This window comes from Mytilus edulis, chromosome 6 (genome assembly GCF_963676685.1).
Source record: "Mytilus edulis chromosome 6, xbMytEdul2.2, whole genome shotgun sequence".
Lineage (NCBI taxonomy): Eukaryota > Metazoa > Mollusca > Bivalvia > Mytilida > Mytilidae > Mytilus > Mytilus edulis.
The window spans coordinates 76,296,754-76,368,842 of record NC_092349.1 but is presented as its reverse complement, the minus strand read 5'-3'; the positions used below and the strand labels follow the sequence as shown (position 1 = coordinate 76,368,842).

General features: G+C 33.1%; 4 protein-coding genes and 1 long non-coding RNA gene across 5 annotated transcripts; 4 read left to right on the top strand and 1 right to left on the bottom strand.

The window, feature by feature from the left end:
• Positions 1-15,727: 15,727 nt before the first annotated feature.
• Positions 15,728-17,139, bottom strand: LOC139526817 (uncharacterized). The gene is made up of 2 exons (XR_011665187.1): positions 16,797-17,139; positions 15,728-15,861 (listed from the first exon to the last, which is right to left on the bottom strand). It is a non-coding gene; the product is annotated as an uncharacterized lncRNA (long non-coding RNA).
• A 16,189-nt stretch (positions 17,140-33,328) lies between these two features.
• On the top strand, positions 33,329-38,470 carry LOC139526631 (uncharacterized). Its single transcript, XM_071321790.1, is given in 3 exon segments — positions 33,329-33,374; positions 37,531-37,627; positions 37,881-38,470. Coding segments are annotated over 3 exon segments (729 nt in total). The 3' UTR covers positions 38,467-38,470.
• Positions 38,471-40,420: 1,950 nt separating this feature from the next.
• LOC139526630 (uncharacterized) lies at positions 40,421-41,578 on the top strand. The gene is made up of 2 exons (XM_071321789.1): positions 40,421-40,856; positions 40,959-41,578. The coding sequence occupies exons 1-2, from the start codon at positions 40,421-40,423 to the stop codon at positions 41,576-41,578; spliced, it is 1,056 nt and encodes a 351-aa protein (XP_071177890.1).
• A 3,209-nt stretch (positions 41,579-44,787) lies between these two features.
• LOC139528455 (protein rolling stone-like) lies at positions 44,788-50,382 on the top strand. Its single transcript, XM_071324433.1, has 4 exons — positions 44,788-44,997; positions 47,043-47,277; positions 47,894-48,004; positions 48,336-50,382. The coding sequence occupies exons 1-4, from the start codon at positions 44,920-44,922 to the stop codon at positions 48,806-48,808; spliced, it is 897 nt and encodes a 298-aa protein (XP_071180534.1). The 5' UTR covers positions 44,788-44,919; the 3' UTR covers positions 48,809-50,382.
• Positions 50,383-55,426: 5,044 nt separating this feature from the next.
• Positions 55,427-61,204, top strand: LOC139526629 (protein rolling stone-like). Its single transcript, XM_071321788.1, has 4 exons — positions 55,427-55,504; positions 58,347-58,560; positions 59,177-59,287; positions 59,619-61,204. The coding sequence occupies exons 1-4, from the start codon at positions 55,427-55,429 to the stop codon at positions 60,089-60,091; spliced, it is 876 nt and encodes a 291-aa protein (XP_071177889.1). The 3' UTR covers positions 60,092-61,204.
• Positions 61,205-72,089: the final 10,885 nt, after the last annotated feature.

The window sequence follows — 72,089 nt, the reverse complement described above, 5'->3', positions numbered from 1 at the left end:
TAATCATTTATCTAGGATAATGTCATGCTGTACCACATCAAAGGCTGATTTAACATCCAAGAAACCCATATAAAATTCATTGTTTTTCCTTGTTTGATCATATTTTGATTCCGATATAATGAAGCTAGAGATGAGAGGATTTAGGCCTTTAGTGAAGCCAAATTGTAAGTTCGTAATGTTTTGCAGATTGAGTTTAGGTAGAATGCAGTATTCGAAAACTTTTCCTATGACTGGGGTTACTGTAATACCACGGTAACTGTTGACATCAGAGGGATCCTTGTCCTTTTTTAAAACGGGGAAGAGAATGCCAGTCTTGAAAGTGCCTGGAGTCTTTAGAGTTTCTATTATGTTATTGAAAAGTTTTGTAAGATAAGGAGCTATTTCATTTTTGGAGAATTTGAGATGTTCAGCACATAATCCAAATTCATCAGGACTTTTATTCATATTTAATTCTTCAATGGCTTTGATTATATCAGCTGATGTAAAATAGTCAGACGGTATTTCCTGGTCTTCGAGTGTTTTCAACATTTCTTTTTGACGAATTTTGCATAAATTTACATATAAATCATCAAATTGTTCCGGTTTAGGGGCACTCAAATCTTCATAGTAGTTTGCGAAAGCTTTCCTTTGGTCTTTAGCCAGAAAAAGATATTCATTTTCATCAGTTTTTATACAGTTTATTGCAGATTGGGAGTTATCACCCAAATTTCTTCTGATGAGTCTGTGGAACATCTGTGAGCTAGAGGTGTTCATAATTTTATTATGGATGGTATTTCTGTCGATGGCTTGTTCCATTCGCTGACGTTGACGAAGCTTTTTTTTATGGATTTTTAGTTCAAGAGATAAGGGATGGCCAATTGGTTTCCCTAAGTCTGCCCATTTGTTGTAAATAACTTTACACATCCTGAGTAAGACTGTAACTTCAGGGGTAGCTTTCCATTTAGGGCCTTTCAGCTGAGTAATTTTTGACGGAATGGATTGTTGTTGAGCGTTAAGAAGCGAATTTGAGATAATATCTATTTGTTTATCAATGTCCAGTGTTGGAAGATCTTTTTTGAAGCAACTCATTTAGGATTGTTTCCCTGTATTTCTCTTCATCTCTTTGCTCCCATAAAACTTTCGTTTTAATGGTTTTCTTTTGATTTGTATTGCGGACAAGAAGAGGTATGCTGATATTTGTATGTAGAATGACTGCACAATGTGCCGAGGTGTTAGCATAGGATTTGTCTAGAATGGAATACTTTTTAGATAAATTATTCCTGTTGGAAAGAATATAATCTATCTGTGACGAACCATGGTGAGCATGATGAAAGAAGGTAGGTTGATTGCCTAGATCTGGTCGAAAAAGAGAAACTTCCTGAACAAATTCCTTCAAAAGTTTATCATGTTTGTTTGTTCTAGTCTGAAGAAGGGAGCCATTAAGATCACCAGCCAGAATTATAATATATTTGGATTGATGTTTTTCAATGATGTCGAAAATTATATCCAGACATTCAGAATATTGGATTTCAGAGTTAGTATTTATTGTAGGCATATATGCATTGATGATACAGAGCATAGGTTCTGTTGCTATTGTAATAGCAATGATTCGTTCATTTCCTACTTCAAGTTTCTTAATTCTGCTTGACCATTGTTTGGGCCACAAAATTGAGACCCCAGCTTGTCCTCTTGGCGCTTTAAAATTTGAAATAGGTTCACTAGTATCGTGGCATCTAGTAAAATTATCCAGAGATGGTATTAACTTTGACATAGTTTGTTTTTGGAATTCCCAGAGAAAGTGTTCTTGGAGGCACACGATTGTATTTTGCAGATCCAGTGTATGTAGGTATTGATGATTTGACTTGATACCTTCAATATTACAAGAGAGAATATTTATAGTCTCGTGGACCTCAGTATTACTCTTTGATCTGGAGGATGTTTGAAAAGGCCTGTTTGACGAAAAGGATGATCAGAATTCCCTTTAGTATTGACATTAGAATTTGTTTGAGCATCCAAACTTGGCGATACTGGCGAATCCTGAGAGGTAATGTTTATAGAGGAGTGAGAAACTGTTACATCATGATTTGTATTTGTGTATAAGTCTATGGATTCTGAGAGCAGTTGTAAAGATGTCCCTTCTCCTGTACTTGGTGTAGGGAGGAGTGCAGGACGACACGTCGTGGATAATCCCACTATTGGTTGTCCTGACTTCCCTAACCTATCCCTTAGAGGCAATTGTTTAGTTGTACATAGTTTTCTAGACTTTTGTATGTTGAACTTGGTTAGTTTGATGAAAAGTCCTTTTGTGTTGAGAATGAGAATCCATTAACTGAGAATTGTTTGGCAGATGAGAGGGCTTCCTTTGCGAAGATTGCGAATGAGATTGTTGTTGGGAATTCTTCACATGAGCACTAGATTGTCTTGATTGAGTTTCAGCATGTGAAACCGGAAATTGACCAATAGGTTGGCCCTGTTGTGGATAGTTGCATTGTTGAGAGTGTTGTGGCCGATCATGTAGCCCCCTAGTGTCCATATGGTTAGTTGATGGATAGGCCATATGGATGTTGTTCAGATGAGGCGCATTTGGGTCGTTATAAGCTGGTGGTTGAAATTAATGAATAAATTGATGATGATTGTAGGCTTGAAAAGATGGGATAGGGTGCAGCGGTATGTGGCTAGATGTTGAAGCTGGATGTTGGAAATGGTTAAATGGTGGTGCACCGCAATGCATATTTGGAGGATGTGCTGACATGGGGTAAGCTGATCTTGTTTGCATTGCAAGCTGTGTTGTTAGAGCTGTATTGATGCACATATTTTGAACCATTTGATTTTCGAGCATTCTGATTCGTTGCTCCATTAGTTCATCTCTAATCTTTTGTTGGCAACACGAACTTTGGTTATGTTGACTTTCATTTTGACTATGAACGTTATGGTTTGAGGAATTTAAAGACAGGCTATTCACTACATTTTTGAGCTGATTAATTTCGTTTTCTAAATTTAGAATTCTTGTCTTTTGGTTAATGATGATATCTTCTTTTTCATCTTTTGTTTTATAAGCTCTTTTTGTTGTTTTAGGTTTAATTATCTCAGCATTAATTGGAATGTTCACCTGGTTTTCATTCTGTGAACCACTAGTGTCCGAAGCTGTTGCCAAGGGGAAATCAGGACAGCTCGTCGTGGATAATCCCACTGTTGGGTGACCCAATTCCCCCTTAGCATCATTAGAAGAGTTTATTGCTGGAGAGTTTGAAATCAACTGTTTATGAGTATTAGAAGATGGGTCGATTATGCTTAGATTTGATAATATAGAATCTGAGTGGATATCCTCATTATCTTGAGTCACTTGACAGAGAGTCTCATTTGTGTTTCGGTCTTCATATAACAGATCATTGTTGCAGAGCATGCAGATAAAATCCTCCCCCTGGATGCTATTTAGGTTTGTTTTATCTTTGTTTATGCCTGTGCATTCGAAGTGAAGCCAAAAGTTACATTTGTCACATGCTATACCTTCCTCAACGACAAACTCTGAACACATAGGGCAAATTTCGGTTAAAGGCTTGGATATGGATGATTCTAACGGAGTAGATTTTGGTGAGCCGGAAGAAATGTCCAGGATTTGTGGAGATGGTGAAGGGGACAGTGCAAGGCGACACGTCGTGGATGTTCCCACTGTTGGTTGCCTTGACTTCCCTTTCAGGATGGATGAAGCAGAATTTCCTAAATTTCTGTCTTTATCTTTATAATTAGCACTTATATCCTCCAGGTAGTTGGCTATTTCATTATTTAAAATGTCAAAAGAATCAAAATGTTTGGATAGGTAAGCACAGAGATCTTTGAAAATGCCATTAACAAATAATTCAACTCTACTACCATTGACGTTGATCAGGCTAGTTGTATTGTATACATTAACTACATATTTCAGTTGCGAGCCAATTTGTCCGTTATTTTTACGGTTGTAGATTCTGTAAGAGTGGTCTACAGTAATGTGAGTTGAGTCAAGATTTTTCTGCTCTTTCACTGCCAAATTGTTGTTGAGGTTTTCAGAAGTGAAATGTGACAATAAGAAGTTTTTTGTAGCCTCAAAAGCTGCTGTGGAGAATTCAATTACGAAGTTTTTGCCAGGTTTCATTTCATATTGAATATGTTGTTTTTGACATGTTTCCTGTTTTTTGTCCAGAGCTTTGGAGCGATTGAGAGAGTAGTTTTTACTTCTAGTAGATATATTGTCTAAATTTGAATCTTTGGAGTTGCTTAATTGATGTAATCCTTTTAGCGAGCCTGTAGATTTTGATTTTGATAATGTTGAAATCATATCCATATTTAAAAATGTAGGATAGAATCACTCAAGTATGTAATTGTTAGTTTAATTTTAAGGTTGCCAACAGTCTTTGATGATCAGATTTGATATTTTTCTAAGCCAGACTTTTGCCAGACTAGTGCTGGGATGGATGCCGTCTTTGTACAGAGTAAAGTTGTAGTTATGTCTTGTAAGATGCTTCTTTGATTTTGAATTTTTAGACTGATTATGAGAAATATCTACCGAGAACATAGGCGAAGGATTTGTAGCAAGTTGAGTGTTCAGTTCTTTAATGTAGCAATTGAGCTTTTCTAGTTGAGATATAAGTATTTCGTCTTGAGGATTGAAAGAAGATGGTTGTTGATGCTTTTGATATTTATTCCATTCTACAATTGAATATATTGGAATTTCCAGAAAAGTTAAATGTGAGTTCGGGTATTTGGCGAGAAGCGTGATAAATTTATCATAAGTGTCAAATATAGACTGCAGGATATTATCAGTTGGTAAAGCTAACGAGATGAAAGGACGCTTGTATGATGTAAGGTCACAGGTGCCTAGCCAGACATATACATGGATGCTATCCAAACGATCAGTAAGACGTTGAATATTAGATTCAAGCCAAGAATATCCTGCGACAGTGGATCTACCCCGTTCACAATACCATCTGATTTCGTGGTCAATTTCTGTTTCAGTATGAGTTTTTAAATAATTTCCTTTACTATCGGAGATAAGAATTGGAGTACTTGATTTTTCAGAGGTTATCTCAGGTAATTTCCGTTTCAGATATTTTTCTAATTTTCTCTCGGACATTGATTTCAGCTGGATATTAAAAATTATATGTTGATAAAATGTTTTTGTCACTAAAAATTAATTACGGTTTAAGCACACGGCGAAACGTAAAATATATACGACAGGTTAAAATAAATATGCAAATGTTAAAAGGTAAGAATGATGAATGATGATGAATAAATCTCCGTATTTCCTCGGATGGCGAGATTTGGAATAAATGTTTATATAATTTTAGAATGTACAATTGTTGTTCACTAAAATAGTTGTATATTGAAGTTGAAGGAATATTTGTTGAGTTTTGTTGAGATTTTTTTCAGCAAGCAAAGATGGCGGAATGGTTGACGGTCAATGTGAAAAATGTTATTTGAAAAACTTCGTAGTTTAACACTTTTTCGGGAATAATTATTGGATGAGTTTTGTGTATATACAATGTGTAAATGTTTTTGCACTAAGGAATGAGTTGTGGTGTGGTGATGACGACTAAAATCTAAAATTTCTTTCGAATCTTCCTCTCAGACTTTTCTTGCGACCATGCTCTTTCATTCACCTTCATATGACGTAACGGCCAAAAAATCAAGGGCGACAATCGCGATTTTTACATAGACGGCGACAGTATCGCGCCATCTCGGTAATTTGTTTACATCGTGTACGTGTGATTTTTCAAGAAATTTACTATTAAAGACAATTAAACTTGTGTCATTTCATCATTAATTAGTTATATAGGTAAGTTTTACAGGTGACTATGCTATATTTTCTTTTTAGGAGATTTTATTTTACAAGAAACAAACATCTGAAACTGGCAAGACACGTTGTTATTTTGGAAGATAAAAATATGGCGGGTGTTTTCCGCTTCTGAAAATAACTGACACATTCGCATCCTATTGGCTATTTAAATATAAAATGACCAAAAATAGTATCTATGATGATAGGAGTCCCTAAATATTTGCATAAATACCCATCACTCCTTTTAAAATTGTAACTGAGGCTGCGAAAAGGAAGCACATAAATCGACGCCATTTTTCAACAGATTAAGGTTTCTGAGCTCACGAAATCCTACTATTATTACTTTTAATGGTTAGTAGAAAGATATCAACATTATCCATAACATAATTCATTGATCAGATCGGGTTATGGCTATATGTTTGCCTCTTTTAGGATGCTGAAATCCATTAAATTCCCCCAGACCACACGAAATAAACGCCCCTTTCTCAGCCCGAGACTTCAATTTTGATTAAAACTTGAATTTTGGCATGTCAATGTTAGCTTTATAATTTTAATTAAATTATTACGGTTGTGTTAAGCATTTGTGCTGATTTGTTTGGTTGTCTCGAATAGTATAAAGGTTAATTAAATGGTTTTATATTATTATTTTTGAACCCAAAAAGTGTGTGACAAAAACAAAAACAAACAAAAACAAACAAAATAAAATTATAGGAAAAATATAACAACTACATAAGTATAGTTTAATTTTATCCTAAACCTCTATCCATCATTTCTTACAGATAGTAAAGGGTGAGGGTTCACAAAATAGGGAACCAGGGGTGGATACAGCCATTTTGAAAAGGGGTTCCCTACCCAGGATAAAGGGGGGTTCCAAGTAAATGTCCTCTTTCAAATGCATTGATTGTCCATAAAAAGGGGAGATTCCAATCCCGGAACCCTATCCCTGGATCCGCCACTGGGAACTATGGCTAAAAGTATTAAAAAAAAATGGAGAACTATGACTAAAGGAACAAAGAATAGAGAAAATTGACTGTAATAAGGAATAGAGCAAATGACATGCTAGTCAAAATAATATGACGTCTGACAAGGCTATTTTATTTTTTATCTAGGACGCCTTCCTATGCATCCCAGAAAAAAATTATAAAATATCCTAGCCAGACGTCATAATATTATTTGAACTATTGAAGTGCTAATTTATATATTGAGAAAAGAGAAATGGTGGACAAAAATTTAAAAAAAAATAGAGACAAATGAGCGTAAAGAATAGATGATAAAGTAATGGAAAACACCCCATCCAGACCCTTGTTTATCTGAACAACAGAACTATTATTTTTGCTGAATAGTGCATATAGGAATGGTTTTACAGTAGTAATTTTAGGGCCCTTTTTAGCTTGTTGTTCGGTGTGAGCCAAGGCTCCGTGTTGAAGGCCGTACATTGACCTATAATGGTTTACTTTTATAATTTGTTATTTGGATGGAGAGTTGTCTCATTGGCACTAACACCACATCTTCCTATATCTATGTAAAATATCTTTTAAAGATTTCAGGTATATGAAATATTAACCAGTAGGACAGTATAAATTCTGTCCCTCCTTCCATGCAAAAAAAAACCAAATTATGTGATTTATTGTTGAATTTTATTGCCACATTCAGTATTGGCTAGGTGTTGTGGCCAGGTTTTATTGGTGGTGGATACATTTAATATCTATTACTGGTATGAAGAATTTAAGATATGAATGATTGAATGAAAAGTTACCTTTTAAATAACAGATACATGTAAGATAATTTAATGTTGCATATTAAGTAATACTTTATTTAAACATTATTTAATATACCTATTAAAAAGATTGATATGTTATTATGTTGATGGATTTAAGATATTGAAGAAAAGGAATAAATAAATAGAAAATTTGTGTTGCTGTATATGATTATTAACTTTTCTTGATGGAGGGCAGGACTTTTTCGGGACGTTTGGATTGGGTGTTTTTAAGCTCAGGATTTTCTTTCGTGATTTTTTTTTTTAAATTTGGGACCTCAGCAGATCATGTTTTTAGCCCGTGATTTTGGGATCAGGACCCCTGCAACATCCCCCACCTCCTTCTTTGACATATAATATAAAGTCAGTAAAAATATATCAATTATTTACATCAAAAGTCTAAAATAATTTCTTTATTTTTGTTGAATCATATATAAACCTCCTTTTGATTATTTAAGATTAAAATAAGAAAGATTTCAATTTAAATGAAATGATAACACACATCTGAAAACAATCATAGTATATACATTATGAGATTTTCACATGTTTAAAGGCTTTCATGTAGCAAAAAAATGCCTATATATCCACTCCAAATGAGTATTTTGGGATAGTTGTCTCATTGGCAATTATTCACATCTGATTAGTTTTCCATTAGTAAAATTCAAATAAAAAGCATTCAATTCCAATTTAAATGTGAACCTTCTCATTCTTGGACCACATAGAAATTTGTAGACAATTAAAATATATTATAATTTCATATAACAACTGTAGAAAAGTTCGAAATTATTTTCATTTGATAATATCATCTGCATATATTATATATTTTCAGATAACAAATTAATAGGAATAAGAAGAGCAGGATTTCTATTTTGAGGATTTACATGTATGGGACAGAGGACTATTTGACTTGATTTTACTTTTATCTTGGACTTTTTAATAATAATACTCTTAAATTATTTAAAATATTTTATACATATGTTTCATTTTAACATTATTTTTATGACTGTATTTATTTATCATTTAATAAACGTTTATTTCTAAACATTTTTATATTTTTAAATATACAATGTGAAACACTCAACCATTTTATATTGATAACGTGGGGTAAATGTACATAAGACAATAATGCTGTTGTAATACAATAAAACTTATTGTCATTGAAAAACCTGAGATTCATAGATGCAAAGCTAGCATATTCATAGGGTCCCTTTTGTGGTTGATTAAATAGGGAATCACTGGAGCGGGCCCCTCTTAAGTCAGTCAGCAGCCCCCTAGAAAAAGTTCTGGATCCGTCACTGATATCAGGCATATACATGTATGTACTGTAGTATTTGAGACATAAAAAAAATCAAAGATATAAAAAGTAAACTTGATGGTCTTTAATGATTGATTAGGTGTGAAGGACTGAAATAGAAAGGTTTTAAAATCGTTCAGTTCTCCTAGACATAGTGAGGTATCCTTGAGGTCTCTCAAATGGCCTATCATGACGACTTTTCACTGTTTTTCTGAAGAGTGGTAACCCCTGCACCTAAAGTAAATAAATCATTTTCAGTAGTCTCTCTTTTTTTCATACTTTTTTGATGAAAAGTCTTAACTAATATTCAAATTAGAAAAAAGAAAACTGAGCAACTTGAACCCACACCATACAATTGATATCAGGTGTTCTGGAAGAGTAAGTAGATCCTGCTCCTTGTGTAGTATTAGGAATGAGATGTCCTGGTGCTCTTTTCCTATATGTTATCACACTATCACATGATTTTGCAAATTATTGCAATTGTGTGCTTTTTAAGAATGGAGAAAAATGTGTGAAAAAGTATTATATTGCATAAAAATCAGCACACAGATATAGGAATGGTATGATTCTGATTAAACTATAGATCCTGTGTCCAAGCTTTGTTTTCTTGTAGATTGGTGTAAAATAAAAATGTGGGTCAAGCATTAATATCAATGCAACAAAACAGGATCCCCAAAATCAGAGTGAGACTTTCATGTGCCAATTTCAAAGTAGACCTTAGAAGTGATACAGCATTTTGTTGATGCTTTAAATGGTCATATAGCTCTGACATGTATTAAGAATTGGATGTACTAGGCATTGTGCATTCCTATTGAATGTTAATCTCAAGTTCTCAAGAGTTAAACATGCCCCACGGCCCAGACACACTCAAACATGAATGGTTAGTGTACACCATGTTGCTTGATATGCATGATAAGGACAGGACAGACATCAAGTTATAAACATGTGTGATTGTCAACTTCCAACTTGCTTAGGTTTTTTTTATATAAACAACAAGAACGAATACTTAAAATCAAGTGAAAATTATAGATGCATCAGATTAATATTTGTTGATTGGTACTTTTTTTAATTGACAAGTTGATTTCAGATTAATATTTACTGAATCAAAGAATGACTAACCATTACCCTACAAAAAATGGCTTAAAACAAAGATTAACTGAGTGCTTACACTTTGCACATGTGTAGGATTTTTATCCAGACAATAACTTTTGACTTACCCCTTCAGCTGAAATTTTTGAAAAGTTGGGAAAAAAGGGGGGGTACTTCCAGACAACTGAAGTCATTTATATGAACAAATTCGTTCATAGATTAACCTAGGTTCAATGTACTACATACATCTGGTACACACTGCAGCATAATTAAATAACTACAGAAAATGTAATACTGCGAGGAGTTTGAGCAGTCTGAACAACATGAAAAACATCAACAAATGACGGAGTAAAGCCTTCAACCCATCATAATAAATAAATAAGCTTTATTTAGAGTCGGCATGGTATATAAAACATAGACAAACATAAGCTCTAATGAGCTTTTAACCGACATATGAGACATTATATAACAGTACAACATTTATAACAACACAATACATAATATAGTACACATGCAATAAATATCACAGCACAAAAATGAAGCACTAAAAGCAGAATATAAGCATAAGCTAGGTGTTAAGGCTAAAAGCATATAAGTGTAAACTAGGCATAAAAGCTGGTAAAAATGCATAGCATAAAAATTGAAAAAATGGGATATGATCTAGATGGTAAATAGATTTGCATAATATATTAACTAAAAGTCTGCACAAACTGTGCACTTACAGTCATTTCCATTCCATGACTTTAAAATATTTTTGAACTGACTAAAATTAGCAATTTTTCTAAAATCATCAGGTAGATCATTCCATAAAACAGCAGCTGTGTATTTAAAAGAGTTCTTACCATAGGTTGTTTTTCGGACCCTAGGTATATCTACAATATTAGAATATCTAAAATTATATTTACAGTCTTTCAATACAACTAAATCATGTAAGCATGGTGGTGACAATTTATATAAAATTTTAAAACACTCAATAGCCATGTTACGCATACGTCTTATTTTCAGTGATGGAACCTTTGCTCGTAAAAGTAGTTCATCATATGAACTAACATAGTCTTCATATATAAATCGTAAAGCCCTTTCCTGAATTTTTTCCAATTTGGTGGTGTTATTTTTGTTGCAAAAATGCCATGCCAAAGGACAAAAATTAAAATTAGATAAAATAAATGTGTGGAAAATTGTCAGTTTATTCAATTTAGTAAGGTAGCAGCCAATGCGCTTCAAAACATTCAGTTGTTGGGATGCTTTACGACAAATATTTTTAATGTGGTGATTAAAATTAAGTTGATAGTCAATATCAATACCCAAAAGTTTGACAATCTCATCACAGGATATTTTTGCTGACTGTATATTAAATACAGGTTTTTTTGCAAATGTTTTATTTCCAACTGCAATGGCTTGGAATTTGTCAGGATTTGCCTGCATACAATTAAATCTGAACCAGTCAATTAAAACAGCACTTTCTCTTTCGAGTGTACATAATAAATTATCAAAATCATTGTCAGCATAAGACAGAGTATTGTCATCTGCATAATTATACAAGGTACCATGTTCAATAAAATAAAATATGTCGTTAATAAAAATATTAAATAATAGGGGCCCCAGGATTGAGCCTTGGGGTACCCCTTTCTGGATGTCAGCCCAACTGCTGAGTACTCCCTGAAGTTTGATTTGTTGCCTACGATCTGTAAGATAATTTTGAAGTAATTTCACTGATTTAGAAGAAAGACCGTAGGCAGATAATTTACTTAAAAGAATATCATGAGGTAAACAGTCAAAAGCTTTCGAAAGATCCATAAGAATAGCTGCCACATACATATTATTATCCAAAGCTGTTTTCCAATCTTCAAGGAGTCTCAGCAAAGTTGTCTGACATCCATGACCTTTTCTGAATGCACATAAAAAAGCATGAAATATATTCTCAAAAAATTCAGTTAACTGGTCAGACATAACCATTTCATAGACTTTTGAAATTGTTGGTAAAATGCTCACAGGTCTATAGTTCTTTTTATCAAGTGGATCATTCTTTTTATGTAATGGTACAACCTGAGCTTCTTTGAGTCTGTTGGGAAACTCACTGGATTCTATGGTGTTATTTATTAATGTTGTTATGTGTTTGTTGAGTACTGGTGCACCAGCTCGTAGTAGTTTAGATGATATTTGATCTACGCCAGTAGCTTTTTTTATATTGATCTTTTTCACAAGTTTGTTTACTGTGTCAACATGTATAGGTTTAAAATCAAAAGGTTTATCATGTTGTATGTGAGATTTAATTTTTAAAATACTAGGATGTGTTTTTTCTTCAAAAATAGTACCTTTGCCTATGTCATTGGCAACATTAACAAAAAAAGTATTAAAGTTGTCACAGACATCTTTAGTATCGTTTAAAATTTTATTATCATCCACAAGTACAATTTTTTGTTGGCTACAGGTAGATTTTTTAGATAAAAATGGTTTGACTGTGCTATAAAAGTGTTTTGATTTTTGTCCTCCAGCACATCTTTCTTGAAAATAAATGTTCACTGATTTTCTTTTTAATTTTGTGACCATATTTCTTTGTCTTCTATATGCTTCCCAAGTTTTGCTTGTTTTGTATTTTTCAAATTTTGTTCTCAGCATTTGTTTGTGAAAAATAGCTTTTCTTAGTTCTCTATTCATATATGGTACTGAGTTTTTTCGAGGGTATCTGTATTTCATTGGTGCATGACAATTTATCACATCTGAGACTTTTGTTTCAAAATCATTATATACCAAATTTATATCATCTATACATTCATCTGAATCATGTAAAAAATTTATATTATCAAGATCATCATTTTTAAGTAAAATATATTTAAAATCCTGGAAACATCATCACCCTTCATTGTCTCAATCAGTTTCGTGGTTAAAAACTGTTAAATATGACATAATTTGCTTAATTTTGCGCCGAAATAACTCCAAAAACGTTAGAAAAGTGTTGAATTTTGACCTCCGGTTGAAGTATTTATTATGTAAACAAGACTCAGAGTGACGGGGAATCCTATACATAGTCATGTGCCCATATGTTTCTGGGTCACATTTATTTATATCTCGACCAATGAAAAGCTTTAGGATGCATTTGTGTCAATTCCTAGCAAACAGGGGGATTACCCGCGGTTTTTTGGAAATCTACGGAGGACGTCTTTTGATTTATCATATTTCAGTAACGCAGCACTTATTTTAATACCTATTTTGGCAGTCGTGTGACAAAATCTATTCTAATGAAAAATTAACCTCAAATACTGATGGATGTTTAGTTGTTTTAATAAATTTATTGTCTGAAGCACAGGCTATGTTTTTGTTTACACGCTGGTTACAGCGCCACCTCAAAATTATTAGATTATCTCCCCTTTCCCGCGTGACCACCGGAAGGAGCTCTTCAATGTCACTGGCTTTCCCACTGTCCATTTGACATTTATCTCTTTATCGTGCATTGTCATAGTCTCGATTACCCAGACACATATTTAAATATAGCGTCTGGGGTGATTAACCAGACTGGTCAAAAATTTATAGGGGGCGTAACAAATAATTAAATATAGAACATATCTATAAATAGATTTTCCGTTATCCCCAATATAATTTAAATAAAAAAAGCAACAGTCAACAGTGTAGTAGTAAATGTACATGACATTCCTGTAGCTCACTCTGTGTTGGCCAACTTGCTGAATGGGAAATTTTAATATCAACGTGAAGTAAAATAAATAAAACTGCTCACAAACAATTTCACACGTATTCCTGTTCTCAGAGTTCTTGTCTGAAACTGAGTGATGTATAAAGTTTAACATATAATACAGATATAGAGTCAAAATTAAGCTTTAATTGGCCGTACTTTATATTCAAATTTCGGATATTTTCATCTTTGATAAAAAGTATTTTATATAAGTTTTACTCTTTTTTTTGTCATGGTTTTTATCCAAGACTTGATCATTAACTACTTTTCTAGTTATCGGCCGGTTGTGTCAGCCGTGATTCCCCCGTTACCTGGGTACCGCAGACAGCGACACCCAAACGCCTGCCTAGAGCTTTTTATTCTGAGGTTTAGTTACGGCCCTATGTAAATACTTCAGCACTCGTCATAGGCGGATCCACCCCACCCCCATTATTTTCGTAGGAAAAATGTGGTTGCTTATGTAGGGAAACTCTGTAGCATGAGTGAGCGTAGTTCCCCTCCCTAATAACAAGTTCTGGATCCGCCACTGTTCGTGTATAGAATATTATTATTGCCCTTATTTTTTAGTGAGTCATAATTTCTCCAACCTTCCCGAACGGGCTATAAATTAGGACCTCCTTTTTATAATTATTGTTAATTTCTATTCGTCCTGAACATTACCATTATTTACCACAAGACGATGAAAAGGCAACCCAAGATCAAACTATTCTTATATTATTGCATATCTGTCCACTTTATTCTCTTATCTTCATACCATAAAATACCACTATTTTCTATTCTTTGTATTGCATCACATCGTCCTAAACATGCATGAAATATTTGTCACTGGACGTTAAGCAACCAACCATCAGTATATTGTCACCGTTAGTTTATTCTTTATTTTTTTTATCCATTTTTTCCTAGTTTTGTCTCATCATTCTCATTTCTATAAATTCCTGTAATAATTTATGCTGTCCTATTTTTTTTTATATATCTGATGCACTTACCTTACAAAAAGGCACACATCAAATTACGTCTATGTAAAGAAAAACGTCTCATACAAATACTAAGAATGCATTTGGAAATTAGTATGGCGTTCATTAACACTGGACTAGTATATATTTGTTTAGGGGCCAGCTGAAGGACGCCTCCGGGTGCGGGAATTTCTCGCTACATTGAAGACCTGTTGGTGACCCTCTGCTGTTGTTTTTTATTTGGTCGGGTTGTCTCTTTGACACATTCCCCATTTTCCATTCTCAATTTTATATGTAGAAAACTCCCTTAAAACAAGTATAACTGGCAGTTTAGCGTGATCACACAACAAGCCAACTCAATTTTCATTTACAAAATTAACTGATCTTAAAACTGCAAACGACAGAATAGTCTGAATGTTTCTTAGCTGTTACACCAATAACCGCCTGATCCTTTTGGGAGAAAATTTTTAGGAACCAACCTTCACACAAAACCACTTTGCCAATGTAGCCCGTCTCCATGGAGAAATATAGAACATAACCAGTCAGTCATGAAACTCAATACTCTTTGAATGCATGTTTGAATCATGCACATGGAAAAGATGGAATGGGATTTTTGGCATAGTAAAAACATAAAAACTCAGAAGTGTATTTAACTTCTCCAACTCTTATAAATTCCATCATGTATTAGCATGCAATAAAGGACAGCTTAGCAAGAACAATAACTTCTCCTGTGAACCTTTATTATAAAAATAAGGAAATTGGTATCATTGCTATACATGTTGTGACGAGGCAACAACCCAGCAGAGTTCAAATGACATGGATATACGCAAATGTGATCACTGCATGACCTTCAATATTAAGAAACTCCCTACCGTATACAATGTAGTCAACTATAAAAGGGCCTGACATGAAAATGAGATACAATTCAACCGTAAAAACTGTTTAATTGTTCGTATGATTTTTAATTTGTTAATACAAATCTAATTTCCCTAACATATCTCACAACAATGTTTCTTGATATTTGTTTCATTTAATCAACATACGTCTGTGTATTATTTTTTTTCGCTTTGTGGTGGCTGTCAAAATAATGTATACCCAGCATTTTTGGTACTGTGATTTATTCATACTGATTGATGCTTCAGTAATTAAAAAATAAATCTTTCAGTTTGAGTCTTGTTCTAATAAAATTGAAGCATGTTTATGATACAATTAAAATCCTGAATATTACATTTTTGTTTTAATTCTTCACATTTTACACATAAAATCTGTGTCCATAAATCATCATTGGTTTGTCTACAAAAGAAAGTAAATATTAAAATCATATCAAATCTTAGTCACCAGCATAGCATATATATGAAAAACAAATTGTTTAAAAAACCCATAATAGAAATATATCTTATAAACTATTGTCCTGGTGCAAGCTAAATCCCGCTTTAGGGTGCAAGATTATCTTGCTTTGTTAAAGACCCGACCCATTGGGCTGTTTACTGCTCTTTTGGTCGGGTTGCCCAGTGTCTCTTTGACACATTCCCTGTTTGTATGCTCTATCCAAACCATGCATGGATTTTTCTCATTGTTGAAGGCCACTCACATCCAAATAATTTGAACTTGGGTGGATATTTCTCATTGGTATTCATACCACATCTTTTTATTTGTGTAATGCTGAGATTTTGGTAATTTTATCTTCACTTGTTGTTTTAGTTTACATGATAAACTCTTAATCATGATGATGGGTTCACTGGTTGCTGTCGCAATCATTGACACCTCTTTTCATTGATGCTGAAAATATTGTTTAACTATCTTTTGTTTTGCAGAAAATCGAATGTATAAATCATTTTGACCGTTTAGTGTACTATGTAAAAAATGGCATCTTCTAGAAACACTTTGATTGTTTGTCTTTGAATGAGTAAAACATTGTGTATCTCTCCGCCCCCCTTTTTTACACATATCAAGATGCAGGCTCCCTTATTTAGATAGATACAACAAAGTTATCTCGGATGAAGGTGATATTTCGAAGTCATAGCAGTTTTACATCAAGTATTCATAAAGTTAACGATACTACACGTAAAAATGTATTTATATCGTATACGACTGTTCGAGTGGTCCCAGCAATTATAAACGGTTCGTTTTCGTTGCACGGACATGCATGAAAGATTATATTAAAACTACTCGGTGTATCAGGTTGCATTGCAATTTATGTTACAGTGTGTGTTGTTATAACATCTTACCAAGGTTGGATGACATCATGTCGGCTGGTTTTTCCTTCGCGTCCATGCCCATGTACGCCATGCTGTATGGTGTTTTCCATAAATTGTATGTCGTCATAAAAATATATAAATAGCTTTAAACAACAATCGGTACACTCGGGCTTTTCAATAATATTATCGTAATGTCATTTCTTCCGAAGTCAATAACCAACTTCTTGGTTATTCGTCTTGGACATTATCTTTGACAACAAGCTAAAAAAGCCGATACTATTCCGAATGTCATAAATTACCATTTTTATATCACTTGTCATCCAGACGCTCTACTTTGAAAAATAAAGCGGCTGGATGATCGAGACTAGCATTGTCATTGTTTACCTCAAACTCCCCGGAAGTGGAATTCGGATGAAAACTAATGGCCGTAACAAGCTCGGAAAAACACCCGGAAAAACTATTGCGGAACCGGACGAGTCAGTACATAATATATGTTTACGAGTAGTTTTCATACCTCGGACAGACCTGTTTAACAAAAATCTTTTAACCGCATCAATCTAAACTGACATTATTTGCTCTTTCTTTCTGCAAATCTATATAGCTGCACAGTACTTCAGTTTTAATTTTAGGTCAAGAGGGACTGCAATATACAAGTTACAGCAATATTGGAAAACAATTTTGTTCGCATCAATTTATGGTGCCAGCATGCAGGGGCAGATCCAGCCATTTTAAAAGGGGGGTTCCAACCATGAGTAAAGGGGGGTTCCAACTATATGCTCCCATTGAAATGCATTGATCGTAAAAAAAACGGGGGTTCCAACTCCTGGACCCCCCCCCCCCCCCCCTTGATCCGGCAATGAGCATGTCCTCTTTTTATTCAAAATATTGAATCATAAACAAATATCAGTAGTTTTCATACTTCAGACTGAGTCGTGTAATAAAATCTTTTGACCGCATCAACCAAAACTTACCATATTTCCTTTTTTTTTTTATGTAAATCTAAATAGCTGCACAGTAATTCAGTTATAATTTTAGGTCAAGAGGGACTGTAATATATAAATAACTCCAATATTGGAAATCAATGACCACAATTTTTTTTCTGGCATCAATTGAGGGTGCCAGCATTTCCTATAATATTTTTATTCAAAATATCGCATCAGAAACAAATATCAGTAGTTTTCATACCTCAGACTGACTCATGTAACAAAATTATTTGTCTGCATCAATCAAAACTGACCATATTTGATAGCATCACGCAAAACAGACCATATTTGACCACATCAACCAAAACTGACCATATTTGTTCTTTTTTATGTAAGTCTTATAGTCACATAGTAAATCTGTAATATTTTTATGTAAGGGTGGAGTGTATAATCATGATAATACAAATGATCTACATGTATATTATAGGGTTATTGCATGAATATTGGGGAATATTGTTCCGAGTAGAATTTTATATTGCACAAGCTTATATTTTTATAGCAGGATGGATTGTTTAAAATAAATGAAAGCAATATTGGAAAACAAAATTATGCTCGCATCAGTTTATAGTGCCAGCATGTCCTCTTTTTAATCAAAATTTTGAATCGTAAACTAATTTCAGTAGTTTTGATATCTCAGACTGACTCATGGGTATAACAAAATTATTTGTCCGCATCACCCAAAACCATGAAAACTGACCATATTTATAGCTTACTATGCGGTATGGGCTTTGCTCATTGTTGAAGGCCGTACGGTGACCTATAGTTGTTAATGTCTGTGTCATTTTGGTCTTTTGTGGATAGTTGTATTGGCAATCATACCACATCTTCTTTTTTATATTTGACAGCATCAACCAAAACTGACCATATGTGACAGCATCAACCAAAACTGACCATATTTACACTTTATAATGTAAATCTTAATATATATATATATATATAGCCGCATAGTACGGTAAATCACTTATAGTTACATATCACGATGGATTGTATAATTCAAATGACAGCAATATTGTAACACATCGGCTACAAAAAAATTTCCACATCAATTTAGAATACCAGCAATTTTCTGCAAGTCCTCTTTTTATTCAAAATATTGAATTGTAAACAAATTTCAGTAGTTTCGATATACATGTATCAGACCGAGTCGTTTTAACAAAATTATTTGACCACAAGGCACATCAACCAAAACTGAACTTATTTACACTTATCATGTAAATATATATGGCCTCAGTCATTGTAAACCAATACTATTTCTATGTCAGGACGGATCGTATGATAAAAATGACACCAACTTTGGAACACAATACACCTTATCGCTAATCCTGGCTGACCCGGCCTCTTGAACTTTTGAAGCATACGTACAACAATCACTTTTCCATTGTGGCGTCAGATATTTTGTTTTATGACGTCAAAATTTTACGGGAACCTGTGTGATATCCAGTAATGGCAGACTAATAGCGACATTAGGTGTATTTATGCCATATCTAAAAATTTAGCGCGCTGTTATTTCCTCTCCGTATCCATAATAATGAACCGTCACTAAAGTGACTTTTTAAGTTTGTATAGTTTTTTTAAAAACAAAACTATTTAACAACATCATCCAACACTCACATGACTGATTCATATACTTTATTTAAAATAAAAAGTACATGTATGGGAAGTTCTCTTCTTGGAATAGTATACTGTCAATATAATTTGAAGAAGGCAAAGAAAAATGCATGATTTTTGTTTGTAGCCGAACGTCCAGGGGCAAATGTTTCATTCATGTTCAGATCGAGTGTATTTTTCTGACGTTGCAGACTCCCAGATATCATTTATAATCGTGGATAAGTCTGGCTAAATTGACGAGATGGTGCAAATGTACATAGTTTTTTTTTACGTTAAACAACACTTTTTTCATTAATTTCCCATAATTCATCCACTGTACAATTTTCGTTTGAACATTTGTCAAAACAGAATCTTAAATGAATGCAAATCCAAGGCAAACAAGGTAAATTACGATTAAAATTCCATGAATTAAAATCAGGGTTATATTTAAGGAATAACAGTACTGTAGTTGAAGAGTTGCCACCGTCAATTGTCGATTTGACGGTCGCAAATGCAGTTTTACTGGCGACGCGTAGCGGAGACAGTAAAACGGAGATTTGCGACCGTCAAATCAAAATTGACAGTGGCAACTCTTTAACTACAGTACTGTTATTCCGATTCTAATGCATTACCAGGGGCGTAGCTAGAAAGAAACGATGTGGAATCAACTACCACAAATTTTTGGGACCCTATTATGCAGAATCTTTTTTTTTTTCGGTTTTCGGTCATAGGACGGTTAAAAGAGGAGCTATATGTAGATAAAAATTTATGAATGTAAAACTATTAAAAAATCTTCTGAATATAGTAATACATAAACAACACATATTTGTGATACAGAATTTACTCAAAATTGTCAAAAATCTGCTCTTCGGGTCTGGGCAGAAACAAACTTCTCTATTACTTTGTCAACATTCACACTCAAATCCCGATGAATATGCAGTAATGCTATGTAACTTTCGTTGTTCATTGTTGATCGTATATTTGTTTTCAATTACATACGTAGTACCGTGACTGGTAGATATCAGGGCCATCATCGCATGATAGCACTCGCGAGATGTTATAAACCAGCGTACGTGTTCGGCATCGAGCGACCTCCCAATTGAATTCGTCAAAATTACATGCTAGGTCAGTTTCGTATGTTTCAGACAATATTGAGATTTGTTCGTTTGTGATATTTCCTACAACACGATGAAGCAGATACAGCACAAAGAAGCGATTTTCTGATAACTTGACGCGACTCCACTGTCCAGTTGCCTTATCAAATGGTATATGAACGCAAAAAATAATGAGACTTTCCAATACTGTTTTGGCGTGGTTGCAGGGTGATTGTCTCCGGTTGCCTGTCAACCACATCGCCTCGGCATATTTTCAACGATATCGAAGGTATCTGATAATTAATGTCGATTGGTACATCTCCTTCCAAACTGATGAACTGTACACTGTAAAATGTGCTCCAAAACTACACATCTTATTCTTAGACTGAGTATTACAAATTCAAAAGTAAAAATCTTGTAAAAGATACAAGTAACCTTCCGATTTTGTCATAATCTCCACAAAAAAATTTATTTTGAAACCAAATGTCGTTATTTAATGATATTTCATCAATTAAAAAAAGTGACAACATAGGTGTTTCCTTTAACATTCAATTTATAAATTTTTATTTTGCCATTTCTTTTTTTGAATGCCGAATCAATGTGAACGCAACTTCGGAGCTACGATCTTTTTCTGAATGAACAGCTTCATCAACACTTGTAGGGAAAACGGAAGTGTTACATTTTCCCAGCATTAGGTTGGCCTTTTGTGTACCCAAGGTAGGTGAAGGAAGTCAAATTAGGAGCGATGTGATTGGATGTAAGGGTACAATATATTTTTTTAATTATCTATGAATAACTGCAGTGTGTAAATTTACAATATAAATTTTAAAACCTGTTGAAATATTTTCTAGAGAATTATTCGAAAAGGCTTCCAAAATTTCAAAAAGGAGAAGGTCCGGTAAGGACCGATTTTGGCCTCAAATTTCATGTTCATCTGACGAAAGATTTTGACCACTTTTTAAACACTTAAGTGTCTATTTTATTTGAATCAATCAGTTTATGTGAAAGATTTTAACTGATAAATCATAAAAAAAACGCACCGATTCAAGCTGAAATACGAAAAATCTACCAAATATGCCGAAAATGTCATTTTTCAGATGGTTTTTGTCAAAAATGAAAGTGGCCGCATCCGTGTTCATCCTCAACCTTTATATATGTTATGTATTATCATAAAATACAACTTACATTTCAATATTAAGGATGAACACGAATGCGGCCACTTTCGTTTTACACGAAACCGTCTAAAATTTAACAAAAATGCTAGAATTGTGACGATTTCAGTAATTTAGCATGACTTAATGGTTCAAGTACCTGATATATGTGCATTGTATTGTCAAAATCAGCCCAAATTTATGTAGCAGAAGCATTTTACTGTCCAATGAATAACTTAAGGTTTACATTTTAACAATTTTGTAAAACTGCTATATTTTGGGGTCAAAAAGGGGTCTTACTGGACCTACTCCTTTGTTGTAAAATGACGGTGGGCATGGATAACATAAACAAGCTCCGTTGGAATTGGTCATGATACTATTTGGATTTAATTTTTAAAATAGAATAATAAAGTACTAACACCACACATAACTGTTTTATCCAGGTTTTTATTATAAAAAGTGGTAAATTTAGGAATTGTTAGTATTGTCGCCTATGGCAAAATAAATAGTACCGTTTTCCCTAACTATGTTGTCAAACTAATATCCGGGATAGACGGAAAAGACACCAACAGTCTCCGATTCCGATTGACCAACTCATCCTTCTCTCTTCTGCTTTTTTGTTTTTTGTTTTGTGAAAATGACGTGGATGCACGTGCTGTCGTGCCTCCGGGTAGCTACGCCCCTGCTAAAACTTCATAAGATATGTCACACAGTTATTAAAATAAACGATCATGGTTCTTTATTGTAATTTGGGTATTTAACAAAGAACAGGAAAACCAAAGTGCAACAAAATTAAACACCAACACACATTAAAACGAATTACTTGATAACAATTGCCACATTTCTGACTTGGTTTAGGACATTTAAAAAAAAATGGTGGGTTAAACCTGGTTTAATGGCTTGTGACAACTCCCACTTTTTGACAATATTAAAAAAATATCGCTAAAACACTACGTGACAGAAATGCAACACAGACACACGCAACAACATTCATAACAGATAAACTCTTAAACAATCAATATAATAGTCAACACAACATGCAAACCACAGTACAACAACAAAAATAGTTTATAAAATACAAACACCACAGGATATCAAATACAGGGACGCGCTTACGTAACTAACATGTAATCTCGATTTTTATGCAATTATTGTCACAATATTCGACCAAACAATAGTCATGACAATGATGATATGGAAAGTCAATTTATAACTATTTGGACTTCAAACGATAAGACATTACAGATTATCCAAACGAAACCATAACAAAAAAAACAACATCAAAAATAAGTATATGAATGTAATATGTACAAAACACCGAGACATGCCGCAAAGCAATGAAAATATATCTTCAATATTACAGTCATATATTGGAATATGACAATGATGGTATTGAAAGGCAGTTCTATAATCATTTGGACAACAAACGATACGACATAACACAGTATTCAATTGAAACCGTAACAGAAACATAAAAAATGATTACACGAATGTTGAATGTACGAAATACAAAAACACGTCGTGAAGCAATGTAAATTCACTATCGGCATAACAGTCATAATCGGGAATAGGTTCGCTACTTAGCAGACTGACAATATAGATGCACATCCACAATCTAAGACGTGGTAAAAATGTCATTAGTTAGTTTAGACATAGAAACATCATTTATATCAACCAATTCGTGCTGGTGTCCTTAAAATTTATTGAGTGTCATTTGTAATCTTTTCCCATCATAACAGATATAGGAAGATGTGGTGTGAGTGCCAATGAGACAACTCTCCATCCAAATAACAATTTATAAAAGTAAACCATGATAGGTCAATGTACGGCCTTCAACACGGAGCCTTGGCTCACAACGAACAACAAACTATAAAGGGCCCCAAAATTACTAGTGTAAAACCAATTAAACGGGAAAAACAAACGGTCTAATCTATATAAAAACGAGAAACGAGAAACACGTCGTATAAATTACATAAACAAACGACAACTACTGTACACCAGATTCCTGACTTAGGACAGGTGCAAACATTTGCAGCGGGATTAAACGTTTAAATGGTACCAAACCTTCTCCCTTTTCCGAAACAATAGCATAACATAACAACATAGAAAAACACACGATAAAATATCAATTGGCAGGCTTAACTCAATCAGACACCACTGCGAAATATTTAACCCTTCGAAAATAATCACTTTTGAAAAGAAACTGTTTTAATAATACAGGTAAATCTTGAAGTTTATACAAATATAGTACGAATAAGTGAAAATTAGAAGATATTCCACATAATCAAAGCTGGTATATAGACCAGATCCATATTAATATAAAATAACAAAAACAGTATCAACAGGTCGAATTAACAAGAACATACGATTTGAGAGTACTCGCAGTTACTGACAGCTAGTTAAAAGCCAAAAACAATAAATAATAAAAAAAAATCATGCATCCGAGACTAAAATCAACTAAAACACATCCCAGGGATTTAGTATTTTAACGTCATGAACAGTCAGAGAAGACATGACTTGTGCAATGCCAAAAATAAATGAATCGACAGGTAGTAGGATAGTGAGGAGCGACCTATATAGGGATAAACGTGTCTGTGTCTCTATACATCCCGCCTCAAAAGAAGATACAATTTAGTTATGTTTTAATTTGCTAATGACAAAATCGATATTAGTGTCAATATAAACTGTAGTCAGAGATCTAATTATAATATTGGTACGATAACCCTTACTTATAAGTTTGTTTAAAGGTTCGATGAGTTTACACGGGTCACATATTGATTTCCTCGCTTTAAGTACAATATTACCGTAAAATTTAGGATTTGAAATACCATTTTTAATAAGTTTTCTACAGGTACAGCCAAATTTAATAATCAAATCTTTGTATCTATGAAAGAATTTAGTAAAAGTTTTAAGTAATTTATGGTATCGAAATCCCCGACACAATAATTTCCCAGTGATGCATTGATTACGTTCGTTAAAATTTATGACACCAGAACACACACGGGCAAACCGAACGAGTTGGGATATATAAACACCGTATGATGGAGTCAGGGGCACATCGCCGTCTAAAAAAGGAAAATTAACAATAGGAAATGAAAATCGTCTCTTTTGTCGTAAATTTTAGTATGAAGTTTCCCGTTTGAAATTGAAATGTCTAAATCTAGTAGGACAACTGCTGCTGTTTATGTTAGATTTAAATAAAGTAAGTTCTTTTGGGTAAATTTTGGAAGTATATTTAGAGAAATCTGGATTATTCAACGAAAAAATATCATCCAGATAACGGTAGGTATTATTGAATGTATCAACCAAATATAACAATGATGGGTCTTTACTGAGTTTGGTCAAACACTGAGATTCATAGCAATATAGAAATAAATCTGCTACCTGACGATACTCTTTATCGCCGAAACGTTCATAAATGTTATCTAGCAAAAAAATTTAAAGCTTCAATCATATCCTCACATTGCCAGTAAGTGTATCTAGCATACTTTCCTTTTTCGTTACAGAAAAATGCTTTAAAAGAGTTACAGCAAATAAAATTACAATGAGATTTTTCGAAAGACTATTTTATCAAACACAAAAACGTTTTTCTTTATAAGATTGTGTGGAAGTGTAGTGTACAGAGTATAAATATCATAACTGTCAACAGAATTATAAAGACCATCAAAAGCATGTATTTTATTTAAAACCTCTAAAGAATTTTTAAAAAATAACGCTTTTTTGTGCTGTTTCGTTATAAGAAGCACACTCCTTATATGAAATTAGTTTAGTTTAGTGTGAACATGCACGAGCATACCGTATCTATTGAGATATTACACACCATACGGAGCACAGTGTATGTTACTGGTGAGAAACGGGATATTGATAATTGGGAAGTTAAAATCATCCCTTTCGAAATAGTTTGTAGTGTGAAGTCGTCCATCTGTGTCAGTATTAAAAAAAAGATCAAGGTATGAATCAGTCCCTTTTCAGTAGTATCCTTAATTGCATGTGCACTGGGATATATGAGATGCAAGTACTAACTGAAATATTGGTTATACAGTGATAAGACATCATCAATATATCTGAACGTAAAATTAATGAACTTTGCAAAAACGTGTTTTTTTTCTTCTGTTTGGTCTTTTAGAAGTTTCTGAATTAATTCTGCTTCACACGAGTACAAAAACAAGTCGATCAGACGGGGTGCACAATAAGTGGATTCCATTGGAATATCGACTGTTTGTTGAAAGATCAATCCTCTTAACTCAAAAAATATATTGTCAATTAAAAAGTCCAGCATTTTGATAATATCATCTCCATACGAGACACAAGTTGTTTCCTTTTTCCTTTTTCCTTTTTCGATATTCAAATTTTGAAAAATATAATAAGTCCAAAGTGAATTTTCTTTTTCCCTCAAAATTTTGTTCACAAATTTTTTTTTCCTAAAATTTTTTTTCCTTAAAAATTTTTTTTTCAAATTTTTTTTTACAAATTTTTTTTTTCCTCAAAATTTTTTTTTCCTCAAATTTTTTTTCCTGAAAAATATTATACTCAAATTTTTTTTTCCTCATTTTTTTCGTTTCCTTATTCGTTTTCTACTTCCTTTTTCGATTTTCATTTCCTTATTCGGTTTCTATTTCCTTTTTCGATTTCATTTCCTTATTCGTTTTCTATTTTCTTTTTCTATTTTCATTTCCTTATTCGGTTTCTATTTCCTTTTTTGATTTTCATTTCCTTATTCGGTTTCTTTTCCTTATTCGGTTTCTATTTCCTTATTCGATTTTCTTTTCCTTATTCGGTTTCTATTTCCTTTTTCGATTTTCATTTCCTTATTCGTTTTCTATTTCCTTTTTCGATTTTCCTTTACTTTATTCAGTTTCTTTTTCCTTATTCGGTTTCTATTTCCTTTTTCAATTTTCATTTCCTTATTCGGTTTCTATTTCCTTTTTCGATTTTCATTTCCTTATTCGGTTTCTATTTCCTTTTTCGATTTTCATTTCCTTATTCGTTTTCTATTTCCTTTTTCGATTTTCATTTCCTTATTCGGTTTCTTTTTCGTTATTCGGTTTCTATTTCCTTATTCGATTTTCATTTCCTTATTCGATTTTTATTTCCTTTTTCGATTTTCATTTCCTTATTCGGTTTCTATTTCCTTTTTCGATTTTCATTTCCTTATTCGTTTTCTATTTCCTTTTTTGATTTTCATTTCCTTATTCAGTTTCTTTTTCCTTATTTGGTTTCTGTTTCCTTTTTCGATTTTCATTTCCTTATTCATTTTCTTTTTCCTTTTTCGATTTTCATTTCCTTATTCGGTTTCTATTTCCTTTTTCAATTTTCATTTCCTTATTCGGTTTCTTTTTCCTTATTCGGTTTCTATTTCCTTATTCGATTTTCATTTCCTTATTCAGTTTCTTTTTCTTTATTCAATTTTCATTTCCTTATTCGGTTTCTTTTTCCTTTTTCAATTTTCATTTCCTTATTCAGTTTCTTTTTCCTTATTAGATTTTCATTCCCTTATTCGGTTTCTTTTTCCTTATTTGATTTTCATTTCCTTATTTGGTTTCTTTTTCTTTATTCAGTTTCTATTTCCTTATTCGATTTTCATTTCCTTATTCGGTTTCTTTTCCTTATTCGATTTTCATTTCCTTATTCGGTTTCTTTTTCCTTTTTTAATTTTCATTTCCTTATTCGGTTTCTATTTCCTTTCTCGATTTTCATTTCCTTATTCGGTTTCTATTTCCTTTTTTTTGGTTTTCATTTCCTTATTCAGTTTCTTTTTCCTTATTCGGTTTCTATTTCCTTATTCGATTTTCATTTCCTTATTCGGTTTCTTTTTCCTATGTTTGGTTTCTATTTCCTTATTCGATTTTCATTTCCTTATTCGGTTTCTATTTCCTTTTTCGATTTTCATTTCCTTATTCGGTTTCTTTTTCCTTATTCGATTTTCATTTCCTTATTCAGTTACTTTTTCCTTATTCGGTTTCTATTTCCTTATTTAAATTTCTATTTCCTCATTCGGTTTGCGGGAGAAAAACATTTTGATGAGTTTATTTTCTTTTCCCTTATTCGATTTTCATTTCCTTATTCGGTTACTTTTTCCTTATTCGGTTTCTATTTCCTTATTTGGATTTCTATTTCCTTATTCGGTTTGCGGGAGAAAATCGTTTCGTAGTGCCGGGACACTACAACGACCATGGCATGCAGTCGTTTTGTATACTCATTTTTCAATTATATTTGTACAAAACAATTAACAAGGGTTAGTACCATGTAATTTTCAGTATGTTTTTATCAATTTAATATTGAGTTGATATCAATTACGACACAATTTATCCACTACGAAACGGTTTTGTAAACTACTAAACTCATCAAAATGTCCACTAAGTAGCATGAGACTAACTCATCAAAATGTCCACTAAGTAGCATGAGACTGAGTTGTTTCTTCGTATGTAAAGTACTGTCTAATACCGCAGTCCCACTAGGCCACGATCGCACTACGATCTGTGAAAAAAATGCAAATTTTGATGATCGTAGTACGATCGTGTAGATCGTAGTAAGGTCGTATCACGGTCGTGGTGAGGTCTCCAAGATCGTGATGAGCGTGGACGACTTTGAACATGTTCAAAACAATCGTGTTGCGGTCGTGGCGAAATCATGTCGTAGTAGAAGCGTAGAGAGAGCGCGCTAAGGTCACAGTAAGATCGCAAAGGTCGCTGTACCATCGTAGCGAGAGCGTGATTCTATTCGGAGAGAATGTGCTACGATCTCACAGAGACGTTATTACGACATCACTACGACCATCACGTTCTCACGGCGACTACACCACGTTTACACCACGCTGTTCAAGACCATAGTACGATTCTAGCACGCCCTTGTCGTACTATTTTGGTTTACATCATATTTGGCTGACAGATATCAGAAAGTATCTATTTCAAATACATTATCAGACGTACAAAAACAAAAAACGGGTGTACCTCAAGGATCCGTATTAGGACCGGTGTTGTTTTTAATTTTTATTAATGATCTTCCTTTGTCTAATCCTAATCATAACACCGATTTATTTGCTGATGATAGCACCATATCAGTCATTGGACAAAACAAAAGTTGCATCAGTCAAAAACTTAATACGGTTTTACAAGATATTTTTCGCTGGTGTGATGACAATAAAATGGCTGTAAATGTATCTAAAACGAAAGCTATATGCATTGGATCTAAACAAAAGCATTCCGTTACATCAAATGAAAACATTAATCTTGCTTTAAATGGACAACAAATTATAGAAAGTACATGTGAAAAAGTTCTAGGTGTTTTTATGGATGCATCTCTATCTTGGTCTTCTCATATCGATTATATAATCAAAAAAGTTAACTCTTCTTTAGCTTTACTAAAAAGGATAAAGAAATATTTAAATCATAAAGCTAGACAAATGTACTATAACGCTTACGTTTTACCTCACTTAGATTATTGTTGTTCAATATGGGGAAACTGTAATAACTTTCTATTAGATAGTTTACTAAAACTGCAAAAAAGGGCAGCAAGAATAATTTTAGACGAACATGATTACACCAAACCTTCAAGAGAATTATTTCACGAATGTAACATTGTGCCAATCACACAAAGAATACTTTATCACAAATCATTACTAATGTATAAGGCAAAACATGGCTTAGCTCCAGAATATATGTCCAGTCTTATTGTATCAGCTTCTGCAAACCAAAAATATAATACGAGATTTTCATCCTCAGATAATTTTATTATTCCAAAACCAAATACAGAGTTGTATAAGTCTAGTTTCTCGTACAATGGACCAAAAGTGTAGAATGCTCTTCCTAATTCAATAAAAAAATCAAATACAGTATCCGAATTTAAACATAAATACAAATCTATGTACTTTTAACATTACCATCATATTTTTACTGTAATGCCATATCATAATTGTTTATTGTATATTGAATTGTACATAATCTTTTTTTACCATTATTATTGATGCATTGTTTATTTGTTATGTAATTATTATTGTATTAAGAGAGCCTTATTGAAAATTGGTGTAATCCAAATGAGTTACTCTCTCTAAATAAAGATATTATTATTATTATTATTGTTATACTCACCACGCTCTTCTTACGACCTGACTACGTGCATACTACGACCATCATTCTCGTTGTCATTTTCACATAAAATATATTAAATCTCTCCAGATTTTGTTTGTCTGTATGTGATTAGGACTTCTTGTCCATTTTCTCTAACGGCTCAACCATGCTTCTCGTTTCTATCTAGATTAGACCGTTGGTTTTATACTAGTAATTTTTTGGGCCCTTTATAGCTTGCTGTTCGGTGTGAGCCCAAGCTCCGTGTTGGACACCGTACCTTGGCCAATAAAGGTTTACTTTTATAAATTGTTACTTGGATGGAGAGTTGTCTCAAACGCACTCATACCACATATTCCTATATCTGATGACACAGCTTGGTATCGTTCACTAAAATATCGTCATTTGAGTTTTATGGACCAGCAATAGGTTGTAACTTGGGTTGGATTGGTCGGTCCGACATCTCTGCTGGATCAGGATTTGTTACTATTGGATCTCCCTCTGCCTCTACATCAACCCTTACCACCACGCCCACGTGTTCTAGTACATTTTGGCGGCATGACTGTATTGTTTCCGCGAAATCTACGTATTAATCAGAAATAGAAGGAATTCAAGGAATGGAACTGTATTGATATGGAACACGATGTTGACGTTATTGCTGAGAACGTAGTAAGATCGCGGTATGAGCGTAGTATAATCGTGGTAAGAACGTGCTATAATCGCAGTAGAAGCGTGGTAAGATCGTGTTGCAACCGGATAACTCGTGGTATGGTCGTAGTGAGAACGCGATGAGCGTAGAAAGATCTTGAAAAGCGTAGTGAGGTCGCAGAATAAGCGCGGTGAGAACGTAGTATAATCGTAGCGGGATCGTTGTAGAAGTGTAATGAGGACGTAGTAGCATCGTGAAAGCAACGGAAATTTACATTTTCATGCCGCTCATACCGCGACCTCACCACGATCTGAATTTATTTTAGATCGCGGTGAGCTTGGTGGGATCGTGGTCTAGTGGGACTGGGGCTTAATCTTTATCGTTTAAAAATGGTTCTCCAATTCAGAAAAAAATGAGATCTTTCTAGTATACAATGAAAAACGACCTGGAAAGTCTATATGAAGCATTAAAATGATATAAGATGTTCATTTAGAAGCTGTTTCGTAAGAACAAATTTCCCCTACGAAACAATACATGGTAGATTATGAAATACCAGCCGGTATTCCCGATTTCGGTATTAATACATGCCCCGTTTTTTTACTTCTTTTACAGAAGCGACAAATAACAACCTCAGTAGCCAGGTCAATAATTTCCTATATATAGATCGGAATTCCTTCTAGATATTAAGACTCTGATTAATATGGTAAGGGACATTTTTTCCGGAACTTTATATAAATAAAAAGAGAATAGGATATAGCAATTATCGTTATTAAGTGATGAAAACATCGGGTTACTCAATGAAATATGACTTATAGTGGAGGGGGCATTAAGTTTTGCTAGCCTTGTCCGTGTGTATGTCTGTACGTCAAGAAATTAGTTTTCGTTCTTTTGTCTCGAGTTTGCCTCAACAAAATGTTATGAAACTTATACACAATCCGTATTACAACAAAATACATATCACATTTGATTTTGATGGCGTCATGTATACCATTCTAGGGTTATGCGCCTTAACAAATAAAAACAAAATACTGAATTTTTCGTTTCCGTTTTCTTACCTAAGTTTGCCCGACACCAAAATCAAGACATATACAAAATAAATTTGCAGCAAAGAAACAGCGTCTAAGACTTTATTGCTGTTCTTCATCTTGACAAAATACAGTGAGATCTTCAACACAGAGAAATCATTCTCGTCTCAATAAAAGTTGCAAGACAGCCCTAGCACCGGTTTGAGCAGAATTGTAAGTCAATATCGTCACAGTTGTACGTGGCATAGAAGACACACAGATTTGAGGCAATACGAACAATTTAATATGAACAGCTGACAAAGAAAGACTAACAAATCTGTCATAGATTGCCCGACAATTTTACTTATACATTAATATAAAACGAGACACATTTAAAGTGAAATACAGGGTAAGTTACTAGAGGTTGTATATATATATATATAATCCCTCAAAAATGAAGTTTTATATGGTATGTCTATATGATTAACCAAGTGTGTTCCGTCCTGCCTGTCGATTTGTCCATAGATATGTAAAGTACTAGTAGTTACATTATGTAGGTGGTCTTTTTACCGAGCACAGAAAAAAAATCCATCATACATGTCATTTTTACCGCGCTGAAGTACGTCCATTATTCATTTTTCATTATTCAAAATTTAATAATGAATAATGGAATAGTTCACTATTCACTATTCAATGTAAATGAAATAGTTTAGGTTTCATTATTCAAGTTGGAGCGGTGAATAGTGAAATAAAAATTTAAAAAAAAATAATTGACACTATAGCTAAGTTCCGTATTTCTAAATCGTCATTTTGGTGTTATCAAACGAACATTCAAATTATTATAAGAAAAAAATAAAAACACTCTGTAAATCTTTTATTTTATTTATTTATTTAGTTCAGGAGGATAAACTAATGGCTTTTCCTTAACTATTTTTAACAGAAATTAAAATTGAGAATGGAAATGGGGAATGTGCCAAAGAGACAACAACCCGACCATAGAAAAAAAAAACAACAGCAGAAGGTCACCAACAGGTCTTCAATGTAGCGGGAAATTCCCGCACCCGGAGGCGTCCTTCAGCTGGCCCCTAAACAAATATATACTAGTTCAGTGATAATGAACGCCATACTAATTCCATGTATGGACAACCTTAATACCAAAACATATATATCAAAATACTCTACGTTGTCTTTTTTTATTTCCCCTGGACCTTTGCTGGAGCCTCTGATTAAAGATATAACAAGTTGATTGTGCAGCAATGACCTTTCGATGGGTTACGGTGGACCTAAATACCAAAAACACGCGTGAAAAATTAAGAAATAGCCAATTTTGAATAATGAAATGGATATTTTGAATAATGTAATGGACTGCTGTGACCCTTCAGCCCGTTATTGCAGATACACCTTATACCTCATTCGAAAACTTACTAAGAATGGAACAAAAGGTATATAGTCAATATGTTTCGCAACGCATATCATTTAGAGGAGTACCGACGGACATTTAAGTATGTGCCTGTCCCAAGTCAGCAGCCTGTAATTCAGTGGTTGTCGTTTGTTTATGTGTTACATATTTGTTTTTCGTTCATTTTTTTTTTACATAAATAAGGCCGTTAGTTTTCTCGTTTGAATTGTTTTACATTGTCTAATCGGGGCCTATTATAGCTGACTATGCGGTATGGGCTTTGTTCATTGTTGAAGGCCGTACGGTGACCTATAGTTGTGACTGTCTGTGTCTTTTTGGTCTTTTGTGGATAGTTGTCTCATTGGCAATCATACCGCATCTTCTTTTTATATATTAATATCGAAATACGCGTGAACATTGAGAACTAGCTTATTTGGAATAATGAAACGGACTGCTGCAACCCGTCAGCTCCTAATTCAGGAAAAAAAAATATACACCAAATTAAAGCTTATTGATAGAGGAATACATTGAGAATAAACGATATGTGCCGCAATGACAATAAGCTGGATTGCGGAGGCCTAAATACAAAAATACGCGTGAAAATTAAGAAATAGCAAATTTTTAATAATGAAATGGATATTTTGAATAATGAAATGAACTGCTGTGACCCTTCAGCCCGTAAGTACAGATAAACCTTAGCTTATACCTCACTCGAATGCTTATTAAGAATGGAACAAAAGGTATATAGACAATATATTCCGCATCGCATATTAGAGGAGTACCGACGGACTTAATATCGAAATACGCGTGAACATTGAGAAATAGCTTAATTTCAATAATGGAATAGACTACTGCAAATCGTTTTATGACCCTTTAAGCTGTCGTTAATTCTCGTTGACCTCGAATTTAAGCCCTTATATAAGTTGAATATTTGTCTTTATGTAGTATAGAATTTTATCAATAAAACGACATCAAAGATTCATCAAAGATGTAATTTAATATATGATATATATAAAACAAAAACAAATACCGATCACTCCAGTGGCATTTAGAAATATAAATAGAAATATTTATGAAAAGCCAAAAAAGAAATGTACAGTGAAAACCTACCGCTTAGGACCGCTTAAATGATGTTGAGACCCCCGGTCTTTCAATGTCCTAAATTTGACGAAATAATAGACTCTGTACCAAGAAATATTTCGGTGGGAAATAGCTTATGTCAATACCTGACCTAATATTGAAAGGGATTGACACAAGCTATTTCCCACTTAAATATTTTTCTGGGATCCGGGACCGTCTGACCACCGTATTGAAAAGGAAACCGAATACGGAAACAGAAACCAGATAAGGAAATGAATATCGAATAAGGAAAAAGAAACCAAATAAGGAAACAGAAATGAAAAAAGGAAATGAAAATCAAATAAGGAAATAGAAACCGAAAAAGGAAATGTAAAAGGAAAAAGTAAAAAGAAACCGAATAAGGAAATGAAAATCTTATAAGGAAAAAGAAACCGAATAAGGAAATGAAAATCTAAAAAGGAAATAGAAAACGAATATGGAAATGAAAATCGAAAAAGGAAATAGAAACCGAATAAGGAAATGAAAATCGAATAAGGAAATAGAAACTGAATAAGGAAATGAAAATTGAAAAAGGAAAAAGAAACCGAATAAGGAAATGAAAATTGAATAAGGAAAAAGAAACCGAATAAGGAAATGAAAATCGAATAAGGAAATGGAAACCGAATAAGGAAAAAGAAACCGAATAAGGAAATGAAAATTGAAAAAGGAAATAGAAACCGAATAAGGAAAAAGAAACCGAATAAGGAAATGAAAATCGAATAAGGAAATAGAAACTGAATAAGGAAACGAAAATTGAAAAAGGAAAAAGAAACCGAATAAGGAAATGAAAATCGAATAAGGAAATAGAAAGAGAATAACGAAAAAGAAACCGAATAAGGAAATGAAAATCGAAAAAGGAAATAGAAAACCAATAGGGAATGAAAATCGAAAAAGGAAATAGAAACCGAATAAGGAAATGAAAATCGAATTAGGATATAGAAACCGAATAAGGAAAAAGAAACCGAATAAGGAAATGAAAATCAAAAAAGGAAATAGAAACCGAATAAGGGAATGAAAATCGAAAAAGGAAATAGAAAACGAATAAGGAAATGAAATCGAAAAAGGAAATAGAAACCCAATAAGGAAATGAAAATCGAAAAAGGAAATAGAAAACGAATAAGGAAACGAAAAAAATGAGGAAAAAAAATTTTAAGGAAAAAAAATTTTGTGAAAAAAAATTTGAAAAAAAAATTTTTAAGGAAAAAAAAATTTAGGAAAAAAAAATTTGTGAAAAAAATTTTGAGTGAAAAAAAAAATTCAGTTTGGACTTGTAATATTTTCAAAATTTGAATATCGAAAAAAGAAAAAGGAAACCGAATAAGGAAATGAAAATCGAATAAGGAAATAGAAACTGAATAAGGAAATGAAAATTGAAAAAGGAAAAAGAAACCGAATAAGGAAATGAAAATTGAATAAGGAAAAAGAAACCGAATAAGGAAATGAAAATCGAATAAGGAAATGAAAATCGAATAAGGAAATGGAAACCGAATAAGGAAAAAGAAACCGAATAAGGAAATGAAAATTGAAAAAGGAAATAGAAACCGAATAAGGAAAAAGAAACCGAATAAGGAAATGAAAATCAAAAAAGGAAATAGAAACCGAATAAGGAAATGAAAATCGAAAAAGGAAATAGAAAACGAAGAAGGAAATAAAAATCGAAAAAGGAAATAGAAATAGAATAAGGAAATGAAAATCAAAAAGGAAATAGAAACAGAATAAGGAAGTGAAAATCGAAAAAGGAAATAGAAAACGAATAAGGAAACGAAAAAATGAGGAAAAAAAAATTGAGGAAAATATTTTTGAGGAAAACATTTTTGAGGAAAAAAAAATTTGAGGAAAAAAAAACTTTGAGGAAAAAAAAATTTGTGAAAAAAAATTTGAAAAAAATTTTTTTAAGGAAAAACAAATTTTAGGAAAAAAAAATTTGTGAAAAAAATTTTGAGGGAAAAAAAAAAATTCAGTTTGGACTTGTAATATTTTTCAAAATTTGAATATCGAAAAAGGAAAAAGGAAAAAGGAAACAACTTGTGTCTGGTCATCTCCATTGTATTCTCTGATAGAATCAGTTTCACAGTGTTTTTTTACAAAATAAGAATTATCATAACTCAACTCAATTTATATCTAAGATTCCCATTTATAGAACAAGCTCTGTGTAATGGGTTTGTGCACTCGATCTATCAAAAGAGTATGAGGATAAGTAGTGTAAAGCGTAGAAAATCAGAGTTCCAAATGTTGCTGTAAAATTGCAGATATTATGATAAAAGATTTATAAGTAGAATTTTAGAGTTTTTAAGAATCCCTATCTGATTGACACCACTGGTTAAATATTTATCATAACCACATTTTGCTTTTACTGTAGAAAGAATATTAGTCATCACTTTTGAACATCTTGGTGCGTAAAGCTATGTATCGTTTTTTATACTTACTTTGGTGAAGTTTTGGTATCCAGTACAATGACGGTAGATTTCTCCGTTTTCTTTGTAAGTACTTCTAAATGAAAGAAGAACAGATTTGTGATATTGTAAAATGTCATCCTATATAAATGTTGTTAAAGAAAATGTAGGATTACCAGTGGAGCTGTCTATTCTAAGCTCTATTTAAGACATTGCAAATAAAAGTTTTTACATATACGAAGACTCTCTTATTAGAAGCTTTATCCTTAGAACAACGACATTGTTGTCATGCAAAGAGGATAAAGCATCCACAATTCCCTGGTTCTTGAATGGGCTGTAACCCCTTGTGCTCGTAGAACATCGTAGTTTCTGAATGCATGATTGAATAGCTATGTTACATTCAGACAAAGTGACCAGTTACGGTTCATCTGGTTTGCGCTTTAACCATTTTTTAGCATAGTCCCCAACTGCATCCATCAGTAACCATAAGTTTTTTTTTCAATTGATGGGCTGGGGAATTCTGTATGTTTGTCCCTTGACTAACAACTCTCTTAGTTGTTTATTTGTAACGATGCCAAGGTCGCCAGTAATAACATGACCAGTTGGACTATAATTGTATTTTGACGATGCACATAAGCAATCCGGGGTTTGAATTTTACATCTTTGAGATGACACTTTAATAGAATATAACTATTTTCATTGTTACACATTTAATTTCACCAAAGTACAGTAACTCATCATTTACACTAATAACGCATGTATTAACACGTATTAGCCATTAGTAAGACAATTTGTTCATATTTTTCTTTATTGCAGTTTTAGATTGAGGAAACTAGTTCTAGGCATACCAAAGATAATTTAGTAGGTAAATGTTGACTGAACGGAGAGAGTTATACTGAAGAATACGTTTGCAAGGTTGTTCGTTTGTAAAATCCGTATACCGTTAAAAACCTGACTGAGCATTTGTAGAATTTTAGTATTCTACGCCATTAATCGGTATAAGAGCCGTACATTATTTGCATTATCTCTTTCAATAAAAAATGTTGAGACGGATTTTTCGTCGTCGTATAAGATGTTTAACAGCCCTACTAACTATTAACGTCGTCGTAGTTTCAAAACTCAAAAGCTTCTCTGATTCTATAGATAAACCCAAAGAGCTTCAAAATGTAGACAAACGCTCAGAAGGACCAGTGTTAAAGTCATTCGTTACAAATCGGCCAATTCCGTACCGTCATCGCGGAATCACCCGAGGGTCGCCGATTTTTTAAAGAATAACTAGAAAATAGTTGGAGCTGGGGTTCATCTTAGTTAACACGATATAGAAGCAGGTGGTATCGATACAAACAGATATGATCCTGCAACACCGATTGATTTTTTTCTAACAGTACCAAAATTCTCCGTTTCCGATATTGTTTACAGGTTGTCAGATAGCAGACGACATGAAAATCTTAAGCTTGACAATACTATATATTCTTATAAGATATTAATATTAACACCATTGCATAATAGTCCAAAGACGTTGTTTACATTTGCACGTGAGATCTGCGAACTAAAATATGATCATGCATATTAATATCGATAGCTTTTGGTGAGGACGGGAGAACGGACGTACAATAGAGAAAGCTAGATTTATCATAGATGAGTTGAAGGCGTCAGGGTTTCGTAACATCAGTTATAATCATTTTGACATCGGTAAACAAGTAATTGGGGATTGGGGGAATATTCATCAGAGAAATCAACAATATAAACGAAGACAACACTTAGCTAAAGCTAGGAATTTATTGTTAAAAAACGCTTTATCTGATCAAGACTATGTGTTATGGATAGACAGCGACATAGGCGACTTACCTCAAGATATAATACAACAATTGTTATTTGCCAAAAAGGATATCGTCAATCCCTCGTGTTTATTTAAACAAGGACGAACTGTCAGAAATTATGACAAAAACCTGTGGAGAGAAACGCCCCTTTCTCTAGAGAAACAAATGAAAATGCCTGCTAATTATCTGGTAATCGAAGGTTATGGTTCAACGTCTCGGATATACTTACCCGATCTGCGTTGAGAAGGGCGTATTGTCCCCCTAAATTGTGTTGGTGGTTGCACTCTTCTGGTACAGGCAACGTGTCACAGAGAAGGGTTAGATTTTCCGGAAACTCTGTTTGACCACCATATTGAAACAGAAGGTTTAGCTAAAAAGGCAAAAACAATGGGATACTCCGTTTATGGCATGCCATTTGTAGAAGTGTTTTATTTTTGAATTAAAGTTCTTTGATGTTTATAACGTTTATATTGTATCCCTTGTATATCGTTCAAACACTGGATTTTTAGGGAATTTATTTCTTTATAGCTTCGACTGTAGTGCACATTCACAGATTTAAGTTGTATTATATAAAATCATGTAGCATGTCTGCCACAAATCGAATAAAAATTAAATCACAAAAATACTGAACTCCAAGGAAATTTTAAAATGGAAAGTACCTTATCCGGCTTATCGATTGGCAAAATCAAAAGCTCAAAAACATCAAACAAATGGACAACAACTGTCATATTCCTGTCGTGATACAGGCATTTTGGTATGTAAAAATCGTGGATTAAACCTTGTTGTAAAGCTAGCTATACTTCTTACTTCTATGACAGTTGTATAAAATTCCATAACATATAGTTGAACATATACATATGTAAATAAAAACGTGAAACCATGGTACTGGTATATAATACTAAGTAATTTGGACTGGAATAATTGTGAAACATGCATGAGAATACATCCTTTTTGAATCGTTTCCAGAACTATGTCCTTTACGATGCTTGTTTACTAAATGTACGTAAAAAACATCGCTTTTTGCGTCTTTCCTTCTCTAAAAGTTAAGTAACCTGTGGTTTCTACTTTGAAAGCAGTAGAGTTGTTGTGGCCATCACCCTCTTTTAAAGGAAATTTGTTAGGTCACGTAAAATATCGTCGAAAATTAAACTAAAACGATCCCCTTTAAGGCTTTTGATATGTGGAAAGTTAAGAAACCTTCTTTTTTTTTTAAATATTTCTTGAAATAAATTTTACTTTTCAGTATTATTTTTTTTATTTAAAAGTGGAAACCAGTTACATGTTATTCACGCAAATATCCTTATAAAAGATTGAATATGTTAAAAAGAAAGAAAAAGGAAAGATCCACACCGGTCCTCTAATTCCAGCCCAGCGATTGTAGAACTACCTCGATCTTTCTAAATCGGAGCATGAATTTAATTTTAAGATAACAGGTTAAATATATATATATAGAGTTATTATCACAATTGTGGAAGGTCCTGAATTCATGTGGAGCAGAATCTGTTTACCCTTATGGAGCACCTGATATAACCCTTCATTTTGTCTATGTTCGTGATGCTCAGTCGCTAGTTTTCTTAACCTTCTTTAATGTTTCTACCCGGAACATAATCAATTGATACTATAATATAAAAAATTTGCTATCATGTCACATTTTCTTGTCGTTTCCTTCCTGTATTTTCATCTGAAGAAGACATCGAGGTGTTCCTAATTGACTTGTTAAAAAGAAAAAGAAAGATGTCCATTTTCTAGAATAGTCCTCAACTGCATCCATCAGTAACCTGAAGTAATTTTTCCAGTTGATTGGCTGGGAAATTCTGTATTATGGTCCCTTGGCTAACAAATCTCTTAGTTGTCCATTGATAATGTCAGGATCGCCAGTAATAACATGACCCCCGTGACTATAATTGTATTTTGACAATGCGGAAGTTTGAATTTTACCTCTTTGAGGTGACACTTTAATAAAATAAATTATTCCTACACATTTAATTTCACCAAAGTACAGTAACGCATCATTTACACTAACCACTCATGTATTAACATTCATTAGCCATTAGTAAGACATTTATTCATATTTTCTGTTTTGCAGCTATCGATTGAGGAAACCTGTCCTAGGCATAGCAAGGATAAGTTAGTAGGTAAATGTTGACTGAAGGGAAAGATTTATATTGAAGAATACGTATGCCAGGTTATTTGTGTTTGTACAATCCGTTACCGTTAAAAGCCTGACTGTCCGTTTGCAGAATTTTAGTATTATACACCATTAACCGTTATAAGAGACGTACATTAATTGCATTATCTCTTTCAATAAGAAATGATGAAACAGATTTTTCGTCGTCGTATAAGATGTTTAACAGTCCTACTAACTATTAACGTCGTAGTAGTTACAAAACTCATGCGGAGTTTCTCTGATTCTATAGATAAACCCAGAGAGCTTCAACATGTAGACAAACAGTCAGAGAAACAAATGTTAAAGTCATTCGTTACAAATCTGCCAACTCCGTACCTTCATCGCGGAATCTCCCGAGGAGTGTCGATAGTTTTAACGAATAACGAGATAATTTTTAGCGTTGGAGTTCATCTTAGTTATGACGACACAGAAGAGAATCGTGTGAAACAAGCAGGTGGTATCGATACGAATAGATATGATCCTGCAAAACCGATTAATTTTATTCCACCAGTTCCAAAATTCTCTGTTTCCGATATCGTTTACCGGTTGTCGGAAAGAATACGACATGAAAATCTTCAGCTTGACAAAACCATATATGCTTATAAGATATTGATATTAACACCGTTGTATAATAGTGAGAAGACGTTGTTAAGATTTGCACGTGAGATCTGCGAACTCAAATATGACCATGAATTAATATCGATAGCTTTTGGTGAGGACGGGAGTACGGACGGAACAGTAGAGAAAGCTTAACTTATCATAGATGAGTTGAAGGCGTCAGGGTTTCGTAACATCAGTTTTTATCATTTTGACATCGATCAACAAGTAATTGGGGATTGGGGGAATATTCATCAGAGAAATCAACAATATAAACGAAGACAACACTTAGCTAAAGCTAGGAATTTATTGTTAAAAAACGCTTTATCTGATCAAGACTATGTGTTATGGATAGACAGCGACATAGGCGACTTACCTCAAGATATAATACAACAATTGTTGTTTGCCAAAAAGGATATCGTCAACCCCTCGTGCTTATTTAAACAAGGACGAACTGTCAGAAATTATGACAAAAACATTTGTAGAGAAACGCCCCTTTCTCTAGAAAAACAAAGGGAAATGCCTGCTAATTATCTTGTACTTGAAGGTTATGGTTCAACTTCTCGGATATACTTACCCGATCTGCGTGGAGAAGGGCGTATTGTCCCCCTAGATGGTGTGGGTGATTGCACTCTTCTGTTACGAGCTAAGTGTCGTAGAGAAGGTTTAGATTTTCCAGAAACACTATTTGACAACCATAATGAAACAGAAGGTTTAGATAAAAAAGCAAAGACAATGGGATTCTCCGTTTACGGCATGCCATTTGTTGAAGTGTTTCATTCATGAATTAAAATTCATTGATGTTTATAACGTTTATATTTTATACCTTGTATATCGTTCATACTCCTCTGGTTGTACTGAGCACTAAATTATCGATGTAGCTAACGTTCGAATGCTAGAGAACTATGAACAAAGAAAACAAATGACAAACGGCAATTTCTTTAAAATGATTCGCAGATTAGATCGATAATGATACTACGAAACTAAGGTATTAGTGGTGAAAGTTTTTTAATGGCACTACATGGATAAAACCAGAGGATTCCGAATATTTGGCAAAAATTCAAAAACATGAGAAGCGAACGTCCTTAATTTTATATATAGTCATTTTCTTAATTTATTAGTGTTTTACTGCAGGTGTTCTAATCAACCACTCGAGACATTTTTGGGGGTTTTGTTGTTGTTGTTTTTTCTTAATTTTTCTTTTTTTTTGGGGGGGGGGGGGGGGGGCATGTTCACGGCGATAATAAAATCACTCTGAAATATCTCACCCTTACATTAAAATAAAAGTCCAATATGATGCAGTTTACTACCATACTCAACTTTATGGATTTTTTTAAATTTTTTTTAACAACATTATATATTTATTCATCAAATATGCTTGTTACATTGTTACACCAAGAAACCAAGCTTTTCTTGATGCATCCTGTAATATTCCACCGATTGCCCAGGTTAGCAATCAGCTGCTGGTATATATGTATATATTATAATAATATGTATAAATTTCTTGAAATACAATTATACAACATTTTAATACATTATGTTTTATTCTATCAATCGTCTAAACTTCTGTTTAGTGACTTTAGTAATGGATTAAGTTTCACTGTTCTGTTTTCGTTGTATCTTTTTATGTATTCTCGAACAAAAAATTGATAAACATTTACCTTTGTCAATTTCTGATTAGATTTGTATATGGAAAAACCTAAGATTGTGAGGAAATAATTCAGACCAAAATAATTTTTGTCAAAAATTTTATATCCAAAGACTAATTGCTTTAATGATACTCTAAAATTTAAATTTTATTTTTATAATTAACTCGTGAATACTTTTCCAAAATTTTTCTAAAAATCGACAAGAAATAAAAAAGTGGTTATAATCTTCTTCTTCGTTACATACATATCATAGATTGTCATTCGTCTGTTTCCATTTAAACAATAATTGTTTTGTTGGTAATATAAATGGTAAAAGTTTTCATCTATATATTTTTAACTTGTTTTCTTCTAAATAATGAAACATGAAACATATAGTTGGTTTTTAAAAATTCTGAACTCCGAGGAAATTTTAAAACGGAAAAACCCTTATCGAATTGCAAAATCAAAAGCTCAAACACATCAAACGAATAGAAAACAACTGTCATATTCCTGACTTGGTACAGGCATTTTCTCGTGTAGAAAATGGTGGATCAAACCTTGTTGTATAGCTAGTTAAACATCTTTCTTGTATGACAGTTTAACATATACAAATGTACATATATAAATAAAGACGTGATACCATGGTACAGGTATATAATTTGGACTAGAATAATTGTGAAACATACATGAGCATACCTCCTTTTCGAATCGCTTCCAGAGCTATGTTCCTTTAAGATGCTTGTTTACTAAAAAAAAACATCGTATATCGAGTATATATTTGCTTCTTTTTTCTCTAAAAGTCAAGTGATCTGTGATCTCTTAGACTACTTTGAAAGCAGTAGTTATTATGGCCCTAAAATATCGTCGAAGATTAAACTAGAACGATCCCCTAAAAGGCTTTTGATAGATGGAGAGTAAAAATACCTCCTTTTTTAAAAATATATTTGGAAATGAATTTTACTTTTTATTATTATTTTTTATCTAAAAGTGGAAAACAGTTATGCATGGTATTCACGCAACTAGCCTTATAAAAGGTTGATCATGTAATAGGAAAGATCCACACCTGTAATTTCAGCCCAGCGATTGTAGTACTACCATGATCTTTCTAAATAGAAACATGAATTTTATTTTATGATATTAACATGTTATAGAGTTATTATTAGATTCGTGGAAGGTCCTGAATTCATGTAGAGCAGAATCTATTAACCCTTTATTACGGAGCACCTGAGATCACTCACCCCTACTTTTTGTCTATGTTCGTGTTGCTCAGTCGCTAGTTTTCTTAGCCTTCTTTTATGTTCCTACTTTTAACATACTGTGGATTCATTTATTTTCGTTGGTACCAATTTTCGTGGATTTAGAAAAACTTGCATATTCGTGGATATTTAATTTCGTGGTTTTGCTGAAGTCTTCATTCAAACCTATAGAAAAATTATCATTCGTTGAATATTTAATTTCGTGGTTTGACTGTGCCCACGAAATCCACGAAAATTTGTATCCAACGAATAATAATGAATCCACAGTAATCAATTGATACTGTAATATTACTTGTGATTAGGGAAGTTCGCTTGTCAAGTTTTGGAATTTTGTTAGATTTTCGGAATTCTCTGGTTTTAACCATTTGAATGCCTTAAAAAAAAAGTATGCCCATTGACCCCCAATTTTTCTTTTTATAAATCTTTTACATGTATAATTATAACCCATCTGGAAAAGTCTTATAAAATGTTTATTATTTAAAGGTAGAATCCTTAGTTAGCTTGCTTGTTAGCTGAACCGTGAAGTCATTATTAGGTAAGGTATACTACCCTCCTTTCGAAGTAGTCTAGTGTTACATACATATAGATTGGTTATCTGTCGGACTAGTCTACTCTTAAAGGAGGGTAGTTTACCTAACCTAATAATGACTTCATGGTTCAGCTAGCAAGCAAGCTTACCAATGATTCTACCTTTCCTATACACTTAATGAAATCGGCTGTAATATTTTTTGAGAACTTAAACTTATCAATGATTTTTGCTCTTTTAATCAATATATTCTAGTGTTATGAAAAGCTTATCATTAGCGAACTTCCTTAATTTTGATATCATGTTATATCTACTGATCTTTTCCTTCCTGTATTTTCACCGGAAGAATGTATCGAGGTGTTCATATGTGACTTGTTAAAAAAATATTTGTCTCTACTAACTAAGTGACAATTTAAATTCCCTCTCTATTATTTCTGTCTCTACTGGTGTTTCTTTTCAGAACTTTTTTGCAAACTGTTTTTGTATTTAACATGTTTAATGTATGAAGTGTTTTTTACCCCTGGACGTTCCTATTTAAAAATAAACAATTTATAAACAAATACATGCCTCATTGACGGTAACATCACGGTTGGTGATTTTTATTTTATAAACCAGTAACGATCACGTTTGTTTGTGTTATTGTGGTAACACATATAATTTAAATGTGTCACCGTTTGCCCTACAAATCATCATAGGTCAACTTATAACGTATAAAATATGGGCTGGAAAGATTACTTTTTGTTGAGTGAGTTTAAACTTGATTACTCCAAACCAAATGATTTTATTAAATTTCAGGTAAGTCATTTTCTTAATTCACTAGTGTTTTACTGCAGGTGTTCTAATCAACCACTCGAGACATTTTTGGGATATTTGTTGTTGTTGTGTTTTTTTTAAATTTTTCTTTTTTTTGGGGGGGGGGGGGGGCATGTTCACGGCGATAATAAAATCACTCTGAAATATCTCACCCTTACATTAAAAATGAAAGATGCATAAGATAAAACAAAACAAAACAAAACAAAGTGCGGTTACCGGTATGATAACATTGGAAATGGAAGTAGGCAATCTGTCAAAGGGACAACAACCCGATCAAAGAGCAGATGTCCACTCCCAATGATCTTTAGTTATGAGTTATGGTATTATCTTTTTATTATGAATCTATTATATATTGTTAAACTATTTGGGTTATAAACACTGTAACAGTTTTGTTTCAAGAAGAGAATCCATTTCATCCACATAAAATATCTCTTCCCAAATTATGTACCAATATACATTAGTGGGGGTCATTAGTAAATCAACTTTTAGTCACGTTCATGGAATATTCTTTATCATTGGTCTGATTTGAATGTACACTTCGTATCCCATTATTCAGAAACACTAGTATCCAAGAAAAAATCAAGTTGTATTAGAGTAACAGACTGTTGTTGTTACCCTGCTATGGAAATATTTCAAAAAATAACCTCCCAAAGTTTAGTATGAACAAATTGCATTGAAATCGTATAAGGACAACATTAAGGTTCATGTGGACTCTATGGCTAAAATGGCTGTATTTTCACCTCAAAATTTACTCTGAGTACAGACAAACCTGCGCATCTATAAAAAAAATTCAGGCATAGCATGCCCTAGATATATAAATTTCAAACATGTTTTATGTTTGAGCAAAACAAAAACTTACCAGGATTTTGCCGTGCACTTTTTTTCATTTCTCCAGAAGGTGCCAAAATTAACTAAGTTGAGAAACAGGTTTGAGAACTTCCCCACAGGTAATAATTGACGTGAGCTGTATTAAATGACATGGACAATAGATGGACAATAGATACCTGACAATAATACTGTGTACCTGAGTGGACCATATCAAGGTAAACTCAACTGTTTGTTAATTTTATCATCTTCTGCAGGGACGAAAAAAAGTGTACGTCAAAATCCAGTTAAGTTATGAATTTTCTACATCATACAATGCATTTGAATTCTATTTATCTAGGGCATGCTATGCCTTAAAACTTTTCCAGATGCACAGATTTGCCTGTACTCAGAGTAAATTTTGAGGTGAGAATACGGCCATTTTAGCCATAGGGTCCACATGAACCTTAAAGACACCTCAGTTCTCTTAATACAAACATTTGATAATAATGTAAAATTAATGGGAATGTATTTATAAAATGGAAGTGAAATGTTCGATCTGATCCTGTAATTGGATTGGTTACCTTGATAGGGTATACAACAACGTTCAAAATTCCGTCAAACCGGTACTAGGTGCCGTCTTGAACTTTTAGTGAAGTAAGAGTTTTGCTCATTGTTGTAGGACTCAATGCGACTTTAATATAAATAACAGCGACGTATATATCGCGGGAGCATTTATTCGAGAAAAGAAGATATTACTAGTAGTAGAGATAAATGTCAATCAAACAGCAACTTATATATTCCTAGAACACCGACACTCTTAAGGGAGTAGACCTTGGTACAGGGAAATAACTCTTAAAATCAGTTATGTGTTTGTAAAAGTCAAGTTTCCTCAATGAATTTTAAGCATTTATCTGAAACAGATTGAAAATAATCGATGTAACCTAGAAGCTTAGAATATATTTATGAAAATGGTTGACACAAACGTACTGATGATTTTAAGAGTTATTTCCCTTAATCTTGGTCTACCTCCTTAAACAGCAGGGTCTCAAGCACGGAAAACAGTCTACTTTCAATTCACTCATTGGCCCAACCGAAAAATATAATTACCTTGACAATTTGATGTTCTTCTACTTCGAATATGCTGTCCTACTGAAAAAAGAGTGTTCATTAAAAGCACTTTGTCAATTTTTATATCATTATCCTTAATTTTTTTTTCTCAGTGTGGTTACCACAAGATTTATCTAGGTTGGCGTATATTTTGGGCGTTGTACCATTTAGTTTGGATTATTTTGACTGGAGTTTATAGTTACCAATGGGCTGGAGATGACCCTGCACAGCAGGTGAAATGGTTTATTTATTTAACAGACTGGGCATACTTTGTCCTGACATTTTCTACCATCATTGACGCTATATGTGTTGTATACATTGCTGTCAAAAGAGATGACATACTTCTAGGTAAGTTTGCTGATAAATTGTTATATAGATAAGGAAGATGTGATATGAGTGCCAATGAGACAACTCTGCATCCAAGTCCCAATTTTTAAAAGTAAACAATTAAAGATCAAGGTACGGTCTTCAACACGGAGTCTTGGGTCACAACGAACAGCAAGCTATAAAGGGCCCAACAAATTACTCGTGTAAAACCATTCAAATGGGAAAACCAACGGTATAATCTATATAAAAAATCAAGAAACGAGAAACACTTATGAACCATAAAACAAACGTCTACTGAACATATTCCTGACTTAGGACAGGTGCAAAATTACTGTTTTTATTCTTTTTTTCTACTTTCAATTTGGCCTTATTCAGTTTCAATCTTGTATTGTCTGATTGAGAATGGTTACTTCAGTATTCATTTGGTAAAATTAATAATCAGAAAAAAGATTTTTCCCCTTTTTCATTGTTATGGAATACTCCCCTTTTTCATTGTTATGGAATGCTCCCCTTTTTCATTGTCATGGAATACTCTCATTTCAAAAATCTTGGATTCACCAAAATCACCAAAAGGACAGCAGATAGAACATTATTAATGATAAAATGAAATTCTTTAATCCTCCATATTCTTTTTCAGGTGCATGTTCTGAAATGCCATGGTATATGAAAGTTGATTGGGTGTTTTTTAACGTTTCAAATTCAGCAAGTATTTTAGTAACAATGCTGTACTGGGGATTAATTTATTCAAGTAAGTAATTCTATAGTGGATTTTCGATAGTCTCAACCTTTTTAGTCAGCTTTAAATTTGGTCAATTTCTAACTGAAAATCAATCAGGTTTGCAGATGAACTTATTTTTGCTTAATTTCTCGTTTTTAATATAGTTAAGATTTTCATGTTTAAATGCTTTTACATAAGTCATTTGTGGGTTTCCTTGTTATTCGGTGTGAGCCAAGGCTCCGTGTTGAAGACTTATAATAGTTTTCCTTATAAATTGTGACTTGGATAGAGAGTTGTCTCATTTCATTCATACCACATCTTCTTATATCTATTAATTACACTTTTGTATTTTTATTTTCAGGTTCCAGTACACAAACAGCAGTAAACATAGAAACACACGGATTAAATATGGTGTACGTTTTAGTCAATTTATTCATGACTGGAATCCCTGTGCGTTTCTATCATCTCTTCCATCCAATGGTATTTGGTGCAGCGTATGTCGTGTTCTCTATTTTATACAAGATATTAGGAGGTACCAATGCTCAGGAGAAATCATATATATATTCCAGCTTTGACTGGAGCAATACTGGATACACTACCGGTTTGTCACTGATAACTGTACTCGTAGCGATTCCAATTTGTCATATCATCTTATTTCTTCTGTTCCTTTTAAGATTTTTTGTGAACAAAAAATGTTGTTCTCGTACAGAGATTCAAAACACCGCTACATCTGTTGACAATAGATCTTACAGCCCTGAACATTACTTGGATCTTAAAGACAAAAATGAAGTAAAAATAGATATGGATACGGCATTAGCGAACAAGAAATCATGAGCATGACTTTACACAGCTTGGTCATTACCAACATATATTACAAGTTCATATGTACTTAACATTTAGAAGAATGATTTAGAATTGTATTAATCAATGCACAAGTTTAGGAGGAAATTGTAATTATAGTCGTCCAAAAAAGTTTGAATACATTATAAAATATTCAACGAGTACCATGATGACCAAGCACTTGAAGAACGCAATCTCCAAGCTAATGTGAATGTATCAGTTTGATATTTTTGGTGTTTTTTAAATGTATTTTTTTTATGTTTTTATTATTGTAAGCATATTGGAAACATTAAAAAGAAATTCACGGAATTCAAGACCAATAAAATGGAGGTCTGGGTGGGGTCCTCCATTTCTGTATTCTTCAATTGAATATGACATTTTCTATATTCTTCATTATAATTGTTCTCTTTTCTTTAAATTTTAACACAATCTATTACAATCCACTCTGGCTTTCTTGTTTTACCTCTTTTTCTATATTTAAAAATAGGTTTTTTTTGTCCATTCTTCTGTATATTTTGCACATTGTTCTGCAATATTTAAACCCCTTCCATACCCACATGAAATACGTCTTTCGAGATATGTTAAACTATCGGAAAGACAAGTACAAGTTTTTTAAAGGCTTGCCTGATTAAAAAAAACGTTTTTCATTGTTGTTCTGTTATTCATTTATTTTGCTGATTTTGTAGAAAGAAAAATCACAAAAATACTGAACTCCGAGGAAAATTCAAAACGGAAAGTCCCTAATCAAACGGCAAAATCAAATGATAAAACACATCAAACGAATGGACAACCGTGTAGTGAAGGCATAAATACCAGCTGGGTATTTTATAATCAGATTTTTTCCCCATTGATATTTACAACAAATTATTACTAGAAACTATTTACGCCTTCTACTTTGAAGATGCAATATGAATGTATGTATTATAAATTTTTTTATCAGAATCATATTTTAGGTTTTCCTTACCAATGCATCGATTTTGCCATTGCTTTATTTCTGTATCCAAATTCAATTAAACGAGAAAACTATAACGGCCTGGTTTAAGTACAAAACAATAAAACGACACTCGCTGAATTACAGGCACATATATACAGAAACATGTCTGCAGACATAAAATCCTCCCTTAATCTAGGACAGTGGTGTAACTGTTTGACATAAGAACTGTTAACAAAATTGTTTATATTTTTGTCCCTCTGTTGTTTTTTTTTTTTTTTTTAAGTCTTATTACTAATCGTACCACGTCTACTGATTTTCAAATTCATACAGGAGCTTCTAACGAAGAATAATACACATTCATTTACATCTAACTTCTTATTCCGCTTTATAGATTTAGCCAGAAGAAATCTACACTTTGCAAGAATAGATCCCTACTACACAAATATAACAACCAATTTGATAGTCAAACATTTGTTTTTTTTAACAAAATTGGCGTGTTGTAATTTAAAAAGACCCATAGAAATCGGGAGTCGAACAAACATTTCAAAAGAAAAAAGATTATACCACTTATGTCATATAGGAATTGGCACTGAATTTCATTACTTTTTTGAGTGTCAGTTCCTACGGTTGTAAATATAATACGAAACAAATATATTCCTATTTACTTTACTAGATATCCATGTTATCAAAAAATGATAGGCTTATTGTCACTTTGCAAGAAAATATATGTGTTCCCTTCGTGAAAATTGTCTTGTTTCGTCATTCAAGGAGCGCTTGCATATGAAATAAATATCTGCCAGAAAATTCATATATTGCAGTTTCCTAAATTTGGGATTGTAGTTAACAGGTGGAATTGTATCAAGATCTCTTAATGGTCAATGGTAAACTTGAAGTAATCTCTTTGAAGTTTATAATTTAGTTGTGCATTATGGAATATATAAATCAAAGATGACAACGGATATGCTCCACTTGCCGCAGCCTCAAATCTGTCGTCTTTTCCTCGATTGGGACATCACTAAATACGACATATCGTTTTGATTTGCAACGCGATGGGTGCCCTTAATTAAGCAGGAACTGCTAACAATTATTAAGAACAAAGAATACATTCCCGGTTACCGGTGACGTTCGTGCTGTACAAATGTTAGTTTTTTGTGAAGTGGTAAATACACTGTTGTTTGTCCGATTTCTTTTTTGCTGTTTGGTTGGGTGTTTTTTTTCGACATCTGATTTTTATTGCCCCTTTGTATATTCCCTTTATTTTCTATGTATGCCTAACTGAGGAAAACTGAATCTGAACCATGTGTTAGACTTGGTATATCCCTTTATTTTCCATCCCCTTATTTTCCATGTATGCCTAACTGAGGAAAACTGAATCTGAACCATGTGTTTGAATCAGCGGTCAGCAAAGGTAAGTTTGTCGAGAATGTCTCCTCGTCGAAAATACATTGCCAAACTAAATCAATATGTAAACGGAAAAAAATGATTAATCGCTCACGGAAAGTGCATAGTGTTTGTGTCATGTGTTCAACAATTTTGTGTTTTATTGGTATACTTACAATGTCCATAGTGTTTGTGTCATGTGTTCAACAATTTTGTGTTTTATTGGTATACTTACAATGTCCATAGTGTTTGTGTCATGTGGTCAACAATTTTGTGTTTTATTGGTATACTTACACTATAATGTCGCAGATTTAAAACTAGAGATAACAGTTTGAAGTTCATTAAAAAAGAAAGGAAAATAAAACACATGTAAAAAAACGACTTAACTGAAAGCTACAACCAAAATCACATGATCAAAATATTGTATCAGCTTCTTTCAATGGATAATCAACCTTAACATTACAAATTCTAATTTATGTCTACATTAAACAATTGCTAGACTGCCAATATTTATGTTCTTCTGACAAATGTTCTTGCAATTAAATATCACGTCAGGGAATAAACTTTGTCAAAATACTGCAATTCGAAAGTTTATGCTGATGTTGGTAACTGACATGTTACACTTGTTTCTATGTACGTCGTGTTTTTAATTACCAGTGTGTCTCCGTTGGTAGTTATGAATTACTGACTACCGTCTATGGACTATTATCTACCATATGGTCTACGTAAAAAGGCCTTTTTCAAGTTGAAAAACAGAGCCTTCAATTCTCAATGCTGTTGCTAATTTTCAGTTTAAAAAAGTTGTGTTGATTTTCTTTAGGATTTATTCTGAACATAGCGCAAGTTTATATGATCGGCATGCACTGTAATTATGTTGTAATTATTGTCTAAAACATTGCATTAATCTTTGAAGCTATTTCTACATACCAATCGAAGAAAGCTAGTTGTTCTCGTGTATACCATATTTAAACCACATATTATCACATTTTTTCAAAACTGAACTGAAATAAGCCTCCTACACTACAAGCTTTAGCCTCCTTAATTAACTAGACAAGAAACCTTTGAAATAGAAATTGCGATTTGTTTTTGCATTTACATATATTAAACATAAATATTGTTGGGTATTTTATGTTGATAGTGATGAGAACTGTTTTGTGTGTAAAAGAAATTGTTTTCAGTGTTTTTATTAAAATAAGGGTACTGTCAGCTACGTTTCTTTCAGTGCAAATCTGATTCTGTCAACAGTTTATATTTTTCTACTCTGTGTACTACACTGTGACACAATCTTAGTTACAACAATTGATAAAATGGTTTTACAATAGACCTAAGCCTGTATGATAATATATTAACTTCAACAGAGATGATTTTAGCTTCAAATTGTGAACTTCCGGCCTTTCCATGTAGAAAAATTACAGCAGCACTATCATACGGAGTATCATATCTGACATATGATACGAAATTGTAAGGCCTGTATTTCCTATCATGATTTCATTGAATAGAGGGTTTCTGTGCATAATGAAGCTATCAAGACAAGATTTTAGAGTGGTGAAGTTAACATCATACCTAAGACTTCATAAATTTTATGATCGTATTCAGGAGTCGGTTGACCGTTAAGGAATACCCGTTTTAATTATGAAAACGGATATGTTTTACAATCCCGTGCCGTTCTTAATTGGAGGGAGTAATTGGTGGTCTGACACCTAAAAACCTTAGTAATACATACCTCAAACAACATGGTCCAATTATTGTAAACGCTTGTACATGTTTGTGGGCTGACCAAAACAAAAATATACTGTCTCCAGATTTTATTGGTATCTTTCTTGGACATCATATCTGAATATTTGATGAAACGATGTTAACTAACATAGCCAGCTGAAGGACGCCTCCGGGTGCGGGAATTTCTCGCTACATTGAAGACCTGTTGGTGACCCTCTGCTGTTGTTTTTTATTTGGGCGGGTTGTTGTCTCTTTGACACATTCCCCATTTCCATTCTCAATTTTATACTTTAAACCTACTAGACGATTCTATTTATTTTAATTTATTTAATTCTTGTTCTGACTTTTTCGCTTCATAAATATACGGGTTGTCAGTTTCCCTATCGAAGATCTACGGTTTCCTCCACTAGTAAAAACTAGCCGACACGAAATAGCCAAAAAAACGGCGCTTAAAAGTGACGTTAAAACACTAACAATCAAGTCTTGCAAGTTAGAAGCAAGTAAAAATTATGTAAATATATGTATGAAAAATCCAGCCTTTGTGTCCGTGCTCCTGGCAATGTGCCAAATTTTTTAAATTGTCATTTGTATTGACCATAACATAGTTAAATGGATGGGTTCCAGCTGACATTACTATAAAAACTCAACTACCCCATTTAATATGCTTCTAGGTAATTCCTAAAAGGCATAAAAAGTTGTATTTTTCCTTGGTTTTATTATGGATTTACAGAATTATGCAAATTAGGCTGTTACTAAAAATAGATACGATTCTGGGGGAAATTAAGTGGCCAAATTCTTTTATTTTATGTCAAGGATAAAGATGATGTATAAAAATTTATCAAAAAAAGTTGTGATTGTCGATTTGGACGATTTTCTGATTATTGTATGATTTTCTGGCGGATTGGCTCTTAAGTCCAATATGATGCAGTTTACTACCATACTCAACTTTATGGATTTTTAAAAAAAAAAATTTAACAACATTATATATTTATTCATCAAATATGCTTGTTACATTGTTACACCAAGAAACCAAGCTTTTCTTGATGCATCCTGTAATATTCCACCGATTGCCCAGGTTAGCAATCAGCTGCTGGTATATATGTATATATTATAATAATATGTATAAATTTCTTGAAATACAATTATACAACATTTTAATACATTATGTTTTATTCTATCAATCGTCTAAACTTCTGTTTAGTGACTTTCGTAATGGATTAAGTTTCACTGTTCTGTTTTCGTTGTATCTTTTTATGTATTCTCGAACAAAAATTTGATAAACATTTACCTTTGTCAATTTCTGATTAGATTTGTATATGGAAAAACTAAGATTGTGAGGAAATAATTCAGACCAAAATAATTTTTGTCAAAAATTTTATATCCAAAGACTAATTGCTTTAATGATACTCTAAAATTTAAATTTTATTTTTATAATTAACTCGTGAATACTTTTCCAAAATTTTTCTAAAAATCGACAAGAAATAAAAAAGTGGTTATAATCTTCTTCTTCGTTACATACATATCATAGATTGTCATTCGTCTGTTTCCATTTAAACAATAATTGTTTTGTTGGTAATATGAATGGTAAAAGTTTTCATCTAGTATATATTTTTAACTTATTTTCTTCTAAATAATAAAACATGAAACATATAGTTGGTTTTTAAAAATTCTGAACTCCGAGGAAATTTTAAAACGGAAAAACCCTTATCGAATTGCAAAATCAAAAGCTCAAACACATCAAACGAATATAAAACAACTGTCATATTCCTGACTTGGTACAGGCATTTTCTCATGTAGAAAATGGTGGATCAAACCTTGTTGTATAGCTAGTTAAACATCTTTCTTGTATGACAGTTTAACATATACACATGTACATATATAAATAAAAACGTGATACCATGGTACAGGTATATAATTTGGACTAGAAGAATTGTGAAACATGCATGAGAATACCTCTTTTTCGAATCGCTTCCAGAACTATGTTCCTTTAAGATGCTTGTTTACTAAAAAAAAACATCGTTTATCGAGTATATATTTGCTTCTTTTTTCTCTAAAAGTCAAGTAAACTTATCAATGATTTTTGCTCTTTTAATCAATATATTCTAGTGTTATGAAAAGCTTATCATTTTGAAATTGAGTAGCGAACTTCCTTAATTTTGATATCATGTTATATCTACTGATCTTTTCCTTCCTGTATTTTCACCGGAAGAATGTATCGAGGTGTTCATATGTGACTTGTTAAAAAAATATTTGTCTCTACTAACTAAGTGGCAATTTAAATTCCCTCTCTATTATTTCTGTCTCTACTGGTGTTTCTTTTCAGAACTTTTTTGCAAACTGTTTTTGTATTTAACATGTTTAATGTATGAAGTGTATTTTACCCCTGGACGTTCCTTTTTAAAAATAAACAATATATAAACAAATACATGCCTCATTGACGGTAACATCACGGTTGGTGATTTTAATAGTAAAAAGTAATTTATAAACCAGTAACGATCACGTTTGTTTGTGTTATTGTGGTAACACATATAATTTAAATGTGTCACCGTTTGCCCTACAAAGGTCCACTTGACGTATAAAATATGGGCTGGAAAGATTACTTTTTGTTGAGTGAGTTTAAACTTGATTACTCCAAACCAAATGATTTTATTAAATTTCAGGTAAGTCATTTTCTTAATTTACTAGTGTTTTACTGCAGGTGTTCTAATCAACCACTCGAGACATTTTTGGGGGTTTTGTTGTTGTTGTTTTTTTTTTTTTTTTTTTTGGGGGGGGGGGGGGGGGGGCATGTTCACGGCGATAATAAAATCACTCTGAAATATCTCACCCTTACATTAAAAATGAAAGATGCATAAGATAAAACAAAACAAAACAAAGTGCGGTTACCCGTATGATAACATTGGGAATGGAAGTAGGCAATCTGTCAAAGGGACAACAACCCGATCAAAGAGCAGATGTCCACTCCCAATGATCTTTAGTTATGAGTTATGGTATTATCTTTTTATTATGAATCTATTATATATTGTTAAACTATTTGGGTTATAAACACTGTAACAGTTTTGTTTCAAGAAGAGAATCAATTTCATCCACATAAAATATCTCTTCCCAAATTATGTACCAATATACATTAGTGGGGGTCATTAGTAAATCAACTTTTAGTCACGTTCATGGAATATTCTTTATCATTGATCTGATTTGAATGTACACTTCGTATCCCATTATTCAGAAACACTAGTATCCAAGAAAAAATCAAGTTGTATTAGAGTAACAGACTGTTGTTGTTACCCTGCTATGGAAATATTTCAAAAAATAACCTCCCAAAGTTTAGTATGAACAAATTGCATTGAAATCGTATAAGGACAACATTAAGGTTCATGTGGACCCTATGGCTAAAATGGCTGTATTTTCACCTCAAAATGTACTCTGAGTACAGACAAACCTGCGCATCTATAAAAAAAATTCAGGCATAGCATGCCCTAGATATATAAATTTCAAACATGTTTTATGTTTGAGAAAAATAAAAACTTACCAGGATTTTGCCGTGCACTTTTTTTCATTCCTCCAGAAGGTGCCAAAATTAACTAAGTTGAGAAACAGGTTTGAGAACTTCCCCACAGGTAATAAATGACGTGAGCTGTATTAAATGACATGGACAATAGATGGACAATAGATACCTGACAATAATACTGTGTACCTGAGTGGACCATATCAAGGTAAGGCTTAAATTAAAATATTGTTTGTTTGCCCTTTACCGACCGACCCTATCAATTCGTTCCGCCTGAAAATCTTTTATTTGTATTTACCAGCAAGATTTTATTTTATTTTATTTTTTCGTTCCTACCAAAAATTTATATTTGTATTTCCCGCTCAAAACTTTTTTACCGGAATCCTCGGGTTTTATCTTTACGTATAAGGTCCAGTCCGTTTGGTATCACCTGAGCGTTTGACATGAACACTTGCATTTGAAGTTTCAAAGCATTTGTTTGAAATCGATGTTGAACGCTTTCTGAAATCATGATATGAAGTACGTTACTCTGTACATTTAAACGTTCATTTACAAAAAAGTTCGTTTGATACAAAAGTATTTACGTGTGTACAAACTAATTTGTAAACGGACGTTGTATTCTATGTAGGGATGGCCTTTTGTGATCCACATATCAGAATGATTATGTTAACGATGCCGCTAAATTATTTATATCTTACATGAACCAAAAGACCCTGTAAAGTGGAGAATATCTGGTAGTAAAATCGCCAAGTTTTCCATACAGATCATTTATAAATGTGATGCAAAATACGTGACAATTGAGTTTTAAGTCTTATAGCATTTTTATTGGAAAAAAAGGCACACACGAAATTTGTAACACTCTAGGGACTTTTTCTTCTAGTAATTTATGTCTGCCCGGACATAACTTTACCAGTACAAAGTTATCTCTTATAGGGCCGTCTCTTATATATTTTTTTTTCAAAACCAATAGTCCCAGCGGAAAACTTATTTGCAAAAACAAACGGACAAAAAAATGACATTATGCAGATTTTGTATCTATAAAATAAAATATTTTACCTACCTGCCTACCCATGACAAATAATATACCGAGCCAAGTTATTTTTTTTGGGAAAAAAAATAAAATATTTTACCTACCTACCTACCCTGTTTCAAAACATAGGGTCGGAAAAGGGCAAACAAACAATATTTTAATTTAGGCCTAAACTCAACTGTTTGTTAATTTTATCATCTTCTGCAGGGACGAAAAAAAGTGTACGGCAAAATCCAGTTAAGTTATGAATTTTCTACATCATACAATGCATTTGAATTCTATTTATCTAGGGCATGCTATGCCTTAAAACTTTTCCAGATGCACAGATTTGCCTGTACTCAGAGTAAATTTTGAGGTGAGAATACGGCCATTTTAATAGCCATAGGGTCCACATGAACCTTAAAGACACCTCAGTTCTCTTAATACAAACATTTGATAATAATGTAAAATTAATGGGAATGTATTTATAAAATGGAAGTGAAATGTTCGATCTGATCCTGTAATTGGATTGGTTACCTTGACAGGGTATACAACAACGTTCAAAATTCCGTCAAACCGGTACTAGGTGCCGTCTTGAACTTTTAGTGAAGTAAGAGTTTTGCTCATTGTTGTAGGACTCAATGCGACTTTAATATAAATAACAGCGACGTATATATCGCGGGAGCATTTATTCGAGAAAAGAAGATATTACTAGTAGTAGAGATAAATGTCAATCAAACAGCAACTAATATATTCCTAGAACACCGACACTCTTAAACAGCAGGGTCTCAAGCACGGAAAACAGTCTACTTTCAATTCACTCATTGGCCCAACCGAAAAATATAATTACCTTGACAATTTGATGTTCTTCTACTTCGAATATGCTGTCCTACTGAAAAAGAGTGTTAATTAAAAGCACTTTGTCAATTTTTATATCATTATCATTATCCTTATTTTTTTTTCTCAGTGTGATTACCACTAACTTTATCTAGGTTGGCGTATATTTTGGGCGTTGTACCATTTAGTTTGGATTATTTTGACTGGAGTTTATAGTTACCAATGGGCTGGAGATGACCCTGCACAGCAGGTGAAATGGTTTATTTATTTAACAGACTGGGCATACTTTGTCCTGACATTTTCTACCATCATTGACGCTATATGTGTTGTATACATTGCTGTCAAAAGAGATGACATACTTCTAGGTAAGTGTGCTGATAAATTGTTATATAGATAAGGAAGATGTGATATGAGTGCCAATGAGACAACTCTGCATCCAAGTCCCAATTTTTAAAAGTAAACAATTAAAGATCAAGGTACGGTCTTCAACACGGAGTCTTGGGTCACAACGAACAGCAAGCTATAAAGGGCCCAACAAATTACTCGTGTAAAACCATTCAAATAGGAAAACCAACGGTATAATCTATATAAAAAATCAAGAAACGAGAAACACTTATGAACCATAAAATAAACGACTACTGAACATATTCCTGACTTAGGACAGGTGCAAAATTAATGTTTTTATTCTTTTTTTCTACTTTCAATTTAGCCTTATTCAGTTTCAATCTTGTATTGTCTGATTGAGAATGGTTACTTCATTATTCATTTGGTAAAATTAATAATCAGAAAAAAGATTTTTCCCCTTTTTCATTGTTATGGAATACTCCCCTTTTTCATTGTTATGGAATACTGCCCTTTTTCATTGTCATGGAATACTCTCATTTCAAAAATCTTGGACTCACCAAAATCACCAAAAGGACAGCAGATAGAACATTATTAATGATAAAATGAAATTCTTTAATCCTCCATATTCTTTTTCAGGTGCATGTTCTGAAATGCCATGGTATCTGAAAGTTGATTGGGTGTTTTTTAACGTTTCAAATTCAGCAAGTATTTTAGTAACAATGCTGTACTGGGGATTAATTTATTCAAGTAAGTAATTCTATAGTGGATTTTCGATAGTCTCAACCTTTTTAGTCAGCTTTAAATTTGGTCAATTTCTAACTGAAAATCAATCAGGTTTGCAGATGAACTTATTTTTGCTTAATTTCTCGTTTTTAATATAGATAAGATTTTCATGTTTAAATGCTTTTACATAAGTCATTTGTGGGTTTCCTTGTTATTCGGTGTGAGCCAAGGCTCCGTGTTGAAGACCTATAATGGTTTTCCTTACAAATTGTGACTTGAATAGAGAGTTGTCTCATTTCATTCATACCACATCTTCTTATATCTATTAATTACACTTTTGTATTTTTATTTTCAGGTTCCAGTACACAAACAGCAGTAAACATAGAAACACACGGATTAAATATGGTGTACGTTTTAGTCAACTTATTCCTGACTGGAATCCCTGTGCGTTTCTATCATCTCTTCCATCCAATGGTATTTGGTGCAGTGTATGTCGTGTTCTCTATTATATACAAGATATTAGGAGGTACCAATGCTCAGGAGAAATCATATATATATTCCAGCTTTGACTGGAGAAATACTGGATACACTACCGGTTTGTCACTGATAACTGTACTCGTAGCGATTCCAATTTGTCATATCATCTTATTTCTTCTGTTCCTTTTAAGAATTTTTGTGAACAAAAAATGTTGTTCTCGTACAGAGATTCAAAACACCGCTACATCTGTTGACAATAAATCTTACAGCCCTGATCATTACTTGGAACTTAAAGACAAAAATGAAGTAAAAATAGATATGGATACGCCATTAGCGAACAAGAAATCATGAGCATGACTTTACATAGCTTGGTCATTACCAACACATATTACAAGTACATATGTACTTAACATTTAGAAGAATGATTTAGAATTGTATTAATCAATGCACAGGTTTAGGAGGAAATTGTAATTATAGTGGTCCAAAAATATTTGAATACATTATAAAATATTCAACGAGTACCATGATGACCAAGCATTTGAAGAACGCAATCTCCAAGCTAATGTGAATGTATCAGTTTGATATTTTTGGTGTTTTTTAAATGTATTTTTTTTATGTTTTTATTATTGTAAGCATATTGGAAACATTAAAAAGAAATTCACGGAATTCAAGACCAATAAAATGAAGGTCTGGGTGGGGTCCTCCATTTCTGTATTCTTCAATTGTATATGACATTTTCTATATTCTTCATTATAATTGTTCTCTTTTCTTTAAATTTTAACACAATCTATTACAATCCACTCTGGCTTTCTTGTTTTACCTCTTTTTCTATATTTAAAAATAGGTTTTTTTTTGTCCATTCTTCTGTATATTTTGCACATTGTTCTGCAATATGTAAACCCCTTCCATACCCACATGAAATACGTCTTTCGAGATATGTTAAACTATCGGAAAGACAAGTACAAGTTTTTTAAAGGCTTTTCATTGTTGTTCTGTTATTCATTTATTTTGCTGATTTTGTAGAAAGAAAAATCACAAAAATACTGAACTCCGAGGAAAATTCAAAACGGAAAGTCCCTAATCAAACGGCAAAATCAAATGATAAAACACATCAAACGAATGGACAACCGTGAAGTGAAGGCATGAATACCAGCTGGGTATTTTATAATCAGATTTTTTTCCAATTGATATTTACCAACAAATAATTACTAGAAACTATTTACGCCTTCTACTTTGAAGATGCAATATGAATGTATGTATTATAATTTTTTTTTATCAGAATCATATTTTAAGTTTTCCTTACCAATGCATCGATTTTGCCATTGCTTTATTTCTGTATCCAAATTCAATTAAACGAGAAAACTATAACGGCCTGGTTTAAGTACAAAACAATAAAACGACACTCGCTGAATTACAGGCACATATATACAGAAACATGTCTGCAGACATAAAATCCTCCCTTAATCTAGGACAGTGGTGTAACTGTTTGACATAAGAACTGTTAACAAAATTGAAAAGAAAATAAAACACATGTAAAAAACGACTTAAGGGGGCTCCTGGGTATAATTTTTTTTTTTCTAATATAGGATTTCGCTATATTTTTTTATTAATGAACTTTATTATATACTTAAAAGAAAAATGAAATAAGAAAATGAGGTCACCGTTCATTTAAGCTCACAATCTGCCTCTGGAAGCAGCATACATTTTTGTTAATGTCCTTTTTTTCTGTTGAACTAATAGGAGAAATAGAGGTAATATCGAAATAAAAAAATAACCTAATTACAGAAATCTCTTAAATTTTAAAATTATTTAGTTTATGTACAGTTTATTTGATAACAATAATAAAAAAAATATAGGTCACCGATGAGTTAAAAAAGATATTTCAAATTTAATGCCAAAAAATGGCATTTTTGCATCAAAGGGAGATAATTTAGAGCTTTTTCAATGATATAAACATTTTAAAAGTCATCTGGGGCCAAACCGAATCAATTTTTTGGGTTGATTTTTGTACCATATCATAAAGTAATAACTAATAGTGTAATAAATAAAATTTGTAATAAAAAAATAAAGGTTTATTTTTTTGGGGGAAATTTTTGTACCCACGAGCCACCTTAACTGAAAGCTACAACCAAAATCACATGATCAAAATATTGTATCAGCTTCTTTCAATGGATGATAAACCTTAAAATTACAAATTCTAATTTATTTTTGCATTAAACAATTGCTTAACTATCAATATTTATGTTCTTCTGACAAATGTTCTTGCAATTTAAATATCACGTCAGGGAATAAACATACGGCAAATTATCAAAAAATCAAAATACTGCAATTCGAAAGTTTATGCTGATGTTGGTAAATGACATGTTACACTTTTTTCTATATACGTCCTTTCTTTAATGACCAGTGTGTCTCCGTTGGCAGTTATGAATTACTGACTACCGTCTATGGACTATACTACCATATGGTCTACGTAAAAAGGCATTTTTGAAGTTGAAAAACAGAGCCTTCAATTCACAATGTTGGTGACGTTTTCAGATTTCACGTACCCGACACTAAAAATTGGCCTTAAACAAGAAAAATATAAAAGAGATCAAGTGTTATTTTGTGTAATTGTTTTTTAAAGCACTACAAAAATTAAGTTACAAATAGCTTATCGGTTTTTATTCAGTGTTGTCAATCTGTTTACCTAATATACTAACAAGAAAAATCTTGTATTTTCCGTGTAGACGGGTAACATCATACTGTTGTTCTTCGAGTATTCCTTCTTTATTCGGGTACTTAAAGGTATATAAAATATAATATTGCTACACCATTGGGAAGAAGAGCGTTAGGGCTTTGGGGTGACATGTGTTTAAAACGTAAATAACGCAATTTGTGGACCGAGTAGGCCTTGAAAGAAGTCAATTTTGACTGTAGACACCAAGGAAAAATATAACTCCCTTACGGCACAACAGTTTATAGCGAGAAGATTATATTCTCAAATTTATGATAGCGCATATCCTTTTGTAAAACAAGTTTGGAAAATTCTATAAAAGCAAAGAAATCCAATGTATAAATGAGCAAATCATTGAAAATTTCGACATCATTACCAAAAATCTAGCCCAAAGTACACTGTCACAATAACGTTTAAAAAAACTTGTTCTATAAAGAAATTATCAATATTGATTAAAAAAAAATGTGCAAAATTTTTCATCAAGTCATGAAATATAACATGCCTCCTAATCTATTACATTTGAACGGCATTTATTCGGACAGTTATCTCATTTATAGCATTAAAACAAAAAAAATATTTAGTATATTAACCTCAAAAGTCTCCCGTCACAAACAATTTTCACCAACGTTTTACGTTAGAAATTCCGGTGTTGGTTATAGAAAACACCGAAAAATAATGTGTTTTGCATTAAAGATCGGAGAAATGAAGCCAGCATGATGAATTCCAAACAAAAAAGTAAATATTCTATGCTTAAAATAATATCTTTATCGATTAGTGTCGAATATCGATGCGTTGAAAGGGTGTCTACCAAAATGTCACAATGAAAGCGTTTTCATTTTTTCTTAGAATAATTAAGGACAAGTTGTTACTTATCTTCAAAAAAGAGTAAAAACAACATAAGTGTTTCGAAAAACATCACTATAAAGTCAAATTCCTTTGCAAAAGGAACATGTTGATGTATATAAAGTAAAGAGAAATCTAAAAATCATCAAAATGAAGAAGTCGCATGGTGGTCTACCAATATGTCACAGCATCGCTAATTTAACGTTTTTGACGTTCACTTCGTACGGCGACGTGTGTTTGCGTTAATGTGTTTTTGTAACGTATTTATTTTACTTAGAGAATATATATAAAATATGAATTTATAATTTATGTTTGATTTCACCTCGTTGAAATGCGTTTCTCTTTTAAATATACCATAATATTTCAATAAAATCTGATTTGAGTACATTTCAATGAGACAGCAACTCAACAACAAATATTTAACATATTTGCACAAATCTTCCGGAGACCAAAGAGGAAATTTAAATATATCTTGAATAATATTCGTATCAATTAGAATATAATAATTGATCGTTTTAGGAATTAACGCAAACTTCGGCACAACAGCAATAAATCAAATTCGGAGATTTTTTTTTATTTATATCTGCAACAAATGACATTTAAATTACAAAAAAAAAAATCATTATAAATGATACATTCCATACGTTGCCATATATTTTATTTCACGTTTCTTAAGGTGGTACCTAACACTACAGGGAGATAACTCTGTAAAATCAGCTAAACGTTTTAATTACGTTTTGTTGTTAAGGGAATATTAAGCTTCTAAATGATCAAAAATAGTATTTGTCAAACTGCTATATAACCAGTGTAATTTTTCTGAAAAAACGGTTTGTTCAAATTATTTGAATTTTTTATATTTTCGTCAAAGGGACAAAGTATATACTTTGTCAAAATTTTATGAAATTTAAACGAGCCAAATTAATTTTAGTGAAAGTGTTGGGTACCACCTTAATTAAAATAAGTACACGTATATGTATCGTCTTACGGTACATACACAGTAAACATCGGTGAAGTCTTTTTGTTCGTTATGGTTTGTTTTTTTAAAATCAAACAGCAATATTTTACAAGTTGAACGAATGAATATATTTTGTGAGACAACACCAAACTCTGCCCCCTACTTGCCTAATTGTCTCATTGTCGATCTAAGTAACTACAAATGAAACCTAAATCATTGCAAAGTCGACTATATCTATTTGACACGAAAATATCCGACTTGAGACACATTGAATGAAATTAAAGAAGAAAATGATACTAGTTTTGAATGTGGAGGGTATGTGTTGTACTGTTTCACTTTCAGGTAAGGGGAGGGTTTGGCGCCGGCAAACATATTTAACTTCGCCTCATTCTGTATGTACCTGTCCCAAGTCAGGAGCCTGTAAATTCAGTGGCTGTCGTTTGTTGCTGTATATCACATTCTGTATGTACCTGTCCCAAGCCAAGAGCCTGTAAATTCAGTGACTGTCGTTTGTTGCTGTATATCACATTCTGTATGTACCTGTCCCAAGCCAAGAGCCTGTAAATTCAGTGGCTGTCGTTTGTTGCTGTATATCACATTCTGTATGTACCTGTCCCAAGTCAGGAGCCTGTAAATTCAGTGGCTGTCGTTTGTTGCTGTATATCACATTCTGTATGTACCTGTCCCAAGTCAGGAGCCTGTAAATTCAGTGGCTGTCGTTTGTTGCTGTATATCACATTCTGTATGTACCTGTCCCAAGCCAAGAGCCTGTAAATTCAGTGGCTGTCGTTTGTTGCTGTATATCACATTCTGTATGTACCTGTCCCAAGTCAGGAGCCTGTAAATTCAGTGGCTGTCGTTTGTTGCTGTATATCACATTCTGTATGTACCTGTCCCAAGTCAGGAGCCTGTAAATTCAGTGGCAGTCGTTTGTTGCTGTATATCACATTCTGTATGTACCTGTCCCAACCCAAGAGCCTGTAAATTCAGTGGCTGTCGTTTGTTGCTGTATATCACATTCTGTATGTACCTGTCCCAAGTCAGGAGCCTGTAAATTCAGTGGCTGTCGTTTGTTGCTGTATATCACATTCTGTATGTACCTGTCCCAAGCCAAGAGCCTGTAAATTCAGTGGCTGTCGTTTGTTGCTGTATATCACATTCTGTATGTACCTGTCCCAAGCCAAGAGCCTGTAAATTCAGTGACTGTCGTTTGTTGCTGTATATCACATTCTGTATGTACCTGTCCCAAGCCAAGAGCCTGTAAATTCAGTGGCTGTCGTTTGTTGCTGTATATCCCATTCTATATGTACCTGTCCCAAGCCAAGAGCCTGTAAATTCAGTGGCTGTCGTTTGTTGCTGTATATCACATTCTGTATGTACCTGTCCCAAGTCAGGAGCCTGTAAATTCAGTGGCTGTCGTTTGTTGCTGTATATCACATTCTGTATGTACCTGTCCCAAGCCAAGAGCCTGTAAATTCAGTGGCTGTCGTTTGTTGCTGTATATCACATTCTGTATGTACCTGTCCCAAGCCAAGAGCCTGTAAATTCAGTGGCTGTCGTTTGTTGCTGTATATCACATTCTGTATGTACCTGTCCCAAGCCAAGAGCCTGTAAATTCAGTGGCTGTCGTTTGTTGCTGTATATTAATTTTTTCCCGTTTATTGTTATGTATTTAAATCAGGCCGTTACTTTTCTGGTTTGAATTGTTTTACCTTATTTTATTTCGGGGCCTTTTTTTAGCTTACTGTGCGGAATCAAGTTTGCTCATTGTTGAGAGCCGTACTGTGATCTGTAATAGTTAAATTCTTTGGTTAATTTCTACTATTTTGAAGAATTTCCGAGGCCTTGTTTTCCGAGTGATCTATGAAGTATATTTACACTGATCACTAGGTGTCAACATCGAGGTTGTAAATTCGATTAACCATATTTACTAGGAATTGACGGTTTCCGGTCGAAGATCGGTTAAAATTGAGAATGGAAATGGGGAATGTGTCAAAGAGACAACAACCCGACCAAATAAAAAACAACAGCAGAGGGTCACCAACAGGTCTTCAATGTAGCGAGAAATTCCCGCACCCGGAGGCGTCCTTCAGCTGGTTGCTTTCTCTGTGCACTGCGGCCTCCTCTGCAAATACAACTAATTTTGGACGCAATTCTTTTCTTTTTTTCTGTTGGTGTCTTAAATAATGTCTTTTATTGTACATGTTATATGCTTTTGTGGGCCCATTGGATAAAAATAAACATATGTTTCTCATATAGAGGCCGTGATGCTCAAAGTTTTTATGCACATCTATTATCGCAAATATACACGAATAACGAGAATGATGGAATATATTTGATAGGAGACTTTAATTCACGAATTGGAACTCTTTCGGAAACATTGCATGATATCGATAATCTACCAAAAAGACAACCGATAGACAAAAGTATTAACCAGCACGGACACGAACTATTAGATTTTCTGAATGAAGCCAAATTTTGTGTACTTAACGGAAGATTCCCTAACGACAATTTTACCTCTATATCGAAAAAAGGGAAAGCCGTAGTAGATTATATATGCGTCCCGCAGGATATTTACGAATATTTGAATTACTTCAAGGTGTTAACTATTCAGTCAATCATTAACGACGGTATGTTGCTAGATCTAATTGGTGACAAATCAAAATTACCTGACCATTCGGTTATTATGTGTGAATTTAATGTTACGCATCATGGACTATCGTATAGGATTAAAGACCAAACTAACTGTCAACCTCGTTTCAAGCTTGATCGCATTCCGTTAGATTTCATGGCAAGTGATATTAGAAGGTCCGCACTATTTGAGGTAATTGAAACAATTGAGCGATGTAGGGAAACCCAAGATAATGTAGACAAAATTTATGACAATTTGTGTACTGTAATTTTAACCGAAATGAACGAAAAAATACCGAAAACTGGATATGATAGAGCCAACAAAAGACTTAAAAACCGGAAACCATATTGGAATGATAACCTAACGAATTTATGGAATGATATGCGACATAAAGAAAATGAATTTATACAGTGTAACGGAAATCGAAGTGTTAAATCAGCTATCAGACGCGAGTACAGTCAAGCGAGAGATGTTTTTGATAAAAACCTTAGACGAACTGAACGGACATACAAGAAAGCTATGGCAGTCGATATTGAAACAATGGTAACAACGAATCCTAATGAATTCTGGGAAAAGATCAAAAAGCTTGGTCCTCGAAAGGTAAAGGATATTCCGATGGAAGTCGTTGGTGAATCTGGGGAAATCTTAACAAACGAGGAGGACGTACTTAACAAATGGCGTATTGATTTTGAAAATCTTTACAACGGGAAAAACAACATCGAATTTGAAAACGACCATTATAATCAGTCAAAAGTTCACAAACAGTTATTGGAATCTGAAATGGAAGATCCGTTATTTATACCGAATGAAGATTTAAACTCTAATATTACGATTGATGAAATTACTAAAATTGTAATGCATGCAAAATCAAAGTCAGCAAGTGGACCCGACCAAATTCCATACGGCGTTTTAAAGTACCCAATAATCATTCAAACATTACAACAACTCTTCCAACTAATATTTGACACCAGTATAATTCCAACCATATGGAGAAAAGCCATCATATGTCCAATCTTGAAGGACCCGTTTTCAGATCTCCGAGTACCAATGAACTACAGAGGTATAAGTCTATTGTCGTGCACTAGCAAATTGTATAGTTCTTTTATTAATCAACGGCTCGTCAGTCACCTTGATAATAATGATATTCTTGCCGACGAACAAAATGGGTTTAGAAAAAACAGATCGTGTGAAGACCATATATTTACTTTGAATAGTGTTATAAGAAATAATAAATCAGTATTTGTGGCATTCATCGATCTTAAGAAATGCTTTGATTTTATTGACAGGGATATGATGTTATACAAACTTTTGCTGAACAAAATTGATGGGAAGTTATACAACTCTGTCAAAAGTATATACCAAAGTTCTGAGTCCTGTGTTCGTATAAACGGTAAACTAACATCGTGGTTCTGCTGTAAAACTGGTGTGAAACAGGGAGATAATTTATCACCGACATTGTTCTCCATATTTATAAACGATCTTGTACAAGAAATTAATGACCTTAATCTTGGTGTAGACTTACTTGAAACGAAGTTATCATTATTATTGTATGCGGATGATATTGCGTTAGTTGCAAAGTCGGCTGAGGATCTTCAGTGTATGCTGAATACACTTCACCAATGGTGTAAACGTTGGAGGGTGTTAATCAATACAGATAAATCTAAGTGTATTCATTTCAGAAAACCAAGAACCAAAGAAACTAATTTCGAATTTACAATTGGTAAAAACAAACTGGAGAAGGTTGAAAATTACAAATATTTAGGGATTACATTCAGTCATAACGGAAATTTCAAAACCAATGTCGAAAATTTGTCGAAAGGCGGTGGAAGAGCACTAGGAACAATCATAGCTAAAATTCACAACAATAAAGACTTCGGATTCAATGCCTACGAAAAACTGTATTACTCGTGTGTAGTTCCAATCTTAGATTACGCCTCAAGTGTCTGGGGATACCGAAAATTTCAAACAATAGACAATATTCAAAACCGTACAATACGATATTTTCTTGGTGTTCACCGTTTTGCGCCTACTCTCGCCTTACATGGTGATGTTGGATGGATCCCTAGCCAGTTTCGAAGATGGACAAACATGGTGAGGTATTGGAACAGACTAGTCAAGTTTGAAGATGATCGCATAACGAAGATCGCTTTTAATGCAGACTATAACCGTTGCACCGACAATTGGTGTAGCGAATTGAAGGACATTTTCTGTAAACTTAATCTAGAACATTATTTTGATTCAAAAACAGCTGTTAATTTGAAAACTGTAGAAATGAACATTCAGCAACTTTATTCAAACATATGGAATGACAATATACAACAAGTACCAAAACTTCGTACCTATGTAACTTTCAAATCTGCCTTTAATCAGGAACTGTATATAAAACTAAATTTAACCAAAGTCGAACGCTCGCATTTAGCACAATTCAGGTGTGGAATATTACCTCTGAGGATAGAAACAGGACGATATATAGGTGAAAGACCAGAAGAAAGACTTTGCAAATTTTGCACTGCAGACGTGTCAGAAACTGAAACTCATTTTTTACTAGACTGTACATTCTATTCTGATATACGAGAACATGTTTTTGGTGAACTTTTGTTAACTACTTCCTTTGTTTCTATGAACATTAATGAAAAACTTATTTTTTTAAATATTAGCCATACTCGAAAACTAGCCAAATACATTGTACAGGCATATTCTAATAGACGAAATTTTGTTTACAAATAGCTTAATATCTATATATTTTTATTTTGAAATTAATTAAATTTGACGGCATGTACCAACCATGTGTTGAAGGACGCAGAATATATTTTTGTTTATTTGGTCATATTTTTTTTAGTTACTTTTATTTCAAATTAAGATAGTTGGAATATAAAGCGAATTTTAGCAAATCAATTTTGTGTGTATCATCGGAAATTGATAATTAACGCTTCACAACAAATAATTTACCAAAAAAAACTATGAGAGTTCTACTTCTATTGGTACCAATGTTGATTGAAACCCCCAACATGAAATAGTCTCTGAATAATTTTTATGAAAAAAACGTAGATTTACATGAAATATATAACAACAAATCGTAGGCGACAAATCCTTATGCCTATTTACTGAATATCCAACATCTTTTTTCGTTCAAAGAACACACTTCGTATACCTCATAATTTCTTTTGTTCCACAGAGAACATGGTGTTAACCCTTACCTCCTTTTATTCACAAAAAACAATGTGTCTAAAAACTGGAAGGCGATAAAACATCACGTCAATAAAGTACACGACTTTGACGTTAACATACGACGTTACCTAAAGTGACACCAATATCATGCGTCAACATTGCTAATTTTCAGTTTAAAAAAGTTGTGTTGATTTTCTTTAGGATTTTATTCTGAACATAGCGCAAGTTTATATGATCGGCATGCACTGTAATTATGTTGTAATTATTGTCTGAAAAATTGCATTAACCTTTGAAGCTATTTCTACATACCAATTGAAGAAAGCTAGTTGTTCTCCTGTATACCATATTTAAACCGCATATTATCACATTTTTTCAAAACTGAACTGAAATAAGTCTCCTACACTACAAGCTTTAGCCTCCTTAATTAACTAGACAAGAAACCTTTGAAATAGAAATTGCGTTTTGTTTTTGCATTTACATATATTAAACATAAATATTGTTGGGTATTTTATCTTAATAGTGATGAGAACTATTTTGTGTGTAAAAGAAATTGTTTTCAGTGTTTTTATTAAAATAAGGTGTACTGTCAGCTACGTTTTTTTCAGTGCAAATCTGATTATGTCAACAGTTTATATCTTTCTACTCTGTGTACTACACTATGACACAATCTTAGTTACAACAATTGATAAAATGGTTTTACAATAGACCTAAGCCTGTATGATAATATATTTACTTCAACAGAGATTTTAGCTTCAAATTGTGAACTTCCGGCCTTTCCATGTAGAAAAATTACAGCAGCACTATCATACGGAGTATCATATCTGACATATGATACGAAATTGTAAGGACTGTATTTCCTATCATGATTTCATTGAATAGAGGGTTTCTGTGCGTAATGAAGCTATCAAGACAAGATTTTTGAGTGGTGAAGTTAACATCATGCCTAAGACTTCATAAAGGAGTAGGTTCAGTAAGACCCCTTTTTGGCCCCAAAATATAGCAGTTTTACAAAATTGTTAAAATGTAAACCTTTAGTTATTTATTGGACAGTAGAATGCTTCTGCTACATAAATATGGGCTGGTTTTGACAATACAATGCACATATATACGGTACTAGCACCATTAAGTCATGCTAAACTACTGAAATCCTCACAATTCTAGCATTTTAGTTAAATTTTAGACGGTTTTCGTGTAAAACGAAAGTGGCCGCATTCGTGTTCATCCTTAATATTAAAAGGTAAGTTGTATTTTATGATAATACATAACATATATAAAGGTTGAGGATGAACACGGATGCGGCCTCTTTCATTTTTACCAAAAACCATCTGAAAAGTGACATTTTTCGGCATATTAGGTAAATTTTTATATTTGAGGTTTAATCGGATCGTTTTTAATGACTAAATCTGTTAAAATCTTTCACATAAACTGATTTATTCAAATAAAATAGACACTTAAGTGTTTAAAAAGTGGTCAAAATCTTTCGTCAGATGAACCTGAAATTTGAGGCCAAAATCGGTCCTTACCGGACCTGCTCCTTTTACGATCGCATTCAGGAGTCGGTTGATCGTTAAGGAATACCCGTTGCAATTATGACAACGGATATGTTTTACAATCCCGTGCCGTTCTAAATTGGAGGGAGTAATTGGTGGTCTGACACCTAAAAACCTTAGTATTACATACCTCAAACAACATGGTCCAAATATTGTATAAGCTTGTACATGTTTGTGGGCTGACCAAAACAAAAATATACTGTCTCCAGATTTTATTGGTATCCTTCTTGGGCATCATATCTGAATATTTGATGAAACGATGTTAACTAACATATATACTTTAAACCTACTAGACGATTAGATTTATTTTAATTTATTTAATTCTTGTTCTGACTGTGTCGCTTCATAAATATACGGGTTGTCAGTTTCCCTATCGAAGGTCTACGGTGTCCTCCGCTAGTAAAAACTAGCCGACACGAAATAGCCAAAAAACGGCGCTTAAAAGTGACGTTAAACACTAACAATCAATCAAACGATTTTAAAGATAC

Coding starts and splice junctions, on each gene's coding strand:
- LOC139526630 (XM_071321789.1), top strand. CDS start 40,421: ATGCGGAGTTTCTCTGATTCTATAGATAAACCCAGAGAGCTTCAACAT. Junction 40,857..40,958: donor GACGTTGTTAAGATTTGCAC/GTGAGATCTGCG, acceptor AACTTATCATAG/ATGAGTTGAAGGCGTCAGGG.
- LOC139528455 (XM_071324433.1), top strand. CDS start 44,920: ATGGGCTGGAAAGATTACTTTTTGTTGAGTGAGTTTAAACTTGATTAC. Junction 47,278..47,893: donor AAGAGATGACATACTTCTAG/GTAAGTTTGCTG, acceptor ATTCTTTTTCAG/GTGCATGTTCTGAAATGCCA. Junction 48,005..48,335: donor CTGGGGATTAATTTATTCAA/GTAAGTAATTCT, acceptor TTTTATTTTCAG/GTTCCAGTACACAAACAGCA.
- LOC139526629 (XM_071321788.1), top strand. CDS start 55,427: ATGGGCTGGAAAGATTACTTTTTGTTGAGTGAGTTTAAACTTGATTAC. Junction 55,505..58,346: donor ATGATTTTATTAAATTTCAG/GTAAGTCATTTT, acceptor CACTAACTTTAT/CTAGGTTGGCGTATATTTTG. Junction 59,288..59,618: donor CTGGGGATTAATTTATTCAA/GTAAGTAATTCT, acceptor TTTTATTTTCAG/GTTCCAGTACACAAACAGCA.